The 70,517-nt window shown below is 35.9% G+C and overlaps 8 protein-coding genes, 1 long non-coding RNA gene and 1 pseudogene across 11 annotated transcripts; 7 read left to right on the forward strand and 3 right to left on the reverse strand.

The window, feature by feature from the left end:
• The first annotated feature begins 6,296 nt into the window (after window positions 1–6,296).
• On the forward strand, window positions 6,297–9,374 carry LOC110694725 (proteasome subunit alpha type-7). The gene is made up of 3 exons (XM_021871901.1): window positions 6,297–6,648; window positions 8,047–8,461; window positions 8,953–9,374. Exons 1-3 carry the CDS (start codon window positions 6,476–6,478, stop codon window positions 9,106–9,108), a joined length of 744 nt encoding a protein of 247 aa, XP_021727593.1. The 5' UTR covers window positions 6,297–6,475; the 3' UTR covers window positions 9,109–9,374.
• Window positions 9,375–14,387: 5,013 nt separating this feature from the next.
• Window positions 14,388–17,452, forward strand: LOC110694726. Its single transcript, XM_021871902.1, has 3 exons — window positions 14,388–15,318; window positions 15,583–15,696; window positions 16,985–17,452. The coding sequence occupies exons 1-3, from the start codon at window positions 15,301–15,303 to the stop codon at window positions 17,114–17,116; spliced, it is 264 nt and encodes an 87-aa protein (XP_021727594.1). The 5' UTR covers window positions 14,388–15,300; the 3' UTR covers window positions 17,117–17,452.
• A 7,152-nt stretch (window positions 17,453–24,604) lies between these two features.
• LOC110694727 (protein POLLENLESS 3-LIKE 2-like) lies at window positions 24,605–27,513 on the forward strand. The gene is made up of 4 exons (XM_021871903.1): window positions 24,605–25,249; window positions 25,340–25,552; window positions 25,649–25,804; window positions 26,333–27,513. The coding sequence occupies exons 1-4, from the start codon at window positions 25,079–25,081 to the stop codon at window positions 27,008–27,010; spliced, it is 1,218 nt and encodes a 405-aa protein (XP_021727595.1). The 5' UTR covers window positions 24,605–25,078; the 3' UTR covers window positions 27,011–27,513.
• A 308-nt stretch (window positions 27,514–27,821) lies between these two features.
• Window positions 27,822–30,556, reverse strand: LOC110694783 (probable L-ascorbate peroxidase 3). The gene is made up of 10 exons (XM_021871953.1): window positions 30,495–30,556; window positions 29,819–30,001; window positions 29,560–29,684; window positions 29,393–29,442; window positions 28,922–28,987; window positions 28,737–28,785; window positions 28,556–28,638; window positions 28,359–28,438; window positions 28,186–28,288; window positions 27,822–28,088 (listed from the first exon to the last, which is right to left on the reverse strand). Exons 1-10 carry the CDS (start codon window positions 30,554–30,556, stop codon window positions 27,924–27,926), a joined length of 966 nt encoding a protein of 321 aa, XP_021727645.1. The 3' UTR covers window positions 27,822–27,923.
• Window positions 30,394–33,491, reverse strand: LOC110694728 (L-ascorbate peroxidase 5, peroxisomal-like). Its single transcript, XM_021871904.1, has 9 exons — window positions 33,280–33,491; window positions 32,562–32,680; window positions 32,398–32,447; window positions 32,166–32,231; window positions 32,013–32,061; window positions 31,586–31,668; window positions 31,374–31,453; window positions 31,128–31,230; window positions 30,394–30,821 (listed from the first exon to the last, which is right to left on the reverse strand). Exons 1-9 carry the CDS (start codon window positions 33,414–33,416, stop codon window positions 30,720–30,722), a joined length of 789 nt encoding a protein of 262 aa, XP_021727596.1. The 5' UTR covers window positions 33,417–33,491; the 3' UTR covers window positions 30,394–30,719.
• Window positions 33,492–38,471: 4,980 nt separating this feature from the next.
• Window positions 38,472–40,040, forward strand: LOC110694784. Its single transcript, XM_021871954.1, has one exon. The coding sequence runs from the start codon at window positions 38,472–38,474 to the stop codon at window positions 40,038–40,040; it is 1,569 nt and encodes a 522-aa protein (XP_021727646.1).
• A 10,226-nt stretch (window positions 40,041–50,266) lies between these two features.
• Window positions 50,267–53,629, reverse strand: LOC110694729 (L-ascorbate peroxidase 3-like). The gene is made up of 9 exons (XM_021871905.1): window positions 53,421–53,629; window positions 52,768–52,886; window positions 52,446–52,495; window positions 52,236–52,301; window positions 52,049–52,097; window positions 51,416–51,498; window positions 50,964–51,043; window positions 50,752–50,854; window positions 50,267–50,566 (listed from the first exon to the last, which is right to left on the reverse strand). Exons 1-9 carry the CDS (start codon window positions 53,543–53,545, stop codon window positions 50,474–50,476), a joined length of 768 nt encoding a protein of 255 aa, XP_021727597.1. The 5' UTR covers window positions 53,546–53,629; the 3' UTR covers window positions 50,267–50,473.
• A 1,020-nt stretch (window positions 53,630–54,649) lies between these two features.
• Window positions 54,650–58,702, forward strand: LOC110694730. 3 transcript variants are annotated; one of them, XR_002505933.1, is made up of 6 exons: window positions 54,650–55,677; window positions 56,197–56,253; window positions 56,366–56,844; window positions 58,113–58,165; window positions 58,277–58,351; window positions 58,509–58,702. It is a non-coding gene; the product is annotated as an uncharacterized LOC110694730 (long non-coding RNA). The 3 variants fall into 3 exon arrangements; XR_002505932.1 differs by having other exon boundaries at window positions 56,366–58,165; XR_002505934.1 differs by lacking the exon at window positions 56,197–56,253 and having other exon boundaries at window positions 56,366–58,165.
• Window positions 58,703–62,921: 4,219 nt separating this feature from the next.
• On the forward strand, window positions 62,922–64,993 carry LOC110694785 (F-box/LRR-repeat protein At3g58900-like). Its single transcript, XM_021871956.1, has 3 exons — window positions 62,922–63,314; window positions 63,418–64,290; window positions 64,976–64,993. Exons 1-3 carry the CDS (start codon window positions 62,922–62,924, stop codon window positions 64,991–64,993), a joined length of 1,284 nt encoding a protein of 427 aa, XP_021727648.1.
• A 5,327-nt stretch (window positions 64,994–70,320) lies between these two features.
• LOC110694733 overlaps window positions 70,321–70,517 on the forward strand; it is a 6,294-nt pseudogene continuing 6,097 nt past the window's right edge.

Here is a 70,517-nt window from a genome sequence, read left to right on the forward strand (position 1 = left end):
ATTTATGTTTGTCTTTCATTCATGAACAAATTCATTATACAGTACGGTACGGTGTTTCTGGTATCTTTTCTTCAGCTTTAGTCTTCATAATTTTCTCTCTCTTTCTTAATACTCTACAATCCTCTAAGCTTCATTCTTCATCTTTTTCTTCTCCCTCTCTATTACTTTCATATTTGGCATCAACTACAAAGTAAATTAAAAATTGGAACAATAAGTAATCCACAACTTTAGTTGCGTCGTCATCGCCTCCACCACAACAGTAAACTAGCATATATAATTCCAGATCTTCATCCCACAAAAAAAATCAGGAAATATTGGATCAAATTATTTTTATAATTTTTGTGTTAGTTTCTTGATATGGCTTGCCTGTTTGATTAAGCTCGTTATTTTCTTGTTGAACTAATTGATCGTAAGTTACGGCAATCAATTTTTGATCAAATCAATACACAATAATCTCTGCAATTCATAAATATATCTAAAGCATGCAAATGTAGCAATTCTACCGAAAGTTATTTTGTGATCGACGGAGAAGTAGAAATGGCAGAGAGATCAACAAAGATGTAAGATGGAGATCAAGTTAGATTGTCCTGTAGTTTGAAGGTGAAAGAAATTAAAAACAATAGTGATGCGGCGTCGTTTGTAAGGGGGTGCAGGGATTTCATCCTAGACTAGAGTCTAGGTAAAAATTTGTGTGGTTTTTTACACCGATGGGCTTATCACGTGCCTACACATGTATTGGACATTACACCATGGCCATGCCGACGTACGTGTCTAACACACGACATAAAGTGTCCAATTATATTGCACTTAATGGGCATGAAGACACATACTAAGTAGAGGACACATCACACTATAACTATATAAGCTACGTTATAATCACTTACCCCTTACAGATTTGGATGTTTCCCAAACTAAGCTCTATTTGTAAAGTATTTTGCAAAATGGTTGCGTGGCAAAACTATTTACCAACCTAAGTTTCAGGGATAAAACACTGTCTCGTTTTATACCCTGTTTTTTTGAAAATACAGCGTTTTATACCCTGCTTTTTTGAAAAAAAAAAATCAATGTTTTACCTGTTGACTTTTTTTTTAAAATAAATTTCGTAATTTATAGTTTTAAAAAAAAAACAAAGACCCTAAAACGCTGCCTGAGACAGCGTTTATTGTTCTTAATGAAACGCTGCCTGAGGCAGCGTTTATTGTTCAACATGAGGCAGCGTTTCTTGCGAGCTTTTTTTTTTTTTTTAATAGCGAGATTCTTCCTTATTTTATAACAGCGAGCTTCTTTCTCCCTGCATTCCTACACTTCCATTCCCTCACTTAATCTCTCTCTCTCCAAGAACCTTCTGCTTCTCCGTTCAGGCCGCCACCTCCACCGCCGTCTCACTCTGACGACCGGCCGCTGGAAGCCCTGAAAACCTAGCCTCACTTCAACCCGAATTTGGTATGTACTCAATCTCTCTTTGGTTTTTAAAATTCTAGGGTTTATGTTTTGGTTTTTAATTTTATGGAATTGTGGTTAAAATCTTGATAATGTTGAATTGTTTGTATTGATAATGTTGAATTGTTAGTGTTGGTAATGTTGAATTGTTAGTGTTTGTAATTGTTGAATTGTTAGTGTTGGTAATTGTTGAATTGTTAGTGTTGATAATAGTTTAGATAATGTTGAATTGTTAGTGTTGGTAATTGTTGATAATGGTTGATAATTGTTAGTTTTTGAGTGATTATGATAACCTACATTATTATTTATTAATGGTGATTTAGTGATACTAAGTTGTTGTAAATTGAAAAGTATGTCTACATTGGTGTTTAATTATGACAATTTAGGGATGATTTAGTGCCTTTAAGTGTAATGTGTTTTGGTTTTTATGTAGAATATGGCTGCACAAAATGTAGTTTTGTTATGCCGGTGGGGAGGTGAAATTCTGTTCGATGGACCCCGTGTCGAGTATAGTGGAGGAAATATGGAACCACTAACACTTGAACCGAACATGACTTTCAATGATTCGGTGAACGAGGTTCATAGTAGTATAGGTTCAAACCCAAGGAATGTTGAACTAAACATTAAAATGAGGTTTGAGACTGGCAATGGGGTTCAAGTGTTACCTGTTTCTACGAATAAACATTTGAAAGCCTTGAGGAGCGTTGTTGCAATGAAGGGTGTTCCCACTAAGATCTATGTAGAAATGGTGCCTATATGTACCCAACAAAGTACTCGGGCAGAACAACAATCTACATATATTTCCGGTTACAACACAGAGCCCTTCCAAGTGCCCTCACACGACATTCCATCAACTGGATAAGGGATGGGATCTTTCAGTCGAATGTTGCACGACGATCAATTTCACATGTCGTTTAGTTCTCATATAGCTTCACCTGTACATGGGGGGGCATATGTGGCAATGACCGGCCAACCTGGGCCTTCGAAATCAAACACCATCACACCTTCACCGATGCAATTGCATAGTTATTCTCCTATGCATGATGATGTTCAAGCATCGCCGTCTCAACTTGTGCCAAATCATCTTGAAACTATTGTCAATAACGAATTGTGTGTATATGATGTGTATACAAATGATGAGGCCAAGAGCGGAGAGAAGGAAGATGGACTTCTAAACATGGATGGTGAACCTGCACACATGGAAGTTGGCGAGCCCCTGGTTAGAACTCATGTACCTTGGTTCAGTTAGGTAAACGAGAACTATGAAGTTGATCAGTATTGGGGGGCTGAATCGGGTAGCCATACATCGTTTGTTCCCGGGGGAGAATTTGAGAAAAGCATGTATTTTGAAAGTAAGAAACTGCTTCAAGAAAGGGTGAAGATGTATTCTATACAGAAGAATCAATTCTACACCACAGTGACATCGAATGAGAGTGTTCTTCATTTGCGGTGCAAGAAGAAATATGGTTGGATGCTACGGGGTACCAAATCAAGTGAGCACTCGCGTGGCTTTACCCTGGTCACATACAAAGGCCCGCACCGGGAGAACTATGTCACTGAAGTATTATCTACTGATCACCCACACTTGGATTCATCCATAATATCATAGTATATGAAGTCCTTTGTGCGAAAAGATCCGTCCTTGAAAGTTGAATTCATACAGGAACTCATCTCCAAGCAATTTCATTTCGATGTTCCGTATCGAAGAGCATGGTATGCCAAGGAGAAAGCTATAGCTGAAATATTTGGGGATTGGAAGAGTTCTTACGGCAGACTTCCGCACTTCATGCAAGCACTGAAACAGTCAAACTCGGGAACCGTTGTCGTATGGAAACACAAAGCTCTGGTGGATGGTGTATACTACAGCAACATGGAAGTGTTTAAACGAGTGTTTCGGGCCTTCGGTCCTTGTATCGACAGTTTTAAACATTGTATGTCTGTTATCTGTATCGATGGGATGCACTTGTACGGGAAGTATAAAGGAACATTGCTGGTTGCTACAAGTGTGGATGCAAGCTTCCAAGTATTTCCGCTAGCATTTGCGTTGAAGGGGAAAACACTTCCAGCTGGTCTTGGTTCCTAGGCTGCACTCGGGTTCATGTCACGCAATGAGATGGCCTCTGTGTTATATCTGATCGACATCCTGGGATCATTGCAGCAATGAATGATCCTAACGCACTACTAGAAAACAGTCAATGAATGACGGAAAAAATCCGTTGGAAAACCCTGAAATTCCGTCGGAAAGCACCGTCGCATTACACTTTGTAGGAATTTCGCGATATTCCGTCGGAAAGGTCTATTCCAACGGATTATGTTCTGTCAGGGCTTTTGTTGACTTTAAGTAAAAATCCGTCGGTGGGGGAGATGTTCCGACGGAATTTTCCGTCGGAGGAGGTACATTCCGACGAAAAATTCCGTCGGAAAAGTAAATAAAAAAAATAAAAAAAAGCACCACTTTCCCCACCCAGATCCACCCCCGCCACCAACCCACCCTCTGCCCCCCTACCCACCCATACCCCCCTGCCCCCATAATAACCCATGACTGCCCACCCACACCACCAGTCCCCCTAACCCATACCCCTAGCCCACACCACAAGCACCAGCCCAGATTCACCTCGCCACCCACTCCACCTCGCCACCCCCACAACACAGATCTACCAAGTCCTTCCCACCACCACCACAACAAACCAAATCGAAAAAAACGAAAAAAAATCCGAAAAAAATCCGAAACAATAACCAAAAAATTGAAATAAACAATTTATAAACTTACATTACAATTTCATTACAAAATTACCAAAAAATCGAAAAAAATAATTTATAAACTTACATTACCAAAAAATCGAAAAACCAGATCTAAAAACGTACATTGCAAAATTTATAAACTTACATTACAATTTCATCAAAAATATAATTATAATCATAAATTTTGTGAAAAATAAACCTAGATCTACAAACTAACCAATATTTAACCTATATTTTCGGCCTTCTACGGTGCTTGACGGTGGACGACCGGTGAACGGTGCTCCCACGATGCTGACGATGCTTGACAGTGCTCGATCTACCTGTTGCGGTTGTGTTTGTAGATGTTAAAGGAGAAGAGGAGAGGAGAGAGAAAGAGAAAGGGGAAAGAGAAGAGGAGAAGAGGCGGTGAGGGAAAGATGCGAGGAGAGAGAAAAAGAAAGGGGGAAAAGAAGTGGAGCAGAGAAAGGGGGAAAGGAAGAAGACGAACAGAGATGAGGAAAGAAGAGGAAACAGAAAGAAAAGAGAAAGAGAAGAGGAAAGAGAAAGAAAAGGCTTCGGGAAAAGAGAGGAGGAAAGATAAAAAGAAAAAGAAGAGAGAGAGAATAGAGAAAAAGATCCGGTTTTTTTTTTTTTTTTATATTTAGTTTTTTTCTTTTTTTTTAATAGTCATAATTCCGTCGGAAATGCATAAAATCCATCGGAAAGGTAAATTTCCGACGGAATATTCCGTCGAAAATTTTCGAAGGATTTTATTTCCGTCGGAAAATAACTGTTTCGACAGAATAATCCGTCGGAAATTTCCGACGGATTTTATTTCCATCGAAAAATTAAGTTTCCGACGGAATATTCCGTCGGAGATCCCAAAATTCCAACGGATTTGTATTCCGTAGGAAATCCGTCGTAAATTTCCAACGGAATTAAAATCCGTCGGAATCTACGACGGAAAAACATGTCCGTCGGAAATGGCCCGTCGTAAATTGGCCTATTTCTAGTAGTGACGTTTGATTCACCGAGCCGCGAGCCTATCACAGGTTTTGTGTTCGCCACATAGCTTCTTACTTGAAAACTCACGTGAGAAGCAACGACATGAGAGATATGTTCAAGGCTGCGGCGTACCAAAGGTAGGAAAGAAAACTTTAAGCTGATTTGTGTTTCATCGGTGAGGCTTGTACCAAGGCCATGGAGTACATTGTTCAAGTCCCGTTCACTATGTGGTCTCTCTTTCACGACGTTGGTCGCATATATGGGATATGTACTACAAACTTCTCTGAAACATTTAACAATGTGTTGAAGGGAGCTCGGTTTCTACCGGTCATGTCCCTTGTCGAGTTAACTTTCCACAGAGTTAACAGGTATTTCACTTTGAGAAGGGAGTCTTCTGAGGCAAGGTCTGAACAGGGACTTGCATACCCCCCCAAGATCACTGCCATTCCGGAGAAGAACACCGCAAAAGCCAGATATCACAGAGTGGATGCGTATAATCACCGATTGCATATTTACCAAGTTACAACAGAAAGGGGAGAACGACTTGGTAGTAAAGGAGGCCATAAACATAATATTAATTTTCAGTTGAGAACGTGTACATGCAACAAACCAAAGATATTCCACCTCCCCTGTTCTCATGTTCTAGTAGTCTGTGCGACGTATTCACTATTAGAGCGGTCGTGGGTGGATCTTGTGATGCAATCGGAGGCCTCCATAAACCTCACTTACTTCGATTTTGTCTTATACTACTACCCTAAACATTTAAAATGAGGGTCACCGTTGCCCTCGGTATATGTAGCATAGTTTTATTTTCGATTCAAATGTTGTTACTCATACAACTACAAGGTTCAAATAACTTTTAAATAATACACCATACTACTTTGTAAAAGATTGTAAATGTTCGTTTTTTTTATATGAACATAATCTACTACTCCATATTATTCATCATTACTCTTATTGTATCCGTTTTATCTATATCCTTATCTGTATCCATTTTAATGCAACCTAACATATAATAAAAAAAATTTAAAGCACAATTAAATATATTTATATTCACACTTTTCCATTGATAATTTTTACAAATTCTAACAAAAAAATTCACTAAGTAGTGATTAATATTTTTTAAAAAAAAAGGAAAAAAGCAAAAGTAGAGTCTGAAAAGGGTGTCTTGTTGCCCAAGTTCTGAAAAAGCATTTCGATTAACACCGGAGACGAACCCCCTTCATCTCTCCCAACACTCACTCGATCAACTTCCATTTTCAGAGGAGAGAGAAAGTGAACCAAACTCAGTTAAACAACAAACACAACAATGGCGAGATACGACAGAGCTATTACAGTCTTCTCACCTGACGGCCATCTCTTTCAAGTCGAATACGCGCTTGAAGCCGTTCGTAAGGGTAACGCTGCCGTCGGTGTTCGTGGTACCGATACTGTTGTTCTTGGGGTTGAGAAGAAATCTGCTGCTAAACTTCAAGATTCCAGGTTTTCTTTTGCTTTCTCTTTTTTTTAATTTGTCGATTTTGATTGTTTTTGGCTTTAGGGTTTGAGATTTGTGGGGGAAGGGGGTGATTTAGGGTTTAAGCTTTGATTTATGTTATTTCAGATTTATGACCTAATTTTGGGAAATTTACGAGTCTAATTAACTATTGTTGCTAGGTTTTGTGATTTTGATTGCTTAATTTTGGGGAAATGTTTTTATGTTTAATTTCAAAATTGTTGTGTCATCGGATGTTTTCAATGTATCGTAGCAATGAGAATCTTCCTGATTAGGTTAACTTGATTGATTGTACATGAATTGATGAACAATTGTAATCTGTAATTGAGGAAGATCTTTTCTTAGGTTTTGTTTGAGTAATTTGGATTGTTTGAGGGAGAAAGGCAACAACTTGGTAAGACACATGTACTGATGTATTCTTGTATCTTTGTTGGTGTTAAGCACGGAATCACGGGTGCCAAGCATATTGATCATTATAGAGCTCATTTCATGGATGTGGAGTGATCCGAATGTATGACTTTGATTTCATGTATGTTTGTGTCTTCGTTTGTGGTAAGAATTGAATCACTGGTATCTTGAATATCAAGAAGTCACTATAGAGCTTTGTTCCATGGATGGTGGAATGATTCGATTGAATACATTTGAATGGATTTTGATGGGGTAGTTAGCAGGTTAAAGTTGTATTATGTGCAATGGGCTCTCATAGAAGGCAAAAAAATCTGAATCATGAAATACTCAATTTTGTATACTACGTACATTATGACTAATATGCTCCAGCTATTGGCTTTCTTGCCTTCCATTTGAATATATTGTCCGATTCACTTCATTTTCTTGTGCATTTTGCCTCTTGTTGTGTGATCAAAGCCTCAAAGGCAATAAAGCTTTAGTTTATCAGAGTATTGCCTCTTAGAGGGCGTTTGGTATGAATATTGAAAACGGAGTGGAAAGGAAACAAATAAGAGGAAGGAAATGAATCATTTAACTCCTACCTTATTTGTTTGGTTTAACCATGTAAAGGTATCACTTAAGCCTAACTCCCTTTCTTTTTGTTTGAGGAGTGTAAGGGTAATTGTTACCTTAGGTTTTACCGAGGTAACAAATACGTGGAAACCGTGGTAATTGTTAACCAAATCTTCTAATCAAACACTTGGTAATGGTTATAGTTAAATTAAAATCATTCCCAACTCATAGATAATTCTTACCAACATGCTCTTAATGTCATCATGTCTGGCCTTCTCCAGTGTTTATGTTCTTTACTCACTGTAATTGTTCTAGTATCATATATCAGGTCTCTGTTTCTTCTTTTTTTCGTGTTGAAAGTGCGAGAGGCATGACTTTACGCCTTCTGTGTTATACATAAAACACTGTGTTTCTCTCATTTGCAGGTCGGTCAGAAAAATTGTAAACCTCGACGATCATATTGCTTTAGCTTGTGCTGGGCTCAAAGCAGATGCTCGTGTTCTAATAAACAGGGCACGTATTGAATGTCAAAGCCACAAGCTGACCTTGGAAGATCCAGTAACAGTTGAGTATATAACTCGTTACATTGCTGGACTTCAGCAGAAGTATACCCAAAGTGGTGGTGTTAGACCATTTGGGCTGTCCACTTTGATTGTGGGATTCGACCCACACACTAATGTACCAGCACTGTACCAGACAGATCCATCTGGCACCTTTTCAGCTTGGAAGGCTAATGCAACTGGAAGAAACTCTAACTCAATAAGAGAGTTTCTAGAGAAGAATTATAAAGAAACATCTGGGCAAGAAACTGTCAAGCTGGCTATTCGTGCATTGCTTGAAGTAAGTTGTCTTGGAATTCTATGTTTATTTTAAAGTAGTGACATTATTATGAACTTCAACTGGTAAGATCTTGCTTCATCTTAGCTGTAAAATCCTTATATCTATGTGCCCCATCACCTAGAGGTATTCCTCTTTGAACATATCTGTCAATATTTGGTAAAGCTGCCCAAAATGTCATGGTTTGACTTATAATTTGGGGAACTGACGTGTGATGATTACAGTTTGATCACTACATTCTTAATCCTTAGAGCATGTTTTGATTCAATTAGTTAAGACTGTTGTAAATACTCATACTTTGAAATTGGTAGTTCTGAAGCCTGGCCTTGATGTTGTACATTGTTTAGACATTGCAGCTTTGCTACTATCTTGTACAATCTGTCTGAAGTTTTGAAGGTGGATGTGATAATTGATACGAATATATGCTTTTGAGTCTGGAGGTCTGTATCATTGCTTCCATATTAGCGACTGACTTTGTTCAAAAAATTTCTCAGGTGGTTGAAAGTGGAGGAAAGAACTTGGAAGTTGCTGTGATGACGAAAAAAGGTTTGCATCAGCTTGAGGAATCTGAGATTGATGCCATAGTTGCAGAGATTGAAGAAGAAAAGGCAGCAGCTGAGGCTGCAAAAAAGGGTCCTTCTAGTTCTTAACTTGCAGACTTATGAATTAGGCTGTTCCTTTCAAGTCTTAATCTATTCCAATTTCTGCTTCTTGTTTAGCTCTGAACTTCTAAAGTGTTGACGAGTCAGACTTGGATTTCATGTATGTGCTGCTAGCTTGGCTTATTAGGCCCGTGATATTATCTGAAAAGCCATCAATCAGTGGTAGATTTGTTGAATCTTTTGGTATTTTGCTTCATTATGACCTTAGTAAAAGTACCTTCTTGACTCTGGCAATTATTTTTAGTTTCGATTAATTGGATGGTGTGAACCGTGAAGGTCAGTGCGAGTGTGCGATGATGAATTTTTGCATAGTTGGGTACTACTATTTGCATAGCCAATTACACAATGATGGACACTTTTATTCAACTAGAGAGGAAAGAATGGCTCCAATGTTTGTCTTGGTCTTTTTATTGTTGCTACTTCATTTAGAATTACATGCTCTATGCTCAGTACAATATTTTTCCTTGGTTAATCTAGAAAAGTATCCTTCCAAATTTTCGAACTGTAAAACATACAAGGATTCATTAATTCGTTTGCAGGTATATTATAAAAATCACCTTTTTTTCATAGCCGAGTATTCTAAATGGCCAAATGGGTATTTCATATGCATGGATAAATGAATTGTTAACAAAAAAAAAGAAAAAAAAAAGAAGTTGATTTCGATTGTTATGAAAACAAAACTAAATTAGTTTTTTTTTTTTTTTTTTTTTTTTGAGAACCAACAGGGAATATTATTAAAGAAGATTAATTCCCGCTAAAGTTAATAGACTTTGAGGAAAAGGACCGAGACAAACAAATTCATCACAATTTCTAGTATCCCACCTAGCTACCATATGAGCTAAGGTGTTCCTCGCCCGATTAACATGACAACGGCAAAAAAAAATCAAAATCCGAAGAACTAGCTACAATATCATCAATTAAAAGAAAAAGGATTAATACCGTTTTTTAATCCCAACTTTTACCAATTTAGTTTCATTAATTTCAACTTTGGATTGTTCCTCAATAATCCCAACTTTAAGGTGATCTATCTTTCTTCAATCCCAAAAACCGGTTACCGGTTGAATGGGTTAATTTTTTATTTTTTTTGTTAAAGTGACATGTGTCGCAAATTTATTGGTTAAAAAAAAAAAATAAAACCAAAAAAAAAAATTAAGAGAAAAAAAAAATCAAAGCCCCTAGCCCCTCTTTTACGGCCTAAATGACCACCCTGCGCCGCTGTCTACAGCCCACCCCTTCCCCTTCCCATCCCCACCTCTCCTTCCCCGGCAACCTAACCCACCATCACCACCGCCATACTCGCCATAATACCCACCACCTACAAACCCACGAAATCCCACAAAATCCACCATCACCACCGCCGTAATCGCCATAAAACCAACAACATCCCACAAATTAGTGGCTGGTGTTGGTCGCGGTTATTAAGGGGGCTCTGCGGTGTAGTGTTAGTGACAATTGGTGTCGATGTTGTTGTAATTGGTTGTAGTGTGAGAGAGATGCGAGGGAGCAGTGGTTAAGTAAGGGAGATGCGGTTGTCGGGGTAGAGTGAGGGAGATGCGGCGCTGCTGGTTGCGAGGGAGACTCGGGGTTTGTGAGTGTTGTTACTGTTGTGGTTAGTGGGTCTGGTGGCGAGGGTTTGTGGTGGTTGGTGTTTTGGGTGGTGGCGAGGGTTTCGCGGTGTTCTGGGAGTTTAAGGGTGGCACTGGGGTGCGAATTGCTGCGATTTGTAGGGCTGTGTGGGTGGCGACTGATTGGTGGTGGAGAGTTGCGATGTTTGGTGATTTCGGAGGTGCAAATGGAGTGGGCGGTGGTAGTGGAGGTTAGGGTGGGATTAATTAGATGGTGGTTTCCGGTGGGGGCTAAGGAGGAGGCGGTGGGGTTGCGGTGGGATGGAGGTGGCTGGCTGGTTTTTGTGATTTTTGGTTTCTTTTTGTTTTTTATTTTATTTTTTTTTTTAATTTTTGGACCAATCAGGACTTGACATGTGTCAAGTGACCTAGTACAACAGGTTAAGAAACCGGTTGGGTACGAGGAATGATAGGCCATATCAAAGTTGGGATTATTGAGGAGTAATCCAAAGTTGCGATTAATAAAAATAAATTGGTCAAAGTTGGGATTAAAAAATGGTATTAATCCAAAGAAAAAAATGAGGAGAACCCAACAGCCTTTTGTTTAACGCCCAAGACCACCTTCAAAGCATCACTTTCAACTTCCACCTTCGAGTAGCCCAGCCTCTTTGCAATACTTAAACCAAACACCATTGCAGCAGCTTCTACCTCATCAACAGACCATTTTGCCCTTCCCCTTCTAACTGCAGCAGCAAGAATGCTTCCTTGGTCATCTCTGAGCACCACACCTATCTGAAACTCGTTGCCCACCCTTGCATCACAATTTATTTTTGTAACACCCGAGGTTGGGCAATGCCATGACTTATTCCTAGATGGAGCAGCATGAACCACCTGAGGTAGACTTTAACAGCATAAGTGTTGTAATCTTGGACCAGCTTTGACATCCCAATAGCTACTGCAACAGGATCAAAAGGCTCGTTGTCAAATGTTGCCTTGTTTCTGCAGTGCCACACTGCCCAGCAAAGAGAGGTCATAACAGTCAGCTCATCCTTCGAGACCCTATCACACAACCACAGTTGCCTTGCAGTGAAACTCTCACTTGGGGCTTGGTCAAGTAAATTCGTGAAATTGCTTGTTGCCCATATATCTTTAGCAGCAGAACACTCAAAGATAGCGTGGATAATAGACTCATCGCCATTACCACAAATTGAACAACTTTTATCATCAAGCAAATGGCGATAGACAAGTCTTTCTCGGACTGCAAGGAAGCCCTTGCAAGCTCTCCAAAAGAAATGTCGGAGCTTAGGCGGGGTATTCAAATTCCAGATTATCTTCCACACCTTATCCCACGTATCTCCATTGTCAAAATATCCACCATTTTTGCTGAGCCAATACCCAAAGCAAACACTATACTCTCCATTTTTACTCGGCCACCAGAACATAGTATCACTCGGACATCTATGTGACAGGGGAATTAACAAAACAAGTGCACATTCTTCAGTAATAAAGGTGTCGTTCACTGCTTCAATATTCCAGGAATTACAAGAGTGGTCAATCAAATCAATAACTCTTAGTTCCATATCACTGTCCACCGACGGAGTTGGAACCAGAGATGAAGTATTGCCCGGTAACCAAGCATCACTCCACACGTTAATTGCACTCCCACTACCTAATCTCCATTTCAAGCAACAAAGATTTAGCGCCCCACATACTTCGCCAAGCATAACTAGGATCAGAATCCACATTTGCTTCCAAAACATCACAGCTCTTAAAATACTTCGCTTTAAGAACTGAGTGCAACAGAGACCCCGTATTATGGTGAAGGCGCCAGAATTGTTTAGCGAGCAACACTTGATAGAAGCAACGGAGGTCACTGAATCCCATTCCCCCTTTACCCTTAGGTTGACATAGGAGGTCCCATCTTTGCCAATGCATCTTCCTAGTGGTGTCATTCGAACCCCACCAAAAATTTGCAAAAAGAGAGTGAAAATCATCGATCAGAGTGTCAAGGATTTTGAATATACCCATCATATACGTTGGAATTGACTGAGCCACAACTCTGATAAGTATCTCCTTCCCTGGTTTAAAAAGCAATTTATCCTTCCACCCTTGGAGTTTCTTCCATAACCTTTCTTTCAGCCCTGCAAAAATCACCTTTTTAGATCTGCGAATGATAGTAGGAAGGCCCAAGTATTTTTCATGTTTTTCCACCTCCTGAACTCCTAAAATCTCAATAATTTCCTCCCTCCGAACAGTATTAACTTTTTTGCTAAAAGTGACCTCGGTCTTGCTTAGGTTAACTTTCTGACCTGATGCCCTCTCATACTTGCTGATAATGTTAGCTATATAACGGAACATTGTTGCACATTCGCTCTAGCAAAAAGAATACTGTTATCGGCAAAAAATAAATGTGAGCTCTGGCCCCCCCTACATATCCTACTACCATGAATGAGGTTATTTGTAGCAGCTTTGTTCAATAAATTTGAAAAAGCATCTGCGCAGAGTAGGAATAAGTACGGAGATATTGGGTCACCTTGTCTCAACCCTCTAAACGGAGTGACAGAACCCAAAATGTGGCCATTAATTTTAAAAGAAAAATTGACTTTTATAATATTCAAATACATATAATTTGTGTAAATCGTTAGTATTAAACAAATATATTATTTTTTTACTATAAAAGTCAAAATTTAGCAAATAAAAATACAAAGTACAAAGTAGTACAAATTTTGAGCCTTGTTTGGTTGGATGTAGGAAGTAGAAATTCCCAAAAAATCTCAATTTCTATAAAATTGTATTTCTTAGGAATTCCCAAAAATTGTTTGATTGGATGTAGGAATTTCCACTTTTCATAGGAAGTTCCATTTACCTAGGGGGGGGGGGGGACCGGGGACTAGGTAAGTTAATTCCTCCATTTTGTGGGAAGTAGAACTTCCTAGGAGATCCCAATTCCTACATTATTATCAACCAAACAAGTATGCATATATTCATTTCCTTTGGAAATCAAACTTCTCATGAATTTGTTTGTCAACCAAACAAAGCCTTGAAAAGGAGGGCTAGAGGGGAATTGTTGGAGTATTTTGTTGGGGTTTAATAGAAAATTTTGTATATCACAACCAAGTGGTTTTGGTATCAAATCTCACTGTAAGCACTTCGGAATGGAGATTCCTTTACCCTTCACTACTCTCAAAGCAGTGGCGGATCTTGGCCGAAAATATTAGAGGGGCCGCAATTTAAATATTTAACCTCTTGCTCAAAACTATACTATATCCCAATATTTTATAAGTAAATATAGGTTATTTTAGTTCGTTAACTAATTAATTGCAATAATTTACGGAGGGCCGGGTCCCGAATGGCCCCGATGAAAGGTCCTCTCTATCCCAAAGTATCTAACCCGCTATCTCAAGCCGGAAAGACTTGTGAGAAGTTTCGACCGTTATAGCTCTTCACCTTACCAACCAATAAAACTAGGAGTGAAAGTAATATGGAATAAATCCGCAAACCGAACCGAATTAATAATTTGGATTGGATTTATTTACAATTCGGTTTGGTTCGGTTTGAGATTTTAAAAAAATTTGGATTGCGGATTGGTTTCGGTTTTGGGCTTAAAGAAACCAAAAACCGAAATTTAAAACTGAATTATTGCTCATAATCTTAAAAGCCCAATTCCGCAGCCCACTTTCCCCTTTATGTATAAACCTCTAAAAAAATCCCTAAATCTCTCTTCCCTTTCTCACGGCAAACCTAATCCCTAATTCTCAGTCAATCGCCGACCACCGCTCCTCCTCTAAGCACCGACCAGGCGACTAATGTTTAATTCCTTCGCTCTACCCTCACCAGCCTTTGCTTCTCCGCTACACGCTAACTGGCCTCCGCTCCATCATCACCGACCATGAAGAATCAATCGGAGTTGCGCTTCCCCTTCTACCCATTTCTCTTTCATCTTTCTTCTATGTATTTTTGGCAAATTGGTCTCCAAAGTAGTTTTTGTTGGCTAGAATTACTATTTAGTTGCGGTCTCTTGTCCAATAGCAAATAATTATGCATTTCTAGACTACTCCAATGCATAGTTATTTGTTAAATTAAATTCAAATTTTATTCTCGCAAATAATTAGTAATTTTTAATTGAATTTTCTGGGTATTGTCGATTTTTGGGTCTTGTTAACTTATTATTTGTTAAATTGTACAATCTTTAATTAAAAATTGCAAATCTACCGAAATTAAGCTAAAAAAATTCTGTTTATGGATTGGATTCGGTTTCTATATTAATAATTCGGTTCGGTTTGGATTGGACTGAATCCGTATTCGATTTGAATTTGGATTAAAAAATCAAAGACCGAATTTTTTCGATTGGATTCAGTTTGGACCATAATCCAAACCGAAAATCAAACTTTCACCCCTAAATAAAACAAAAAATAATACACGTAGGCATTTCGTGTTGAAATTACAAGTTCAGTGGATCCTTCTTGTTATTATGAGTAAATAAAATTAAAAAAAAAAAAATTAAATTGAAAAGCAGAAAAAGCTAACCGCTTGAAAATAAAAGAAAGATCACAAGGGAAAGATAGATCAAAGACAGAACGAGACATTTGAGTAAGAAGAAATATTCAATCTCAAGATGAAAGAGGATTACGAGGTTCAGTACTCAATCTTTCACTTTCCTTTTTATTTATGAATTTTTCGTTTCTGTAATTCAACTTAATCGCAATTATAATTAATTTAATAGTTCTTCTGAAACTGTTTTCAAAATCAAAACCCTAACTCTGCTCTGTAATCAATCTAGTCACTCTCATAATTCATTTTGTGAGCTAAATTATTTATTCACTTGTTTAATTGCAATTGTTTTCGTAATAATCGAATTTATTTCAATTTCAATTTTTTATTTTTGGGTAATTTGCAGACTGAAGAGAGAAAACAAGCTGCTGCAGATGTTTTGTTCAATTACTCCAAATTTGTGGCGGCCTGTATTGGTAATCGTGTTCGTCCCGGTGATTTGAGAATGCATCTTATGAAGGTAATCTATCAGATGATTAATCTATGTTTTGTTGTTTTTATTCCGTATTTTTGTATAAAGGGTGCCAAAAAGAGCAATGACGTAGTCGGGTTGATTTATCCTGACTGCGCCTTCTACGACTTTAACCAACTAAGCTAATTGACATCTATGTTGATTTCATTATTGCTTGCATATTTGTGTGTTTATTTTAATAGTCTATTAGATGTAAATTTGTATGCCATGAATTTTGTAGTATGAGGTATGACTCATTGGAGAGATAGATTATCATTCTTATCAACCATAAACGAAATCACTGGGAAAAAAGGGTTACCGGTACTTGTAGCTAATGCATTATCTTTATTTCAGGGGAAGTAAAGTAATTCTTGGCTTCAAGACAGATATTCTAATGTAAGACTATTTCGAGATTCATTTTTGTTCCGATTTCATTTCAAATCGAGCATATTGTGAGATAATTGGGGAAAGGTTGTTGCTATGCCATTTATATTTTGATTCTAAACAAAAAAGTATGCAATGTTGTCAAGTCCTGTTGAAGATGATATTGAACTAAATCACTTGAACTCGACTGCTAGTGTTAATAATGGGTGTTTGTTATCTGTCTTTATGAAAATTTTCTTTTTTTTGGTCTAAATGGAGTGTCAAGCTTCCATGCCCTTGTTTGAGTTTTGAGTGCTTGACAATGGAATTTAGATTAAATGAAGAGTTTGAGTAATATAGAAATTGGGTTCAAAGACATTTAGCAGATTTGTTGTCGTGATGTATCTTTTTGGTCCAAAAGGAATGTCAAGCTATACATGCCCTAGTTGGAGTTTTAAGTGATTGGCACTGCTATATAGGTTATGTGAAGAGTTTGAGCAATTTAGAAATTGTATTTGAAGACATCACAAAACTGACGTTCAATTCAAGTTGATACTCTATTCTTATTGAAACTGACTTATATTTACAAGAACTATTTGTTTTGCAGTGTTTTTTTTTTTAATACCAAATCCTAGTTTCCTTTTGTGGAATCATGCTTCTCTATGAAATGTCTTAATGATGTCAATGACAAGGATACATTTAGTGAAACTGTTGTTGATATGGAGGTGTTTAAGGAAGCAGTTTATATTATGAAGCGTTTATAAGCAAGGAAGCATGCCTGCCAACTTTGTGCAAATTAATTGACTTGCTGAAACGCCTGAAAGTGCTTGCTGAGTGGTTGTGAGCACTATTGAACTTAGATTTTAATAAAATTTTAGAAGTAGATTTATCTTATCACGGAACACGTGTAATTTTTCAAGTTTCTACTCTCCAGGAGATATCTGGAATACCAACATCTCTGAAGCGGGAGTCATTTCCAGTAACAGCTTCTCCTGATGCAATGGGGGAATCATCAAGTTCTGGTACAGCTAGACTCGATAAATCAGATAGCTTTCGTGCGCTATAAATCATGGGGCTGAAAGATATGGACCTATACGTGCACTAGGAACTGGTCATTGGTACATGCTATCTTTTGGTTTTGATTTCTTAGAGAAGACGGGGATATGTTTACATTTGATATGATTGTATCTCTGTCACAGGGCAGAAACATTATACTAGTATTATAGTTGTGATCTATGTGAAGTTTTTGTTGTTCTTGTACATGTCTACTATGAGGCTCGTGAATGTTGTGTCCAAATCTTGAAACTCTAGCTTTACAGAACTCGGGACAAAATACGTAATTAGTAAATGTACTTTTTTTTACCACCAAATCAAGTATTTTGTGAAATTTCATCCCTCTGAATTAAGCTGTCTCACTTTGTCACTGAATTTATACTTATTTTTTTTTTGAAGGAACGCTATGAATTTATACTTAATCATCATTGATATAATTAAGTCTGAATAACTGAATATCATACTAGTAGAGTATATACCATTTGTACTTTCTTCTTTTAATTCAAACTTGTAACGGAATTTTTCATACTTTGTTGCCCTAGAGTTGACATAATTTCACTTTGGTGCCTTGTTGTTTCACTATGTTTATTTTGATTTAACGTGTCAATCACTTAATAACACTAAAAACAGTAAAAGTATATCACGTAGTTGACTAGTTGTACTAGTGTATGATAAAGCTTAATTAAGTTTCGTCAAAGAAAAAGGACTATTTTTGTTAAAAGTAGTTCATTATATTGTGTTTAAATAATTAACGAATTCCATTAAAAAAAAAATACTCTCTGAGTCTTTTATTTACATGCATATTTTTCTTTTTGGGGGTTTCAAAATTACATGTCTATTTCTATTTAAAAAATGTATTTTTTGACAATATTTCCTTTTTTGATAAGTTGTCAAATTATTTTTTTTATTTTTTTTTTGTGTGTGTACTTTTGACATCATTTTAACACTTTCTCTCTCCATCTCTTCAATAATTACCAACTATATTTTCTTTCTCTCTATCTCTCTCTAACCCCACATGCATATTTGTACTTTCCAATTGTGATTTTTAAGTTCCTTAATTCCCATGTAAAATGAAAAGAAGGCATGTAAATAAGGGACGGAGGAGTAATAGCTAACGAACAAATTATGTTGAATGTTAAGACCGACAAGAGTCACAACTCACAAGACCACCCAGTTTTTTTTACTACATATGTTAGATTTGTGGAAATGATCTTATGTTGCACTATAAAAAATTTTACTTACACCCCCATGTAGGTAGCACTCTTTGCACCCCTTCTCATCATAATGACGTCATTTTATAATTTTTCGGTTTTGAATCACATTTAAAATGTTCAATTTTATATACGTAAATGTTTAATTTTATATCATTAAATATTCAATTTTGGTAATACGACGTGCTATACTCAAATTAGTATATGTTTTCCATTTTTATTTTTACACAGATTTTCTTATTTATTGGTCCTATTATTTTGTTAAATAATAGGCTTTGTTTGAAAAAATATCACTCAATATAGAATTTAAAATAATTACAATTAAATATCATTTTAAATTAATACATACTCATTGTTTCTTAAGCATAAAAGGGAACTATTTTACTTTTCAAATGTACATATGCTTAATTTTAAGAATAAAATTAAAAACAATTAAAAAAGTGCAAATCTTAAATTCAAAAATGTACGTATCAATATATCATATATGTGCCTTACAAAGTGAATTATTGGCTTGGCTCAGCCTCCTTTGAATAAAAAAAAAAAAATAAAAAAAAAATTGAATACATTTGGTATAAATAAAAAGTACATAGAATTATCGTCCTTGTGTATATAGTTGTACCCCCTTTTACTCTTATAATGTTTGTGCGTTTTCCTTGATACATATATTTTTCTCAATATACACTTAATCGTCTTCAACTTTTTTTTTTTATTTTTTTTTTATTGTCATGTGTAATAAGAGATCAAATTATTTTAAAGTAAAATGTAAGTATCAATCAAAATACACTATGAACAAAGCAGGATAATTAAATAAACATTTATAAAAACAAATTTGAACACATCACCATAAAATGAACATAGTTCAATATGAGAATGGACAAGTATTAATATCTAATGAACATCTTTCAACATACAAAATGAACATATACTAAAAGTCAAAAGAACATTTCAATACGAGAATGAACAAATATAAAATTTAAATTGAGCTTTTTTTAATATAATAACAAACAAGTATTAAAATTTGAAACAAATATCTTTTAATATGAGAACAAGTATAAAACTAAATTAATATATTTAGATATAAAAATAAATATTGTATTAGATTGCAAATGAACATCTTTCAATATGAGAATGAACATATAAAGCAAAGAAATGAATGAACATGTAACAAATTTAAATGAACATATATATATATTATTATGATAACGATTATAAATGAACATGAATTCCATCTAAAATGATTTTTTTTCCATCTAAAACGAACACTTACGATAGATTAAAATTTACTATTCAATTTTCGTCAAATAACACTTTTTAGTAACAAATTAAGTAATATAAATTGATGATTGATGCTTCACTTTCATAAATCAAATTGATAATTTGTCTTTAATTTTAATTATTATAATTTGAATATTTGTTGGCAATTATAACTTCAATATTTAATCTTCTACAAATGAACATAAGGTCTATCTAAAATGAACATTTACGATAGATTAAATGTACTAGCTAGTTGAAATTCTCCGAATAATAGTTTTTATTAAATTACGTTATAATTATGGAAAAATGTTGTAACATAATTCAATTAACATTAATTATAAGAATCACTTCCATTAAAAACTATGAGTTTTCACAAACTCTAATTGAAATTTCTTACTAGATATGTGAAGAATTCTAATGATTAACTATTAATTTGTGAATGACCATATACTAATATATAAATGAACATTTACCAAAATAAAAATGAACATTCATAAAAAAATAATTTTTCACTCCGAACTAAATTTACATTTCTATAATCCTACGAAGTAGATCATTTGTCCATAAAATTAGGCAATTACACTCTATTTTTATTTTGTCAAGTAATTTTATAAGCTAATTTAATAACACACACCACAAGTTAATTCCACTTAAAATAAAGTGTACCAAACATCGTTGTACCATAATCTATCACAAGAAATTATTATTATGATAAAAATTATAAGAAATCATGAACTACTACCGCTGAAATTTCATATTATTGAAGAATTAGGCAAATAAAAAGTTATTGTTTGAACTTTTTTTGAGTTAAGTATAACAATGGGGACTAAATTTTTAGTTTTTTCACCTTTTGAAACCTCACTCATTTTTTTTTCACCTTTTAAGACCTCTAGTTAACAATCCGGCAAACTAATTCTTGTTTAACTCACTGGAGCAAAAATAATCCCTTCATTGAATTTCAAAAAAAATAAAAATATAGTCCCTTCATTGAATAAATGTCAATTCCAAGACCATAGGTCCTTCAAATTCCTAAAAAATAACTGAAGGAAATTTAAGTACAATTTTTTAAACTGTTATTTATCCAAAAACTGAAGGATCTTTTATTTTTATTTTGTATACCGTATTAATTTATTAAAAATAAAATTACCAAGAAATATGGGGCCAGAGTGTATTTGCTTGGTAATTGAAAATAAATGCCGACAACAGGCAGACGGCTCGATGATTAAGTATCGTTGTCGTATCAAATTTATTATATAATTTAAGAGTCAGTTTAACGAGAATGCTCAAAATCCCTATTTCTCCAACTTAAATCCTATCAAATATAAATTTAATAAAAATGAAATACGTTTATAAATTAATTTTTAACCCAAGCTAGTATGAAAAAAAAAAAAAATTTATTAAGCAAATTTTTATTTTTGGTTAAACGTTTATAAATTTATTTTTAACCAAAGCTTATTTAAAAAATCAACCCAATTAATTTTTTAGAACCTCTTCACATCCACTGCATATCACTCTTGTAATAAGGGATAGAAAGATAATTACCATATTGAATGGTACATACATGCATAATAAACTTGGTGAGCAAGGCTTTCAATTAGTCATTTCTCGCTAATTACTGCTCTAAAAAATTATTAACGCTCAAAACATGGTGCATGCGAGAGAGATTTTCAAACAATTTTGAGTTTTCTGTTTTTTTTTTTTTTTGTTATTATTTGGAGGAAATTATTTTGTGCAAGTAATATAAATTATTAATACTCTAAATAAATTTGAGTATTTATTTTTAGCCTTAGTTTTTACAGATATTGATAGATCTATTATTCTATAATATTTGTGGTATTTTTAGCCTCACTTTTAGGGGGACTATCTTTTTTTATCATTTTAGGTTGGCTTTATAGGGGACTATCTTTTTTCTATATAAGAGACTATCTTTTAAGGTTGACTTTATAGAGGACTATCTTTTTTAACCAGGGGACTATTTTTTTAACTCACCCACAATTAATATTTAGCCGGAAAAGTCACTTGAGGTCCCAAAAGGTGAAAAAATAAAAGTGAGGTCCCAAAAGGTGAAAAAAGTAAAAAGATAGTCTCCATCTTTATACTTACTCACTTTTTTTCAAAAAATAAACAAAATCAACTTACAATTTGATTGTTAGTCATTCTTTTGTAGAAATTTTCTTCGATTTCGTCTCTTAAATCTAATGTTTTAGTATAGACCTAAGAGAATTCTGATTTTTTTTCAAGACAAGTTTGGAAGATGTTGGTAGTTTAGGAGAGAGAAACTGGTAAAATTATGAGGAGAGAGAACTTTTAAATGTTGGTAAAATTATAAGGGAAATTGATTTTTATTAATCAAGTTGTATAGTACACGTGGGGATCGAGGGGGTGTAGGTATTAATACCTACATTAGGTTGTAGTTATTAATAATTAGCATGTTAGCCTGTGACAGTGTTACTCCATTACGGGCCTTAAATTAGGGCATAGTAACATGGTAATTGGTTATCAAATTATCTCTCTTCCACTTTCACCCATTACCAATCCTCCAAGCCCGCTTATGACTAGACCTAGTTATTGGGCGGGTCGAGTTAGGGTCGGGTCAAAGGTCATATTTTCAATAAAAGGTCGGGTCAGTGTGGGTTGTGGATCGATAATGACCGGGCCAACAAACTATCCATTAAAATATATATTATTGGACAAAGTCATAATTAAGTACATATAAATACGAATATATTTATGTAATTTTTTTTACATTATTTTTACTATGAATTAAATTGAACGAAAATTTTAACCCTATATTGCCTCTATATATTCGATCATAAGAGTCATGCATGTCCATTAAAAACTTGATTTGACGATGTGTCAATAATGACCCTCAAAAATTTTCAAACTTGACCTTGACCCTGTTATCATTGGGCTACCATGTCCAATAACCAGGTCTACTTATTACTTTGTATTCTTAATGGTTACTCTCAGTCTTAACACTATCTATCTTTCCTATTTATTTTTTTTTGTTGTGCTATAATAAAAAAAATAAAAATATTAGCCTCATTTAAAAGATTTATATCAATTCCATATATAAGTAGTTACTCCGAATTATTCTTGGTTTTATGTTGGAAATTTCAACATTAACCCAAGTCGGTTTGATTAACCGTGTCATGTCATAATGACCCGTTTAGTAAAAAAGATCGTAAACCCTAGCTTGACACTAATCATATTATTTTCATGACATGTTTTGGTGTACGTATGTATCAGTTTTTGACAAATTTATATAATTCCTTGAATAAAAATCAAACTATGTTAATATGGCAATTTTTATTTTTATAATAATTTATTATTTAATTCATTTAAGATCATATTTGATATTATGTGCAGTAGGTTACAGAAAATGAAGAATTTTTTTTAACCATATATAAGTTTTTAGGGAAAAAGATAAACAGAGGACAGTATATATAAAAATTAGGGTTTTTCACCCTAACAAAATGGCAAATCTAACAAGCATGGAAAATCTATCATTATTAATTAAAAAAAAAAAAAAGGCACAAGCATTGAAGATCTTGTTGACGAGTTATTGATCGAAATATTTATTCGACTTCCGTGGTGTGAAAGTGTAATCACAGCGAAATTTGTATCGAAACATTGGTTATCTTTACTATCGAACCCTAAATTTGGGATGAAATTCCTTAATCACAAGAAACATCTTTCTTTTCCTTTGAAGAAACCTCCATGGACGTTTTTGTCGATGCGACTAGTAAACAATGAAGGGATAATTCGGACAAAGTCCCCGTTTCACAAGGTATTCAACTCTCCGAAATTCCTCTTGACTTTTCTTCCTTTTGAAGCTAAACTTGTTGCTGCATTCAAAGACTTAATCTTATGCATTAATTCTAATAGAAATGAAAAGATAGTCATCACCAGTTTTACACTTGTAATCCATTAACAAAACAATGGGTTGCTCTTCCCCCGAATCGGGTGTCGTTGTATAAGACATTAGACATCATGGGCTAGTTTAGTGTGTGAGGATCCTTACTATAATGACATCGAAAGACGTTTCGATTATAGGTTCAGGGTTATTGTAGTTCCTTTGATCCTTCTTTGACTCTGAAGCTGACTGTTTTTTGCTCAGATAATTGTAAATGGATTGATATTGATCTTACGGTTTGGCGGCGAACCCCTAACTCTAACCCTAACCGCCGCATCATCGGATGTAATGGGTATGGTTTGTGTTACCTATAATAATGTATATTTCCTACTTCAAGCCGAGTTGTTGACGCCAGAACTCTACCATTACTTTATAGAGGATACCAAGGATACCTCCTTGAATGTGGAGGGAGATTGATTTCACTGGATCATCCCATATTTGCGGCGTTTCCTACCCTTGTTCATTGTAAGGGCTGCTTTGTATAGGTGAAGGGCGATTTTATACAAATGACAAATAATGAACTCATCGATAGTAATAATAATAATGAGTTATGTTGGAAGACCTATAAAGTTGTTAGCTGATCAAGTGATTATATTAATGAATTTGATTTCAATATGCAGGGACTACCAATTTGGAATGAAAGAGCAGACAAATGGATTATCTACAATAGCTACGTAGTTAGAACAACCTTTGTTTATTCAATTATTATCATTTTGATTCAAACTTCTATGTTGTTCATTCAATTATTACTTGTTTGTGCTAATAGAATAAAATATAGTATAAGTTTCAAATTATTATTTTTTTAATTAAACAAAAACCCCAAATTATAAATTCTATATTGTGGATTTAAAGTATATTCGCCAAGGAAGTGGTATCATGATTAATTAGTATTGAAATTGACTAATTTATTATGTTAAAAAGTAGATTTATTACTACTCTGTATTTAATATTGCTACAATTTACATGTTGTACTACCTTCGCATTTTTTTAAATGCATCACTTGCATTGACGCAGAGTTTTGGCCTGAGAAAGTCATTTTACTCCGTATTATATTATACAAGTAGGGTAAGTAGATGATTAATTTATTTTGATAAAAATATAATGTGGACCATGAAAGAAACAAAATGATTTCTTTAATCATACAGTATAAGTTTAGACGTTTAGTCCTTTGTCAAAATCTTAAACCCAAATCGAGCATTTTCATTTTTCATTCCCATTAGGAAGATTGATGGGCTGATTCAAGCCCAATCACCTGAACATGTATACCACCGTATATCTGAGTCTGTAACGGACTAACGGCTACTTGAACAATCAATTAAATAATAAAAATAAAAAAAAGAAATAAACATAGTACCGTTGCCCAACGGTAGAATTTCAAACCAAATATCTACCTTGCCCTTTCCTCTCTTCATCTCCGCTCCCCTCCCTTCTGCCTCCTCCTCAACTTTCTCTCTCCTCTGCTTAAACTGCACTTGAGAGTCTGATTATCTGCATTTTTATCTAATCTCTCTTATTATTTAATTTAATCTAACTTAACTTAATCTTCATTACTAAAAACTCATATCTTGCTTCAAAATAAAAATTAATTAAAAAAATGCAAGAAATGTGGAATGGTCCTCCTGGGTTTAGGCCATCAAAATCAGCTTCAGCACCATGCTCTCCAGCGAAGCCACTTTCGATGCCTCGAACCCGGTCCGAGTCATTCCACATTACCCATAAAGTTCCTGTTGGTGATACTCCTTATGTTAGAGCCAAACATGTTCAGGTTTGTGTATAATTCAGTACTTGTTTTTTATTTTTTATTTTTTATTTTTTTTGATGTATTGAATTTTGATTTGGGGGTTATTTCGATCAGTTGGTGGATAAAGATCCAGAGAAGGCAATTCCTCTATTTTGGGCTGCAATTAATGCTGGAGATAGAGTTGATAGTGCTCTTAAGGATATGGCTATTGTAATGAAACAGCAAAATCGGGCTGATGAAGCGATTGAGGCTATTAAATCGTTGCGAAGCCGGTGTTCGGAGCAGGCTCAGGAGTCTCTTGACAACATTCTCTTGGATCTCTATAAGGTAGTTTACTAGAATTTTGAAAATTGATTAAAAAACAAATTGGTGTAATCCTAAAATTTATTGGTAATTGACTGATTGTGGTGTTTGTTGTTGCAGAGATGTGGGAGATTGGATGATCAAATAGCTCTTTTGAAGCACAAATTGTATTTGATTCAACAAGGGTTAGCATTTAATGGGAAAAGGACTAAAACAGCGCGATCTCAAGGGAAAAAATTTCAGGTCTCAGTGGAGCAAGAGGCCACTCGTTTGCTGGTAAGAAATTAGTCCATAAAATTATTCAATTCTTCAATTGGTAATAAATTTATTAATGTTTAAATATACGACAAATTCTAGCATGATACGATCCCAGGTTACGAAAATTCACCCATCTATCCTACTTTAACCAAAACAGCGGTTACATTTTACCTTTTTACTTGTGCCAATGTAACATTAAGTCATTAATACGGCGTATGTCTAATTAAATGTTTGGAAATTTACCTCATATTACATTAAATAACTTCTACGTCCTACTTCATTTGAAACAATTGTTACATTAAACCTTTCTACATATGCCGATGTAACATTGGCACAGAGTTGTAATTATATGTTCAAAAACCATTATAATATTTATAATAAGGTCCCATATTATTATATGTATATAAATCACAAATGAGAAGTCAAAGTAGTGTTTGTGGAATGGTGACAAAAGTCAAAGTGTTGTTGTAAAAAAAAAAAAAAAAAGACAAAAGTCAGAGTGTAACAATTATTTTATAACTAACCGTCATACAATTATTATTTCAGGGAAACTTAGGATGGGCACTGATGCAGCAAAACAACTATGTAGAAGCAGAGGATGCATACAGAAGAGCATTATCTATTGCACCAGATAACAACAAGATGTGCAATTTAGGCATCTGCCTAATGAAACAGGGGAGAATCGTCGAGGCGAAACAGACTCTCCGGCGTGTGAAACCGGCAGTAGCAGACGGGCCGAGAGGGATGGACTCCCACCTCAAGGCTTATGAAAGGGCACAACAAATGCTGGCAGACTTAGAATCAGAGATGATGCAGAAAGCAGGGGACTCTGTTTCAGAACAGAGCAGGCTTTTCAATACTTTCTTGGGATCATCCTCACTTTGGCAGCCTCAACCTTGCAGAGAAACATATACCTGCCAACAAACCAGCAAAATCCCAGATGAATTTCCTGATGAAAACACCAATTCCAACATTTTATCAAACAATAATCAGAACTTCCCACCAAAACCAAATGGGTTTTTACCATTGGGAAATTCTTGGAATATTGATGCACCCCCGTTTTATTCCTCCAAATTGGGGGGAACCCAATTCAATGAGACCCTTAAGAGGACGAGATCCGGGAGTGCGGCGAGTTTCGGAAATGAGAATAACAATCCAGCACTAGAGAGACTGTTAAGATTAGTAGTAAGAATGGTAATCAAGAGAGGGAAAATAAGATATTGAGGAGGTCATTGGAGGAACCACTTAACAAAGTGGCTGATTTTTTGCCTGATGACAAAGATTTTGAGGATGCTATAATTTCTGCAGTTCTGAATACAATTGACACAGAAAATTCTGCTGCTGAAGTTAAGAAAATCTCACAGAAGTTTGAGGTGAAGAAGGCTGCTGCAGTTGACAGAAGGCTGAAAGTTTTTCAGGATATAACTTTGTCTTTGAGTCCTAGAGCTTAACAAAAAAATTTTAAAAAAAAAATTAAAAAAAAAAAAAAATTGAGTCTTGGATTGATTTAATTTAATTCACTCAATTTATGCTAATTTAATTAATTTAGTATAATAGGAGATGCACTTGTTCTCCTTTTTCTTGATCTTCTTACAATGTTTAACTTTCAGCCTGCTGTGCTGCATATTGGTAGTAGTTTTGGGGATTGAGAAATAGTCTTAATTGTTTAACTAAGGAATTATTTATATCACATGAAGATAATAAAGTTTTATTGTCATTTATCTCAATCTCATCTATTTGGCTTTTATAGCATTGAATAAGGAAAATTATCATTTGGCGAACCGTATATGCATTTTAGTTAGTTATGGTTTCTCTTTATTCCATACATAGTTAGAATGTAACGCTATTATAGTTGAATAAGAATAAAGTTATCCTTTAGCTAACCTTGAGGGTTTTCTCTTTATTCAGCACATATTTAGAATATAGCGCCGTAACAATTACGTATCTAAAGTTTTTGTTTACATTCGTGCATAATTTTGTTTCAGAAAAAAAAAAATGTAACGCATAATTGACATAATTGATGCAACATTTCGGATGAGATGGAATTCATTTCCTTTATTTCTTAAATTAGGGAACAGTAAAGAAATTCTCAGTTTTTATTTGGTACTATATATATGTATTTCAGCATTTGTATATTCTATTCATTCTTGTTTAATTCATACAAGATGATTACAGTAACAGAGACAATTACACCAAGTGCAGCCTTGGAAACAATCTTTCTCCAAGGCATGGGTGGATTGAACCCTAACTCTGAGAGCTTCTTGTGTGATTCTGCATAATCTCTAAAGAACGCGTCTTCATCCTGATATTTTAAACGATCTCATCAGTTAATTCAGCAGCTAATTTACAAGCTCAGAACTGTAAATACACTGTGTTGAAAGGCTGAAAGCGTAGATTACCTTAGCATAGAGCTCAACATAGCGTCGAAATCTAGGATCCTCTACAAGAGCCTTATCAGTAGGAAGTTTCAATAACCCTCGTCGTTCACCATTCAACAACTCCCTGATAATATTACTAGTATAAGCTGTTTGTTACATATAATGGATAAATGAAATTTATGAATCGAACTTACACATAATAGGAATTGTCGAATTTCATTGGGTCTTTAGTCCAAGGACCTTCGTAACCTGATGTTTCCTTATGCGCCTCACCCTAGATGTACCAGAGGCCAAAAATGAGCAAATCAGCAAAATACTAACCAGTTTGGTTTATAAAAAATCAGGTGAAGAGAACAAGGTCGTAACATTGTGCTAAGGTCTAACAGTCTACCAGTGTGTGGCCTCCTGATAGCGCGACAATATCCTTGTCAGTAAATCCCATTCTGTAAAATACTTCTCTCAAATGTGCAGCACCTGTAATCGAATCGATGCTCTAAGTAACATGTCCTTCATACTAACATGTTACCAGAAGATTACTCATATTACTGAAGAGATAGTTGTAGAATACATACCCAAATCTGCATTAGGAAGGCGTCCTTCCTCTGGAGATTCCGTGGAGTCCTGGTATTAACATCGATAATAAGTTGTCACCGTGATGCAATAATATTCAAGAAGTATATAACAGATAAAGTGTTCTTATAACATGTATGTATGTATGTATGTATGTATGTATGTATGTATGTATGTACTGTCTTACCACTCGTCCAGGAACAAAGTCGATGGTTGGACCGCCTGTGACTTCAACTGCAACAACTCCAGCAAGCTGAAAGAAACATGGGATGTTTGAGAGTAAGCTAAAACAGATTGCAGTGGCTTGATTTAGTTATGATAAAGAACATTGTTGAGCATCTAATACTAGTCTAACCAATGTAATAGGCTAAGAAGGTGAAATTAACCTAGGTACTTGTTTAATTATTAAAGTTGACATCTAAATTTGTTGACTTAATAGTAAAGGAAGGAATGCTTAGAGAAGTTCCTTTCTTCTAAATTAGGAAAACTCGTTACATACATTAATCACAAAAAGAGCAACTCATATATAGATACATATGTGTATGTTCGTAGTTAATTGTCATGTTGTCTCAACCCGGCTTCTGAATAGAGGGATCATTGTGACAGTAAAATAATAAATCTAACATTCCAAAATAGTATACGTGACTAATTATTCTACCTGATAAAGATCTGCATAAGTGATCTTTGGGTGTTTAGCCTTTATTTCTTCTGAAATGAATAATTAAAAAAAAAGTTGTTAGAGGAAGTTTAATTACTGTTGCAAGAAATTCTTATTCACATACACAAGAAATTAAACCAGTTTTAGGACTAATTATTTTAGCTCACCACAAAGAGCAACAGCTGTTTTGAGGCCACGGTTGGCTCTGTGCTCCATTTCATACTTGGTTCTGATTGAGCCATTCGGGCCTCCTGTTTTAGTCTTTGCATCATATGTACCTGCATCGTGCCATCTACGACACCAGCAGAAAACAAGAAAGACTTAAACATTGAATAAACAAAAAAGTTGTGTACATATAAGTGGAAAATATGAAGTTTTAAGACCTGAATCAACAAAATGGTTAATGAAGCAAGAGAGATTACGTACGCTAAGCGAAGCATACTAGGAGCACATTGGTTGGCAGAGATGAGAGCGCGGAAGTCTCTTCGAGCTCTCTCAATTTCCTTCAAATATTCGCCATCCACCAACTGTTTTTTTTTTCTCTTCCTAGCATATTGTAAAATTTTGAGAAAATGGAAGTGTAGTCTCGGACTAATGGTAATATATTGGCTATTAATTTATAACGAGCTTCGAATATGAAGAGTTCAATTCAAGTTAAAGTTGAGGGAATTAGCGAAGGCAAAGGATTGGATTAATTACTGGAACTGCTCAAGAAAGGGATTGCTTTAATGCTTTTGCTTGTATAGGAGGGCATAGTAAAAATTTGGAATGAGTTTATTCCCAAGCAAATACTTAAGATATATTTCAATGTTTGGGAGAATTGTTGTTTAATTGTAAGATTGCAAAAATAATTATTCGTATTAGTCATTTGTCCTTTACGTCTTTCTTTTGAACCTATGAAATGTTAAGAGATGTTGAATGCAGTCACCTTATTACGAAATGGCTTATGCAATTTAGTCATGGTTAAAGCATCCAAAATAATCCAAAAATAGATAGACAGATAGAAAATCATTAAATTACTAAGGCATAAAATGTCACCTAGTGATTACAAAACATGATATCAATAATAAAGCATGGCAACAAGCCGAGTTTTTCTTAGTACATGAGGTAGGGGACTGTACCAGTTTCGAGCAAGTGAACTCGTGCACGTACAATATTCCCCATTATTAGCACTCTTTATATTACATAATACTAGTACAATTACTAGGGAAAGTTTATGATCCCACATTTAATTTAAAATAACAACGTAGAGTATTAGACCACAGCCTACATCAACATCCACTACATATCAGTCTAGGCTGCCATTCATTCATGCATCTTCTACCTTTCAGGCTTTCTTAGAGTGGCAGCATGGGTGCCCTGGGTGAAACCCGAGCTCTGACATCTTCTTGTGTGAGTCCGCGTAGTGTGCAAAGAAGACCTTTTCATCCTACCAATTCCAAACAGAATGAATATTGATCAGTTCATAATTTGACAAAATAATTCAGAACTCAATTAGCTGCTGTCATCAGAGCCTTGCATAGTTCATTCTTTCGTCCTGCCTGATAATGTACGCAGAATATTCTCTATCATTGTCAAATTTTAGAAGTAGCTAGTATTCAGAGCCATATTACAGAGTAAAATAGTACTAAAACAGTATGTCTAGAAAGTGGTCGCGACAAAAATTGAATTTATAAATTAGTTTTATTAGTGAAGTGCTTCTTATCCTTGCTAAGAAATGGATATACTGTATTACCTTAGCATACAGTTGAACATATTTACGGAAATCAGGGTCCTCGGCAAGAACTTTGTCTGTAGGGAATTGCACCAGTCCAGGAGTTTCACCCTTCCTCAAGTTTCTGGTCACGAAAAGAAACTAAATCTAAGTAAACTTTGTTAAGACAATCTATAAATAAATACATATAAGGAAATTCTACATATTTACATGAATAAATATCTTATTAATGTAATAACTTCCATTGAAAATACAATGTAATCTTACACATAATAGGAATTATCAAACTTCAAAGGATCTTTGGTGAAAGGACCATCAAAACCCGATATATCCTTGTGTGCTCGACCCTGTAAGTTAAGTAAATTTAGAATAAGCTAAGGTGTGTACAAAATAAACAATCATAACTAGGAATGGTCATTTTTCCATGAAAAAAAAATTGAAATACAGATTGCCAAAGGATTATAGAAAAATTAGCTTACCAAAGTGTGAGCTCCAGATAGAACAACAATATCCCTATTGTTCAAGCCCATTCGATAAAATATATCCTTCAGATGCTGGGAACCTACAACAATGTATAGAATCCATACATTCATCAACTATGCTTTTTTTATACTTCTGCTACAATTAATCTAATACATAAACGTTACATGTAAAAGGTAGGAACAAAGGACAAACAATTAAAACACATAAAATCTCATACGCGAATCTAGCTAGGTTATGGCCTTCAATGCTTGAATAAAAAACATAATCTCATGTACTTTTCCTGCATTAGATCCCTTTGTAGAACAATATCATTTTTGTGCGCATGACAACTATAAGCCAGGTAACACTATTGATAATGTTATGTCAGTATGTATAACTAGTACTAGCACAAGACCGGGTGATGATCAAAGTGTTTTTATGTACCTCCATTAGGATTTGGAAGGTCTCCGCGGTCTTGTTGATCCAGGGCATCCTATTTCAAAGAACAACAATATAGTACTATTATGGTAATCAAATAAAACTAAGAAGGATTTTGAGATAACCTCTTTCAAATTTGATGTTGTATGTGTCACTTACCGGTCGACCAGGGATAAAAGGAATAACAGGACCTCCGGTAACTTCAACAGCAACAACACCAGCAAGCTGAAACAACAGCAGTAGATAGTTAGACACACGCATGCTGACAAGTTAGACCGTATGCACTAAGTATATACACTACTTCGTATTCTATCCAAAAAGCAGTAATGTAAAGATAGCTTAATAATAACTCATTATCTAACTTTTCTTTTTCTCTCAATTAGAAATTTACCTGGTAAAGGTCAGCATATGTGACTTTGGGGTGTTTGACCTTCACTTGTTCTGAGACGGCAGATAACCGAAAGTTGTGTTAAAATATAACTTAAATAACACCATAACTCACACTTTGACACGCTCACATGTCTCGTGAGACAAATTAAAATTTGTTTGGCTCACCACAAAAATCAATAGCATTCTTAATACCGCCGTTGGGAGGGTTGTTCAACTCATTCCTAATTGAGCCATTTACACCTCCAGTTTTTGTTTTGGCATCATAAGTACCTGCATCATGAAATCTACGACACCAAAACCAAGTAATTAAGGGGTCTTATGTACTAGTATGCTTGCTTTATTTATAAGTTGATGAATTGAATTTGAGAATTTTTTTTTAATTATGTAACACTTAACATATTCCAATAAGGACAAAGAGATTAGCCATCTACGGATCATGACATAGCTTTCTAAACTAACTTGAATTCTTGCATGGAGAACCCAACAAAATAAAGGAATTGATTGAGAATTTCAGAATTGTTGAAAGAGTATAGGGTCACAAGGGATGATAGATTTAAGTAACATCCAAAATTTAGTACGGAGTAATTTCTAGTACGGTCATAAAACATACCATAATCACAACAATCTAACGTATTACCAAAATTTTGTACCACCACATTTCTATATTGTATTATGTATCTGTAATACATGATTTAAATTTACTATTATATATGTTAATCATTGGATCTACCGAGTTCTTTGTATAATATAACATCATCATGCGGACTTTATTATGATAACATTATTAATTAGAAGATCCTCAACCAAAATGAGTATTTTAAAACCAGATCACAACAAAAAAATTTTAGGAGGTGAAAGGGATGAATTAAAGAAGAAAGATTACGCTAATCGAAGCACAATGGGAGCAAATTTCTTGTTATTTTGAAGAAGATGATGAAGGTCTCTACGAGCCCCTTCGATTTGTTTCAAGTATTCGGCATCCACAATGTGCCCTGCTCGCGATTGTTGTTGATGTGCCATGGTACAACACAATTTTTATTGAAACGCTTAATAATGAAATAAAATTTAGTAGATTACTAGAAAATGTGTACAAATTTTGATTTGTGAAGGTTTATATTTATACAAAGTTTGTGTCATGAAAACAAAAAAGCGCAAATTATAAAGCTTATTCCAAGTTTTCACGTGCCAAAATATGTATGAGTAATTTATACAAATATTGTATAAAATTATATTAAAATTGTACGATATGTTTCATTTTCATGGGTGGCTTCTGATTTTTTTAATTAGAAGAATCCAGTTCTGTGAAAAAAAAAAATAGAATGAAGTTGATCCATCTTCATCTGTATTTGCGTACATAATCTAGAAAGAATAATATTCAATAATTTATTAAGTTATCCAAAAATAATACAATAATGGAAGTACCACATGATTGGAGCAATTTCCGATCAACTTGACCACTTGTCTTAATCAGCTTCTAACCCGGCTAGCATTGTTGTAATATTGGTGATTCATAACATGCAAAAAGTAACAATCTAACTAAGAAAAAATGAAAGGAAAATGATAAGCATAGCCCTAAAGACTATGTATAAGAAGTTAAAAAAGGAAATATTGAGAATAAGTTAACATTAATTACACCTATTTACGCGTAAATTTGTTATGAATTCCCAACTTAATTTCATTTTAGAAAGTATATTTAATGCTTATATATAGCCCTAAATGCTACATATATCATTAAAAGGATAGGAAAAAAAAATCTAAACTTATTGAGTAAAATTTTCACCACTCATTTATGTTATAAGATAGCATTTGAAATTAATGAAATGGTGAAACTAATAACCAATTTATGATATTTTTTCACTTATCAATAAGTATTAATATAAAACATTTTTTATTGTATGTATAGGTTGTTTTTGGTGAAAAACTGAAAGCTTAAAGCTAAAATTGATTGTGTTAGCTGATATTGACATGATTGTATTAATTAATTTGACTAATTAATTGTATAAGCTGATTATATAAAAGTGTTTAAGTATGTAAATAGACCAATAAGGACATGCATTAACATATTTTATCGTGGTAGGATTTTGGGTTAAATGAGGTTATAGTTGTCATTTCACTTCAAAGTTGTTGAATAAGCTAATGAAAAAGCTCCTCCAAATAGCTTATTAAAAATGAGCTTATTTGGTGGAATAAGCTTTTAAATTAGCTTAAATTACCACCAAACACCCTAAATAACATGACGATAATCTTATTGGACTATTTAAAATGATGCTGGCAAAATAGCAATTGATTGTATTGTAGAGTTTAAAAAACGGTTTTCAATTATTGATTGTAGTCTATTTAACACAATAAATTTTTCTAATCTAATTGCACAATAAATAAACAAGATTATGATTAGGCTACCAATCTCAAAGGATATTTCAAAATCCATAATATTAGAGAATTAAATTCTGTCAAACATACAAATTTAGTCTTGTCAAGGAACCGAATTCAATTTTGTCAAAAAAACTTTGCAAAAGATCAAAGAAAAAGGGAGTTTCGATTCTTCACACTCGATATACAGTATACACCCCAATATGAAAGAATTGGGACCAAAATTCATTAGTATAATGCTTCTTGATCATACCCAATATGGAAGTATCAAATACCATTCGACATTACACTAACTTTAGAGTATGGCCAATTGAAGGTCAATAGATCGAGTTTCCACTCAATCTTTCTTTAAATTAATTAATTAGCTATATTAAGATTCTAAAACACTCACAATTAAGGCATATTTATGTATACATAAGTTAGGACTACAATATTTGTAGGGGATTTAGTGTTTAAACAAGGGTCACAAAGAAAAGCAAATAAAATTAACGGAAAATTCTTCGAGGCGTGAAAGGGATCACTTTCCCAAAAGTATAATTCCGACCATATAGTACAACCGGGTATCACGGAAATTTACTTTGGAGATACAACGAAGGTCAATTGCAATCACAAGTAGGATGATTACAATACAATGTAAATAAGCTTTTGTGATTTGTGATGATGAACAATAACTTGCAAAAGGTTTCAAGAGAATGAGAATAAACTGATTTCTTGAAGTATGTTTCGTCAATATGAACTATCACATTTATATCAAGAGCAATAAACCAAGCAAACTGAAGAATAACCGTCAAATTGCCCAGGCTTACACCCGCGCCCTGCCGGGCGAGAGAAACCAAGCAACCCAGAAAAATTTGAATGCTCTCGCGCCCTATCGGGCAACGATGGCCCTGCTTGGCGGTGACATCGTTTAATATTTCTTCGCTCTCGCGCCCTATCAGGCGGTGGCTCGACCTGCCGGGCGCGCCACCGGGCGGACTGCAGGGCGGAGGAACACTTCTCTAAACCGAGATACAAATTACTCTTTTACTTGTTTAATTGAATTTCAACACCTTAACCTAAGAAATTCAATCAAACACATGAATATTTTTCACCAATTCTCTAAATAATTCAACAATCCTCCCCCATTTAGAGTATTAAACTTGACTCATTGCAAAACATCATCATCCCAAAAACAATCTCATGCATAAATGAAAGTGTACAAAGACTTGAACTCACATTTAGTGCAACATACAATTCAAGTATCCGTATCCATTCGGTATCGTAAAACGTTTGAACCAAAAGCAACACATATTGGATACTTGAAGATATTACACACACAAGATTAATTACTTAAATACATATTTACTTGACACTTAAGCCATGTGTCCATATCTATTCATAAGTTCATCAAAGCTATGCCCCTAATAGCTTCTTAAAGCGGCTAAACCTCGTACTTATATAGGTAAAATCCCAAACATGCTCCTGTGACAAAGAACAATATCAGGAATTCTATCAAGTTAAACAACCTCTTATACATCACAGTAAATTCGGAACTTTACCTTGGATGAATAAACAAGTTCCCAATTAGAAAATGAGAAAGTTAATCTTATTGAACTTAAGACCCAACGTCTTATTGGGTGTTAAGTTAAGACTCCCTCATTTGTAATTATTTAGGGCTCCAATCCTAAACCGATTGACATCCTATTGTTAACAACTCTTGCCAATGCCTTTATGAAACAATCGGCGAGATTAAGATTTGTTCGAACATAACCAATGGTGATCACACTATCCTTGATAAGCCCTTGGATGAACTATGCCGTACTCCAATGTGCCTTGACTTACCATTATAAACTTGGCTATAAGCCCTTGTCGAGGTAGCATTGTTATCACAATGTATCACTATTGGTGATATCGGTTTTGGGAACATAGGAATCTCAAACACGAGATCCTTCAACCATTCGGCTTCTTTACCAGCCGAATGCAAAGCAATGAACTCCGATGTCATTGTGGAGTCCGCAATGCAAGTTTGCTTCTTAGAAGCTGATAAGTCGTGTTTTGTGCATATTTGTTAGCTTATTTTTGGCTGGTTTTATTAGTTTAGTCGAGTGTTTTAGTCCAAGATCTAGTTTCACCACAATTATTATTGATGCATGAATTAAGTCTTTAAATTCTTTAACAACCTTAACAATTGAATTGCTAAATTGATTGTGATTATGCCAATACTAGGTTAGACGTAACTATAGTATTGCGATTATTCCATTGTTTTTATCACAGCGAGAGTTGGGTATAAACGGATTTGAGTAAATTAATTTAGGGTTTGATTCATAACACGAGAGTAGTTATGTTTGATAATTGGGAAGTGAGAGTAACGTGTTTAATGTCTTTAATATGCATGATACCATGAGAATAGGATTGATTGTATGTTAGGGAAGCCATTGATACTCGAGAGAGATCCTTGGTAATTATTAGGGTTTACTTTTCCCCGTTCGATTGAAATCGTATGTTAAGGGTAGAATTACAATTGCATCGATAATAATTGTGGTGAAACTAGATCTTGGATGTTTTAAGTACTTGATTTAATCATCTTATTTAGCTTATTTTCGAATTCTTCTCATACTTAGTTCCGTAGATAATTGATTATAATTGATTCTTGCTTAGTAGAAATTCGAGTCTATTTAATTATTTTTGAACCTTAGTCTCTTGGGATCCGACCCTTACTTGCTAGTTTACATTAGTATTGGTCTGTTAGGTTATTTTTGATAGGTACGCGACACGTCTACCAAATTTTGGGGCCGTTGCCGGGGACTAACGGTTTCATTAGATTATTTGTGATTCGTTTTTGCTAGGCTCATTTCGTTGCTTCGGCTATTTTCTCTGGTGTTTTTGATCCTCTTTCTCTAGTTTTCTTGTTGCATGCCTACACGAAGCTCAGGTTCGGAAGATCTAGTACCTTTTGATTCTGAAATCGAAGCGACCGCAAGAAGACGAGCAGGTAGAAGAAGAAGGAGAAACCAAGCCAACAGAAACATGGAAGATGCCACGAAGTCTCTTTTGGAGTACGGTATCCCTGATACGACAACCGGACTCCTCTCTAGCATTGTCAGACCACCTGTCATTGCTCAGCACTTTGAATTGAAACCACAGTTCATTCAATTCATCTCTAACGATTCATTTGCAGGCACACCACATGATTGCCCAGTAAGTCATATTGATAGTTTCTTGGAGAAATGTGATACTATGAAATTGAATGGTGTTACAGATGATGCTATCATACTTCGCCTTTTCCCTTTTTCATTACGGGATAGGGCGAAAGAGTGGTTGAGAGATGAAGGCACTGGCTCGTTTGATACATGGGACAAGCTAGTGAAGGCCTTCTTAGTGAAGTTTTTGGGACATGAGAAGACTGCCAGGTTGAGGAACGAGCTATCCACCTTCCGACAGTCAGATGACGAGTCTCTCTATGAGGCTTGGAGAAGGTTCAAGAGGTTACAGAGACAATGCCCTCATCACGGTATCCCAGAGTGGCTATCGATTCAAACCTTCTATAATGGCCTAACACATGAGTTCCGAATCTACATTGATGCTGCATCAGGGGGTTCTCTCTTGACAAAGAACCCAACTGAGGCAAGGGAGCTGATTGAGAAGATGGCGGCCAATGATAATTATCATCCAGGAGGTCGTTAGAATGTGAAAAAGGGAGGTAAGCTTGATGTAGATGCTTTGACTATGTTATCTAGTTCTGTGCAGGCACTAACAAGCATGTTTGATAAGCTCCAAGCTGGAACTTCTACTAGCCCCAAGGAGGTTTGTCAAATGTGTAATGTGCAGGGCCATATCGCACCAAATTGCCCGCAGAATTCGAGTGAGATGTCCATCGAACAAGCCAATGCTTTCTACTCCTCAAATCCCAAAAATCCTTATGATCCCTACTCCAACACCTATAATGAAGGATGGAAACACTATCCTAACCTCTCATACAAAAACACCCCAGCACAACACAATCCACCACCTCAACCCAACAACTACAACCAAACACCACCTGGTTTCCAACAAAGACCACCCATGAACCAACAACCAGTGCAACCACAACCCCAAAAATCTAGCCTTGAAGTGATGATAGAGAGATTTATTACCACAACCAATAGTGCTATCCAACAACAAGGTAACTCCATCCAACAGTTGCAAGCCCATAATAAGCTCATGGAAAGCCAAATAAGCCAACTTTCACAACAGGTGAGTCGCCTATCAACTCTTCAAGATCAAGCAAAGGTTCAAAAAGAACAATGCAATGCTGTTTTCTTGAGAAGAGATGAAGCCTCTCCGAGGCAAATTGTTGAGAAGGTGTGCAGTGAGGAGTCTAGAAAAGACGAAAAGGGCAAAGATGTTCAAAGCTCCAAATATGTGGCTCCACCGGCTTATGAGGAACCGATGCCTTTCCCGCAACGGTTGTCAAAAGCCGTGCTTGATAGACATTTTGGCAAATATTGTGAAGCCCTCAAGAAGGTACACGCTTCTACTCCCTTTTCTGATCTTTTAGTTCAAATGCCTCAATTTGCAAATTTTGTAAAGAATATTAAAGATCAACATGAGGATAAGGAAGTAGCACATAAGAAGGGCCCTACTCTCTTATATGATAACCTACCACCTAAGCTGCATGATCCTGGTAGTTTCACTATTCCCTGCACGATAAACGAGAAATTTTTCGATAGGGTTTTGTGCGATTTAGGTGCTAGTGTTAACTTAATGCCCTATTCATTATATGAGAGTTTAGGCTTGCAAGGACTTAGACCTTCCCCTATTTCTCTTCAATTGGCTGATAGGACCTCTAGACTCCCTAAGGGTGTGGTTGAAGATGTATTAGTTACGGTGGGTGGACTTGTTTTTCCTGTTGATTTTGTTGTCTTGGATATGAAGGAAGATCATAAGATCCCGATCATACTTGGTCGACCATTCCTTGCCACGGGTCAAGCCCTAATAGATGTTCCCGAAGGACAAGTCGTCATTAGGGCCCAGGATAAACAAGTCATATTCAAGCTCTTTGATGAACATAATTCTATTTTTGATGGTGGTACTTGCTTAAGAATCGATGCTACTAACCCTTTGTTTGATAAGTATGTATTTGATAGAAATTTCGTGCGAAGCAAGGACAAAATTCCACCCAATGATGTTTTTGGCCACATGAAGGTGAGTTCGGATATAAGGCAGGTAAACAATAAAATGAAGGAGTCACTCGGAGGCAATCATTCCCATGGGCAACATTGCGGAGTTCCCCCTTCGTGTGGTGATCCCGGTTGAGCCAATGAGTATCACTACGGTCAAGCTAAAGACCTTATAATCAAGCGCTAAATGGGAGGCAACCCATTCTCGATCCTTTACTTTTCTTTTATTCCTATTTTTATTTTTATTTTTGATTCTTGATGTGGTTATTAGTGTTCTAATTTTTATTATTTTCTCTTTCTAAATAGGTGAAAAGAGCAAATTCTATGAAGATGGAGTCCACGAAATAAGGCACGTCCGTGCTTCCAACCTAGCTCCGACCCGAGGTATGGTTTTCCCCCTCCCGATCAGTAGATATGTTTCCCTCTCCCCTTGCCCATTTTACACTGATTTTTGCATACATTGAGGACAATGTATGGTTTAGCTTGGGGGATGATTCACTTTTCACCATGTATATATTAGTTTTCTTTTAGTTTTTGGTTAGTTTATTTCTTTTTAGTGTTGTTGATATGCCATTACATGCCTATGCTTCTATGATAATGATCATATATGTGTGCTTTGCGAAAAGAATTTTCAAAAACCCATTTACCAATTTGCTTTTAATTGAGTTGGTTTGTGGCCAGGATGGTCTCCCCGCTCTACTTATGTGAATAGTTTGTGTACCCGGTGAGAGTTTTGAGCTATATTTGACTGATTTCACTCTATCTCAGTCATGTTTCTTCTTGTGTGATTAGTTTGTCCTTCATATAATTGAATTCTTGGTCCTGCTCTTTGACTGTTTGAGACTTGAATGATGCATGTTTCGAAAAAATGATTGAAATTTCCTTGTAGAGAATAGAGCCTCCACATTTTAGGCCTACATAATTTTTTTTTATTTTTTATTTTTCATTCACCCGTAGGTTGAGCCAATTTGAGCCGTGTTTTAACCCCTTCTTGATACCCTACATTTAAAGCCATAGAGCTATTTTCCTAGGTTTATTTTGAAGGTGTTTTACACTTGTTAAAGCCCTATGAGTGATGTATAAAAAAAAAGAGAAAGAAGGGAATTGATCTATTAGAAGGAAGGAAGGAAGAAGAGAAAAGAAAAGAAAAAAAAAAGTTTTAAAAGTCTTCCTAATCCTAATTTGCTATGAATCCCTTTCTTTCTGCAAAAGAAAAAAAAAATGAATGAAAAAAAAAGAGAAAGAGAAAAGAAACGAAAAAAAAGAAGGAAAAAGAAAGAAATAAAAGGGCTATGTTTATATTGTATGAAGTTGGAGGAAATAAGGTTGGCTTGAACCCGACATTTGAATGTGTAGTGGGATTAGGATTTGTTATTTTTTGAGCACCACATTCCCAAATTACATCGTCCAACCCTTATTTACCGAGCTTACCCTTTATGGATTTCATGATTTTCGTAATTGCATCAATCATTAGAAGTGGAGAAAGTCACATTGCAAGCCTAAAGAGGCCGATTCATGTGAAGTTGATGTGCATTCTATGCTTAGGTTGAGTGATATCATATTTCACCTCGTAAACACATGAGCGTTTATTGTTTTTATTTTTAACAACTAAAGTGAGAGCTATTTATGTTTGTGTGAGTTGGTATGGGGAGATGTGTGGTAAGATGTTTGTCGATTCCAAGTTTAAGAGGTTTATGGTGGTTTTATGCATATTGACTCTTATTTTTGTTTTCCTCGTGATTTCAAATTGATGGCACATTATGATGGTTTGAGAAGTTGTCTTTCTCCTCCCTTATGATTCATGGTTAAATGCTTGAGGACAAGCATTAGTCTAGCTTGGGGGAGTTTGATAAGTCGTGTGTTTGTGCATATTTGTTAGCTTATTTTTGGTTGGTTTTATTAGCTTAGTCGAGTGTTTTAGTCCATTTTGGTGTAATTTGGTTTAGTTTCGATGATTCGATGCTTTTATGGGTAGTTTCGTTGTTTTTGATGTATCTCAGGATTAACGGAGCTAATTTGGAGATTTTACGAAGTCACGAAGCTATGCCGAGGCCCACGAATATCAAATCATGTGTTCGAGACGAACTTGAGTTAAAATGAAGCAAAACGTTGATGAAATACTTGACAAATATGACACCTGTTCACTATTATGCTCATAACTTTTGATATACAAATGATAATGGAGTGATTCAAATTGCATTGGAAAGTAGACTTGAAGACCTTTCCAAAGATATATTACACGCTTCAAACAAAGCTCCGGATATGAAGGTATGACTGATTTAAGATGAGTGATACGCGCAGCAGAGCAGGCACGTCCGTGCCCAGCAGTCAGGCACGTCCGTGCCTGGAAGACAGACTCTGCAGCGTTTTTATTTCTAGAGAGGCACGTCCGTGCCTCTTGGGATTCTTGTGCGCCAAGCCTTTTGCCGATTTTCTTATCTTTTCTAGGCTTATATTTACACTAAGTGGTTTTTTTATTAATTCATTAAGTTTATATTATTTTTCAATTCCTATTATTAAGAACTAGTTCTCCATTATTATTTTCTAAGTTTTTGTAATTCAAGATTCAAGCTTTCTACTTTCAATTTTATTCAAGATTTGGTATTTATTTTTCATCCTTTGTTATTTAATTATGTTTTCATTATTTATTATTGTTTTTGTTCCTTTAATCATGTGTGAGTAGATTCTTTAATTCAAGATCTAGTGTAGCCCTATTATTATTGATGCATGAATTAAGTCTTTAAATTCTTTAACAACCTTAACAATTGAATTGCTAAATTGATTGTGATTATGCCAATACTAGGTTAGACGTAACTATAGTATTGCGATTATTCCATTGTTTTTATCACAGCGAGAGTTGGGTATAAACGGATTTGAGTAAATTAATTTAGGGTTTGATTCATAACACGAGAGTAGTTATGTTTGATAATTGGGAAGTGAGAGTAACGTGTTTAATGTCTTTAATATGCATGATACCATGAGAATAGGATTGATTGTATGTTAGGGAAGCCATTGATACTCGAGAGAGATCCTTGGTAATTATTAGGGTTTACTTTTCTCCGTTCAATTGAAATCGTATGTTAAGGGTAGAATTACAATTGCATCGATAATAATTGTGGTGAAACTAGATCTTGGATGTTTTAAGTACTTGATTTAATCATCTTATTTAGCTTATTTTCGAATTCTTCTCATACTTAGTTCCGTAGATAAATGATTATAATTGATTCTTGCTTAGTAGAAATTCGAGTCTATTTAATTATTTTTGAACCTTAGTCTCTTGGGATCCGACCCTTACTTGCCAGTTTACATTAGTATTGGTCTGTCAGGTTATTTTTGATAGGTACGCGACACGCCTACCAGAAGCCCATGAAATGGCACCTCCCTCATATAGGAAAACCCATCCACTTGTGGAGAATGATCTTTGTTAGAGATCCAACTTGCATCCGAATACCCTTCTACAACCGAAGGATATCCACTATAGGACAAACCAAAGTCCTTGGTTTTCTTCAAGTACTTCAACAAGCATCGAACCGCTTGCCAATATAGCATACTAGGCTTACTAATGTACCTACTTAGTTGACCAACTGCATAAGCAATATCCAGTCTAGTACTTGTCATGGCATACATCAAACAATCTATTACTTTAGCATATTCAAGTTGTGAAACTGCATTACCTTCGTTAGGTATCAACTTTATGCTAGGATCCATAGGTGTTGAATAAAGAGAAGTGGAGTCATCACTCACATTACATTTCTTGAGCACTTTCTCAATGTGATGATATTGTGACAAGATCAACTTTCCTTTTTCCTTCTTTATCCGTATGCTCAAGATGACATCCGCTTCTCCCATGCCTTTCATGGAAAACTTTGAACTAAGGAAAGACTTTGTCATTTCAACTGGTGACAAATCCGTTCCAAAGATCAACATGTCATCTACATATAGACAAATTATGACACCTTGACCGTTGTCATTAAATTTGCTATATATACACTTGTTTGAATTGTTCAAAACCATTAGACAATACAACCTCATCAAACTTTTGATGCCATTGCTTAGGTGCTTGTTTTAGCCCATACAAACTTTTCCTTCTTGACCTTCCACAACAAACCCTTTTGGTTGTCGCATGTAAATTTCTTCCTCTAGATCTCCATTCAAGAACGTTGTCTTGACATCCATTTGATGAATCACAAGCTTGTAGATAGCCGCAAATGCTATCAACAACTTTATAATTGAGATTCTAGCAACATATGCATATGTATCGAAATAGTCGATACCAGGCTTTGGTGTATAACCTTGTGCTACTAACTGGGCTTTGAACTTTTCAACCGTTCTATCAATCCTCAATTTCCTTTTGAAGATCCATTTGCATCCTATTGGTTTACATTTTGGTGGTAAATTAACTAACACCCAAGTATTGTTTCCCATGATGGATTCCATCTCATCGTTAATTGCTTCCTTCCAAAATGGAGCATCACGAGACCTTATAGCCTCATCATAGGTCAAAGGATCATCTTCCACATTAAAAATGTATGGAAAATTGTGTCAAAACAGAATTCCTTGATCCTTCTACTAAGTACACATGAAAGTCCGCGCCAAATAACTTTTCTTTCCTTGCCCTCTTACTTCTCCTAGGTTGAGATGATGATATTGATGCCTCCTCTAAATGAGTTTGGTCATAAATTTCTTGATCAAATTCAATTTGGTCAAAACTTTGAGCATCGGTATTTAGAGTTATATCCTTTGGTCTAGGAATTGATGAATATCTATTTTCATCAAACAATGCATCTTTAGACTCAATGGTGGTATGAACCGACCAATAGTCATTTTGTTCAATGACATAGAACCTATAGGATTTACTATGTTCCGCATATCCTATAAAGATGCATTCCACTCCTCTTTCACCTAACTTTTTACGTTTAGGTTTCGACACTTTTACAATTGCCCTACAACCCTAAACTTTGAGATGACTCAAGTTTGTTTTCCTTTTATACCAAAGCTCATATGGAGTTACCTCATTCCTTTTCATTGGAACTCGGTTTAAAATGTAACAAGCGGCTAATACCGCTTTCCTCCAAAATCCATCACTCAAACTCAAATAGGACAACATGGAATTAACCATTTCTTCAAGAGTACTATTCTTCCTATTCGCTACACCATTTTGTTGTGGTGTATATGCCGCGATAGTTTCATGTACTATACTTATGGATTGGAAATAACTTGGATTAAAATATTCACCACCTTTATCGGTTCTTAATCTTTTGATTTTACTATTTGTTTGCAGGTTTTAAATTTGTCAAGGGCCTCATCCTTGGAATGCAATAAATAAATATAGCAAAATCTTGAATAATCATCAATGAAAGTTGCTAAATACTTTTTGTTGTCTAAAGAAGGTGTGCTATGAAAATCACATAGATCACTATGCACTAAATCAAGCAATGCATTGTTCTTTTCTACAATATTAGGAAATAATTTTCTTGTGATTTTTGTTAACATGCATGTCCTACACTTGTCTATCCTTGGATCAAAAGACGGAGTTAAATCATGCTTTGACATAAAATACAACTTTTTATAATTAACATGTCCAATCTTACATGCCATAGAGAAGAGCAATCATTAACAACATACTCATTGTCTTTCAAAGCATTAGAAATACTAAGCTTAAACATTCCATCACACAAGTAACCACCTTTAGATAATATAAATTTATCTTACTCAAACACCATTCTAAAACCTAGACGATTCAAGATAGCACTGGACACTAAATTCCTCCTAAGCCCGGGAGAATACAACACATCCCTTAAAATAAGAGATTTGCCTGAGCTAAACATTAACTCAACTTGCCCCTTGCTTAGCACTTTTGCGATGGAGTCGTTCCCCATGTAAAGAATATTTCCATTGGTCACCTCAACGAAGGATTTAAACAACGAACGTTCCTTGCAAACATGCCTCGATGCACCCGAATCAATGTTCTAAGAAGTATCACCCTGCACACATAGGATTTCAAAAATCACATACAAATAATTCATTAAAGAATTAAATGAAATTTGTGCACAAGAATTACCTTGCTTGTCTTGGGATTGGCTAGAACCGCCTTTCCTACCTTGAGCTTTATTGTTGCTCATCTTTTTCTTCCAAATGGTATAATCTTTCTTAAAATGTCCGGGTTTTCCACAGACCCAACAAGCTCGTGATGTTTGACCACCACTTCCGACTTTAGGCTTTTTGCCTTTGTTCGTGTTTGAGTCATTTCCTCTCTTCCTCTCATTAGGCTTAGCATCCTCCACCACATTTACCGTAGTGGAACTAGGACTGACATCCCTTTCACTACTAGAAAACAGGCCATTTCCGACGGCAAAATTCCGTCGGAAACACCCTGAAATCCGTCGGAAAAGGCCGTTTCCGACGGAATTTCCGTCGGTACGGATTGTCGGAAAACTTTTGTTGGAAAAACGGCCTTTTCCGTTGGAAATCACTGTTCCGATAAAAGTTTCGACGGAATTTCGTCGTCGGAAGAGGAATTCCGGTCACCGGAAAGTCCGTTGGAAATTTCCGACGGAATACAAATTCGCCAGAAACTTCCGACGGGAATTCCGTCGGAAAGAGGATTAAAAAAAATAAAAAATAAAAAAAAAACCTAGCACCACCCCAACCACCCTATCCAGCCACCACCCCTACCACTAGCCCACCCCCTGCCCCCCTACCCCACCACCACCGACACCACCACACACCACCACCATTCCAAAAATTCAGTAAAAACCAAAATTAACCCCAAAAAACCGAAAATTAACCCCAAAAATACGAACAACATAATAAAATTTTAGCACAAAAAAAAAAAAAAAACCAGATCTACATATTAATCAAAATTTCAATAAAAAAATTAACAAAAACGATAATTAACAAACGAAAATTTAAAGAAATAAATTAATATACAATTTTATAAACTAATATTACAATTCCATACCTAAATTACAAGATCTAAAAAAAACCTTGAGACTAGTGCAGTGCCTCGCGACGGTGGTTACTCGGTGTTGCTCGGTGTTGCTATGGCCGGTGATAGGCTTGAGAGAGGACATGAGAGAGAAAATACCTGTTGCTATGCTCGGTGATAGGCCGGTGAGGGATGCGGAGAGAGAAGAGAAAAAGAGGAGGAGGAAAATAAAAAGAATGAAAAGAGAGAAGAGAAAAGGAGCAGGAGGAAGGAGAAGAGAAATGAGGAGAGAGAGAGAGAGGAGAAGAGATGGAGGCGGGCAGATGAGGAGAGAGAAATGGGAAATAAAAGGGGGGGGGAGGAGAACCGGGTTTTTTAAGGGTTTTTAGGGTTAGTTTTTTTTTATTATTTTATTATATTCCGACGGAATATTCCGTCGGAAAATCAATATTCCGACGGATTTATTTTCCGCCGGAAAATAATTGTATTCCGTCGGAAATCTCCGACGGATTTTATTTCCATCGAAACATTACGGTTCCGACGAAATAATCCGTCGGAAGGCCCATAAATTTCAACGAATTTTTATTCCGTAGGAAATCCGTCGTAAATTTCCGGCGGAATAAAAATCCGTCGTAAATTTCCGACGGAAAACATGTCCGTCGGAAATGGTCCATCGGAAATCGGCCTGTTTCTAGTAGTGTTTTGTCCCTCTTTCACCCGGATTTCTTCCTCAATCCGAATAAGAGAAGCCAAGCCCTCAAGATTAATGTCATCTTTCTTATTCTTTAATGCATCTCCAAAATATTTCCAAGATGATGGTAGTTTATCAATTATAGAAGAAACAATGAAGGTCTCATCAAGGTTAATATTGTGTTGCCTAAAACTCCCTAAAATTCTTTGGATTTCATGAAATTGTTCCATTACCGGCCTACTATCAATCATTTTGAAATTATTGAACTTACTAACAAGAAATTTCTTCCTAGATGCATCCTCGGCCATGTATTTAGACTCTAGCTCATCCCAAAGCAATTTAGCGGACTCATGAAATTAATAAACATCAAACAATTCATAAGACATACCGTTTAGGATGTGACCACAACATATGTAGTTGTCATTCTCCCACTTGTTCCTCTTTCTAGTAGCCTCCAATGTCTCATTTTCCTCCACTGATGGCTTCGGGGTTGTGAGAACATAAGCCACCCGAGTGATGTCAACAGAAAATGCATCTTTTTTTGCCACCTTCGAAAATCCATACCCTCGAACTTGTCCAATTTCTGGAAATTTGTCATCATTTTCTTCACATTTGCCATCTTTGTAGTAGATTATACTTTTGGATTATTGGGGATTTGGTGTTTAAACAAGGGTTACAAAGAAAACCAAACAAAATTAACGGAAAATTTTTCGAGGCGTGAGCAGGATCACTTTCACAAAAGTATAATTCCGACCCTATACTACGATCGGGTATCACGGAAATTTACTCAGAAGATACATACAACGAAGGTCAATTGCAATCACAAGTAGGATGATTACAATACAATGTAAATAAGCTTTTGTGATTTGTGATGATGAACAATAACTTGCAAAAGATTTCAAGAGAATGAGAATAAACTGATTTCTTGAAGTACATTTCATCAATATGAACTATCGTATTTATATCAAGAGAAATAAACCAAGCAAACTGAAGAATAACCGTCAAAATTGCCCAGGCTTACACCCGCGCCATACCGGGCGAAAGAAACCAAGCAACCCGGAAAAATTTGGGTGCTCTCGCGCCCTGCCGGGCGGTGACATCGTTTAATTTTTCTTCGCTCTCGCGCCTTACCGGGTGGTGGCTCGACTTGCCGGGCGCGCCACCGGGCAGAGGAACACTTCTCTAAACTGAGATAGATACAAATTGCTCTTTTACTTGTTTAATTGAATTTCAACACCTTAACCTAAGAAATTCAATCAAACACATGAATATTTGTCACCAATACTCTAAATAATTCAACAATATGCTCTCAAAATTGAAATACAACTTGTTGAAACCCCATTCGAAATCAACTTGTGAGTTATTTCACATTGGAAAAAGAAAATACCGCTTTAAAGGTAGAGGGAATCACTACTCATAGTATCACCAATTAATTTTAGTATAATTGTGCTTATAATTGGACTGAACTCTCCTTGACTTTATTTGAGTTATCCAAGCTCATTTCCTATTCTCTTAAATTTAAATCTAACATGGTATATTGGATTGTAAGAACGATGTTCGTGGCCTATGTATGATAAAACTCATTTTGTATTATCTTAAAATTACAGCACTTTTATCATTTCAGGTGCCTAAAATGTGTTAAGAAACAAAGCCGCCTAAGTATTATGTTGTCTCAAACTCTCGTATCAATATCAAATAAACCTACCATAGTGTTTATTATTTATTTAAGTGTCTAATCCTTTTATTATCATTTTGTCGAATATATGATAAAACGTTACGCTGGCTAGTCACTATTGTTATGTTTCTAGACTTTTCTCTGATCTCTTCCGTTTGACTGTCTCCACTCTCCAGCAACATATTGCATGCTATGCTAATAAGTTGTTCCAAACAATTCTATACTGTGTATACAATAGGTTGGGATTGCACCAATTCAATTAAGAAAAAAAAAACGAAATCTCAAATAACACACTTTGTAACTAATTAGGAGTTATAATTAGCATTAATTAATAGTAGTACATCCTAGTACATCTGTACATGCTACCATGTATAAATAAATACACATGACCAAGATGAATATTATAACAAAATCTATTAACTATTACTAAAACAAAACATTGCTGACATCATCAATCCTTAAACTATCCTACGTGTCATTCTCACATTAAAAAAATTTCTTCTATTTCTATGTGTGATGACATCAATTATTAATTTTTTTAATCTACACTATATATTTTTCAAACAAAAAAAAATTGTCACTCTATTTTTACACAAATGAAATATATATATATATATTGCATGATAATAAAATTATTTAAATCGTGCAACGCACGAGTTTAATCTAATATAAAAATATATAATTGGTTATTTAGAGATTTTTTTTTTTAAAAAAAAAAGAGAGAAGAAAAAAAATACTATTGGAATTTGAAATTTTGAAAATGAATTTCAAATTTTAAAATTTGAAATGAAATCTTGACAAAAATAATTTTAGAGAGATAAATTATAGAAAACTAAATATTTTGAAGATTTAAAATTAAATACGTGGTAAAAATCAATTGGTAATTACTCTGTATCATTTACTTTTTTAAAAAAACTGTTTCACCAAAATTATCACGTTCTTTATATTTCAATGTTGTGTTCTTTTATAAAGTCGTGATGTTCATTACAAATATAAGTTACGTTCTTTCCGTTTTTTTTTTAAACAAGTTTTGATCCGGGTGTACCATGCGCATGCTACACCTGGGTGTACCAACCAACGATTAAGATAGTAGCAGTACATAATACTAGTACAACTTAAGAGAATTATTCAAGCTTAATCTCAAATACAACATCATCACAATTAATTAAGGATACATACAAACCATAGCACTACATATAGGAACATTGACCCATAATACATATCACTGATATCAGTCTAGCTTATTAGGTTATCATGCATGAATATGCAATGACTTCAAGCTTTGGCACCAGGGCTGGGTGGGTGAAACCCGAGCTCCGACATCTTCTTGTGTGATTCAGCATAGTGCGCAAAGAAAGCTTTTTCATCCTGCGTGCCATTGTTAAACAAATTAATCTTGATCAGCTCATTTGACAAATTACCAAGTATCATACTATATTGATCAACTAACTTTTGGACTTATTTCAGTTCAGTTCAGCTCAACTCAAAACTACACTACCACGACGAAATTGAAACAAATCTAACAATTAATGTTGTTTATGAGAGTGTATTACCTTGGCATATAGCTGAACATATTTATTAAAAGCAGGGTCCTCGACGAGAACTTTGTCCGTGGGAAACTTCACCAATCCAGGTTTGTCAGCCTTCCTCAAGTTTCTGACATAAATTTAGTAAAAACCTTATGAGTATAACTTAAATTAAGCAATCAAAATATTGCTGTAATTGGAACTAATTAATTCTTGTAATATAATACGTATAATCTTACACAAAATAGGAATTGTCGAATTTGAAAGGTTCCTCCGTGAAAGGACCATCAAAGCCAGATCTATCTCTGTTTGCTCGGCCCTGTGATTAAATACGTACAACATAAGGTTTAAAATTGCCTGAACTAGTTATAGTATGTAGGAATTAAATAGTTAAATGTTCTCTTCATCTCATGTAAAAACTATATGTAAGTCAGACTTTTGTATGGAGATTAATTGTTGAGAATGAAATGAAGAAGTAGAGGACGAAGACAAAAAAAAAAGAGTATGAGAAGGCTAGATGAAATTAAACTTTAAAGTTTAAGCTATTTGCAAAGAGAAAAAACTAACTAAATAGTGAATTAATAAATTTCTCAAAAAATTATATAGAAAAAAAAAAAAAACGTATTTTGTATATGTATAGTCTTATACTTGTATGAGCCGAATGAACTAAAAGGTGTAGGAATTGGCATACCAATGTGTGAGCCCCCGATAAGACCACGATATCCCTATCCTTAAAACCCATTCGATTAAATACATCTCTTAGATGTTTGGCATCTGACAAGAAAAAAAGACATTTATAAATTGCGTTTAATAGTCACAAACTCACAACAAATATGATGTATTATAAAAATTTATATGTAAAAGGAAAAAAAAAATAAAAAAGGGATTGAGATCTGATCTTAACATATAAGTTAAGTGTATACTCTATATAGTCCACAATATAATGGGAAAGAATCTTCTGTCCCACATTTTGTGTGCCATTTGTGTTCCATTCATTTTAATTGGCCCTTAAATTATATTTTTGATTCTTCAATTTTGACAAGTGGGCCACTATGAATTTATCAACCAATCAAATTAAATGGGATACATATGGGACATAAAACGTGGGACAGAGGATTTAAATCCCAATAGAATATACGTAGTAAACTTCGATTACTTCAATTCACATTTTTTGCTAGAACAATGGATTTATTGAATCGACATGTATTAGTGATTTAGTGAGGTTTGATTTAATGACCTTTGAATTAAAGCAATATTTATATATACTTTAATAGTCTAGACTCTAGAACTAGTATAAAGATGATGAACTAGTTTTGATATGTACCTCCATTAGGATTTGGAAGAGCACCACCATCTTGTTGATCCCTAGAATCCTATGTAGGGAAAAGTCACAATATTAAATTGTACGGTGAGATAATAGTAATAATATGGATAAAACAAAAAAAAATGGTCACAAGATAATATAATCATTTTTAAAATTAAAAGTTGATGTTCCATGTCGTAATACTTACAGGACGACCTGGAGTAAAGGGGATTTTAGGTCCTCCGGTTACTTCAATCGCGAGGACACCAGCAAGCTAATATCAACAACAATAAAACTAATGATAAGTGAATTGTACTATATGCACGCCCGTTACAATTCAAATAACAAATATTTGGAGACGGAGAGGGAGATACATCAAGTTTTAAATTTATAAATTGTAGTCATTAAGAAATTTTACCTGGTAAAAGTCAGCATAAGTAACCTTGGGGTATTTAGATTTCACTTGTTCTAAGAAAGTAAGAAAACGTACATGTCAATAAGTCAATCATATAAGGTAAATGCATACATCCACACAAGTAGCATTTTATATGAGCTGAGGTTGAAGTGGTGGATCACTCCCCAGTGTCCCCACCTCATATTCCAAACGTCTCGGGAACAAACTTTAAGGGACTCATTTGAGAAATTTCCAAATGAGCTCCTTCTTCTTACAAAAAAAAAAAAAAAAAAAGATAGCATTCTGTGTATGGAGTATTTAGGTTATTGTATGCTTGACTACTCACCGCAAAAATCAATAGCAACTTTGAGACCATTGTTGGAAGGGTTGCTCAACTCACGTCTAATTGAACCATTTGGACCCCCTGTCTTCGTTTTAGCGTCATAAGTACCTGCATCATGAAATCTACAACACAAGAACCAAATTAGGGGTCTTATTCAAGATGGGTTAGTTTATCGCTTATTTTGAGACATATAATTTACCCATATCAATTAAAAGCGTGCCCAAAAGTTTTATTTATAATTATTACGTACTAGCACTCCATATTTTAAATCAATCAAATTATAAGGGATAATGGTAACTTATTGTTTCATTTGGTAATTAAGGACATAGATATCAATTCTTTTTCTAGTACTTATACATTAAGACAAAAGACCCAAAAAAAAAAAAAAAAGAGGACTACATTTGAGATTAGTTAAACAATATAACATGAACTACGCAAATGTGTAATAACACAAACACAAGGTGTTGAGTGTTCAACAATAATGCAATCCTCGACTTATCCTATCATATACCATTTCATAATATAATTTCTCAACCAAACTAGTATGCATTCATCCATGCAAAATAAGTACGGAGTATATATATTTGACTGATTAATATTACGGAGTATAAGAAATAAGTATATATTAGGGGAGAAAAGAGAAGAAAGATTATTACGCTAAGCGAAGCAGAATGGGAGAGAACTTCTTGTTCTTCTGAAGAAGATCATGAAGATCTTTACGAGCACCCTCAATTTGTTTCAGATAATCTACATCAACAACGCTCTTTGTGGTAGCTGCCATGGTACCTTGATAATAAGTACTTCAAATTTCTTTTAAGTGGAAAAATATATAATAGGATTGATATAAGCTAAGATATACAAATATGAGTTCATGGTTAGGCTATTTATAGAAGGTCCTAAGTACGTAAGAAGACCATAAAATAATAAAAGTTCGTTAAATTTTATTCCAAGTTGTCACATGCATTGCAATTTGCAATCGATTTTCACAATAATTTTTTTTTTTTGACGAATAGATATTCCAAGTTGTGACAATAGTAGTTAAATAATGCAAGATACTCAAAAAAAAAAAAAAAAAAAAAAAAAAAAAAATGCAAGATATGTTACATTTTCATGGGCGGCTCTCGATTAAAGCATTTTATTCTATATTTAAAAACTATAAAAACAAAGTAAGAAATAAAGTTTAGCCTCATCTCTTTTTTCATTTTAAAATAATCTTCCCACTTTGAATATATACGTTTGTTAACACATAAATTTGACCATAAATATTTTTAATTATATATTAGTAAAACATATAATAACTGAATTGTAATAAACTACTAATTGAAACGAATACAATACCCAACATGACTAAATTATACAGAATATTTTATATAGTACGCAGTATTAAGAGTAACTTAAAGATTCTTTCATCTTATAAATTGAATAATGTCAAGATTTCAAGTGTTTTTTTTTTTAAACGAAGGTATTATTTTATTAATTTAGGCACAATCTATCATTTTGGATTACATACAAATATACAACTTAAGGTTGGTGACCATTTGGCATGCATTATCGCGAAGTTCCCTCGCCTCCCTCGGGTTTAAATTTTTGAGTGAGTAATAACTACCCCTTGAGATTAAAAAGTAATTCTCTTATCACAAAAATAATACTTCCTCCGTTTCAATAATATTGCAACAATTGAATGTTTGCAGTATTTATCATTTTTATTTGACCAAATAATATGATTTATATGTTAATCAAAATATAGTCATGTGGAATTTTCTTACATTCGGCTCAAAATACTTTCACAATATCAAATTTTTATAGTTTTTATTCTTATACAATTATAGATATTTAACAAATAAAATGTGTTTTAGAATGCGTAATTTCATCCTTGTTGCAATATTATTGGAACGGAAAAAGAACTCTGTACGACAAAACGAGAGTATAATTCATTATTATTTCACTCTTTTTTTCAACACAAACCAGTATAACAAAAATTTCCCGCCTAAATGTATTGGGGTGTTTTACCAAACTAAGCCTATTTCACAAACTAATTTTTAAAATAGACGCGTGGTCAAACTATTTACCAAACTAAGCTTATGGGATAAAACGCTAGTTTTGGCATTTTCCCGATTTTTTAACTTAAAAAAAATTAATTAACTATTTTTAACTTATTTCTAAAAAAAAAAGAAAAAAAAAAACCTTCTTTCTCCCTCATCTCCCTTCCATGGCCTTCCTCCAACCCCTTCCACCACCTAGGCCAACACTACTACATTTTTAATCAAATACAACGGCTAAAATAAGGCTAATGCAACGGCTACATAAGTAACCGTGGCAATAGCTAGATCTATCGCAACGGCTGCTTCATACTTTCTCAATAGAAGGGTCTAATGCAACGGCTAAGAGGTAGCCGTTGCAATAGGGAAATCTAATCATGAAATTATAGGCACGTAAAAATATTCTCCTAAATTTTCCCCAGAATTAAAAAGCCTTCACATTTTCTTAAACCCACCCAATTTAAGGCCCATCCAATTTATCTATCCTTCATAGTTCATATGAGTAATAATCATAATCATCTAGCTGTTATCTTCCTCAGAAAAAAAAAAAACAAAAAAAAGCTGTAAAAAGAAAAAGAAATAAAAATTGGTTCTCTTTCTCACCCAAATTTACAAAATCGAAATTCGAAAATTACGAGCAGCATTTGAATTAGAGGAGTGATAAAGAAAGAGATGTGAGAAAGTAGCTAGAAATAGATTCCTCAACCACCGTCAGGCGTCAGCTAGCCAGAGGAACGACATTTTACGGTAGCAGCAATGCCGGAGATAATATACCTGCCGAGGACGGTCCATTTCATATTTTCGACCAGCGATTTGTGTATCCTTTGATCTGATGGCGTCCCTCGGTCTCTACTGGTTTTCAGCTTTCCAAAATGTAAGTTTTCGCCAGAAATTAAAACCCTAGATTCAAATTCACCTCTTTGTTTTTTTTTTTTATTTTATACTGCTCAAGTGTTTAAATTTGTTGGTGCAATTTTACATTTTTCTGTGTTTTTCAATCAAAATTTGAACACCGTAATAGTTTTCTATGGTTTAAATTGTTGGAGAGGGCAATTGGGAAGAAGAAGCAAAAATAACTCCTTTAAGTTTTCTTATAATGAAAAATGTTGTAGTTCTCAAAACTTGTGTGGTATGACATTAATTCACATAATACTTTTTCAATTTTCTAATCACCTGTTATTCTTAATACCGCTAATAATTATTCTCAATGATTATTCTCAATATAATTTAGATTTGAAAGTGGTAATGCTAATCGCTTGAACATGCTTCTGAGGTAAATTACTTGTGTTTTTCTAGATTATTGCAATTGGTCGATAATTAATTTACAATGAATGTTAAGTGGTGACTCTAAACCTATTTCTCTTTTTTTGCCCGGATTTCAAACCATTTCCAGAGCTGTATGAGTTTCTCTCAAGCCTCAACATAACTGACCTGATGCATACTAAATTAGGTATAAATTTTCATGTATTGGATACAAATGTATTAGCATATTTAATTGTGAGCATTATCTAAACCTGTCAATAATAAGTTTGATTCACTAAACTCCTTTGGCTTAATGTCAGGTTTCCAGGCCACTAATTGCTTGTGAAAGTTGTACATTGATTGATAACTCATGGGGTGTGTTAGCCAGCGATATGCTCACATTATAGACAGCATCAAGGTCACCCTTACTAATGTACATATTTATCATTTACTTGTCATTGCTTCTCTAAGCATTAGTTATTTGCTTGTGATCTCAGTATCACCCTAATTACCTCCCTTCGAATCACGCCAATGAAATTTCGTCATCATTTGATATGTGATTGAGAGAATATGCAGCAAGTCACTTGACAAAGTTTATTCATATATTTCTGTCATCAAAAGCTTTACAATGTTATATTGTAAGTAGGGCAACAAGTCTGCAGTTTCATTAGTCTTTGAGATAAATCTTTATGTATAGATATCATGGAGAACGTGGATGTTCAAAATGTCTGTGCAGAGCAAGAAAAGGTTGGAACAACTGATTTTATAAATGAAAACCAAAGAGCTACTCCGTAATAAGGTTAACAACCATTTATTTTGATCTACTTGTCAAACTTATCTAGTTTTTGTGACTTGTATGTACATTCACTAATGCTGTAAATATGAGATATACATGGCCACCACTCTCACTCTCACTCTCACTCAACACTCTTAAGTCTTAACTCGCATTCTCACTCTCAACTACCACTGTAGCCCACCTCAGAAAGTCAGTTTCAATTTTCAACTTATTTTCATATTGTGCTAGCTGGTTTGAGGAGCTTGTTGAGTTGTGGTTGGAGTTTGCGTTTTAATGTGATTTTTGAGGTTGAGTTCGTATTTATTCCTCTTATTTAGCTAAAAGCCAAAGATTTATTAATATTTTTTCTATTCTGCTTCTGATTAAACATAGAGGCAATAAAGAAGCTTCTGAAATATATATGCAGAAAGTAGCTAGGGAATTCATGGTGAAGGATGATTGTCTTGTTTTGAATGATAAGGTAGCCAGACACTTGTTTTTTAGGCTTATTTTAGGCTTGTGAGGTACAAATTCTTTTTTCAATCTTGAGCGCTTAGTAATTAAAAGCACGTTTATATCATTACATGTAAGGTGTGGAATAAATTGCTGAAAGTAGCTGACATTCTAAAAATTCTATCTTAAACCAACATCACCAACTTGTGGACCTTGTGGTTAAGGTAGGTATTCTATCTCTGTCATGGAGCAATTCTTTCCAGAGCTTTGCAGGCGCCATTGACGAACCTCAGAACTTTCCAAGAAATGGAAGAGTAATTCTCCCATTTGTGACACACAAATAAACCTATATTTTGTTGAATTGTTTTTCATTTTTCAGTTGAGGTCTCTGTTTAATTTGACTTATTGCTTAATTTTTTTATTTTCCACCCACTCTTTTGATTTATTACCTGAATTCATATCTAATTATAGTTCATTTTATGAGCTTTTCGGCTGATATAATTTTTGCTTGAATCCTTGATTATCTTCTTGTTTATCTCTGAATTGCTTACTTATTTTTTTTAAAGGGCTCTATATCACTTACTTAAAATTTGATTTTGTATTCCAAATTTCAAGTTTTCATGCTGATGGACATGTTAAAAAATGAAAAAAATGATGGTTTACAAAAGTGGCCTTGTACTTGAGATTACTTGTGGTGTAAGGTGTATAGTGATATGAATTGTCTTAATGTACTTGTTTGGTTACTTTTTTGTTTAAAATAGTACTATTATATATATGGAACATTGAGGGAAAATAGGGTTTGGGTGTTCTCATATCTCTTTCTCTATATATGTATGCAGAGAATCTGAGTGCTTAGTTTTGGCAAGTAGTCAAGCTGCTTGTGATTTCTTTGGTAAGTTCAGTGCCTTCTGTGTTATAGTAGAAAGTATCTATTCTGGAAGTTTGGTTTTCATTAACTTCCGGTTTCAAATGAAGTAAATTAATTGTTTAAAGTGGTCTGCAGGTTTAGAGTTCTTGAGAGTCAGGTGCTGGTTTAGTTTATATTCACGCAGCTCTTCTGCTTGTATTATTACAGCTGGTAAGTTTTCAGGGTATAAATGTATTGTGTGTTTATGGATAGTGTTGCTCATTGATGTAGGATGTGTGTTTAGCTCTGTATATGGTTGTTGGATTGTGTCTTGTACTGTAGTACTTATCTATATAGTGTTCTGCTAAGCTTGTTGCTGTTGGGACAGCTTGCTGTGTTGCTGGTCTCTACTGCTGCTGTTCACCTGCTGATGTTGGTCGCTTGCCTCTCAAAGATTGTAGTCGTTGTAGTTTTCTCAATTAATTTAATTAGTGAAATTTGATTTTGTAACTTTTCCCTTTAAGGGCAATAATGTACGTATTTCGCATTATAATTATTATATATAAATGATACTTTAATTTGTTTCTGTTAGCATATTTTAATTTGTACTGACTAATTATACATATATTATATTACCATCCCATCCCAACAAAAAAAAAAATGATCAATCCGTTGCAGTAGATACGTTCTCCTGTCATTGTATTAATTAGCTTCATCTGTTGCAATAGGTTCAATTTCATCATAATTATTAGTCAGTACTCTATTGCCACGGATAAGTTATGCTGTTGCAACAGGTATTGGTCTATTGCCACAGATCATTGGTGCCGTGGCATTAGGTGTCATATGCCGTTGCATTAGACCTGGCTACTGCAACGCCAACAGATGCCACGGTACATGACCGTTGCATTAGGCCTAATGCCACGGATTTTGACGCCTAATGCAACAGATTTGGGGGTTGCAATAGATCAGAAATGTAGTAGTGCAACAACACTATGGCGCCACACCCACCACCACCACCATCACCACCACCACCACAAACCTCAAAAGCCCCACAACTTGACTTCAATGGCTGTGGTGGGAAGGGTGGGGGTTTCGGGGTGTACCGGCATTAATGGTGGGGGTTTCAGGGTGTATTGGCTTCAATGGCGGGGGTTTCGAGGTGTATCAGTTTCTTTGGTGGGGGTTTTGGAGGGTGTAGGGTTCAAGGGTGGGTGTTTCAAGGGGTTTCGGGTTCAAGGGTGGGTGTTTTAGGGGGTTTCAGGTTCAAGGTTGGGTGTTTAAGGGGGTTTCGGGTTTTAGAGGTTGGGGTTTCAACAGGATTTCCAGGGGCTGCCGGATTTAATTACTTGTTGCTGGAATTTATGGTGGTGGAAGGGAAGAGGAAAGAGAAAGGAAGGAGGAAAGAGAAGGAGAGGGGTGGTCAGAGGGGGGTGGGATGTTTGGGTGGGCTGCCGGAAGTTATGGAGGAGGAGGAAGGATGGAGGAAAGAGAAAGGAAGGAGGTAGGAAAAAAAGTAGGAAAGAGGTGGGTTTTTTTTTTAATTTAAGATTTAAAAAAAAAATTAATTAATTGATTTTTTTAACTTTTTTTTAATTCTATTTTTTGGACCAATCACAGGCCGCCACGTGTCAGTTTTTTAAGGTAAACAATCGAAAAAAAGCCAAAACTAACTTTTTTTTAACGGAAAGGGAACAGTAGGTGTATCGCTGATAACTGTGTGAAACCTTGGGTGTACCACTGATAAAGAATAATTGATGAGGTGTATCAAAGATAAAAGTCAGAAGCTGGAGTGTAGCAGTGATAATTACCCTTAAATTAATGGTTTATATTGTATGTACTTATGAATGATAAATAATTAAATACGTGGTAATATAAATCCTTATATTATTCAACCAAATAAAAGCTTAAATTGAGATGGTTGGAGTCGCATAATTGATTTTATATGATTAGGTCCCTCATAAAATTTTGGAGGATGGGGAAATACAATAGTTCCCAATGTCGCTCTAGCTAGTGTAAGAAGAAATCAAAATCAAGTTATAATACTCAATCATATGTCAAATTTATCTAACAAAATTATACTTATACGAATTGCAATTTTTTTGAAATATCTTTGCGTGCTAAACTCTTAGCTTCAGGTAATTGTTAAGTGTAATACATTAGATGATCGGTTTATTCAATTGATGCCTATTACACTACATAATTACCGTTACTGTCAACGTACCATTATTATGCTCTTTCTTGTACTTTTGCACGAGTTATAAATAATGAACTGTGGTAAAAACTTGGGCAAAGCTTAGTAGACTTCTTTATAACAAACTAGATGAAGCCCTACAATGTATGGTTTGTTTGTTTTTTTCAAATAAAATATTTTACTAATATATATTTATATAATAAAGTTTGTGATATTCGCTTGCTCAATACTTGAATTTTTTATTATAAAATGAATTATTAGCTTTGTTTCTCATATTTAGATAAAATTTGTAATATAAAAAGATAATATTTTATTTTACAAAGTTTTATATGTGGCTGGTTATACCGTGTGATCGGGATTACTTGGTTGGTCAAGGGTTACTCAATCGACCAGGGGTTACTCGGACGGTCAGGGTTTACTCGGTCAATGTTTGGGGTGTGTCTCAGTCGGCCACGCGATATGGCCGGCCACACAAAAAACGCGCTGATTTTATTTTTATAATTAATATAAAATTTTTGATCTAAAATAAATTGTTATTCTTTTTTTGTTGGCTAAAATATAGCACTATCTAATGTGACGCTCTAAAATTAAACTCATGTGGCATAATCTTATTGTAGCGTTTTTAAATAATTAATCCTATGTGGCGATTTTTTATTTTTTTATTATAATCCTACGTAGCGCTTTTAAAAAAAAACTAATCTTAAGTGGCAAAATTCTATTGTAGCGTTTTAAAAATATTAATCCTAAGTGGCGCTCTAATAACTTTTAAAAAATTAAAATCCTACGTAACGCTCTAAAAAGCCCGTGCGATGCATGGTTTGTTTGTATTTTTTCAAATAAAATATTTTACTAAATATATATATTTATCTAATAAACTTGAATTTATGATATGGCCAGCCACACAAAAAACGTGCTGATTTTATTTTTATAATTAATATAAAATTTTTGATCTAAAATAAATTACAATTCTTTCTTTTTTTTCATTGGCTAAAATATAACATTTTCCTATGTGACGCTCTAAAATTAATCTTACGTGGCATAATCCTATTGTAGCGTTTTTAAAATTATTAATCTTACGTGGCGATTTCATTGATTGTCATTGCACTACAATAATAAAATGCAACATGAGTTCTTGTAAACTATCAAGTAATTTCTCCATCTGATTATTGTCTATTTCCCCGTAATGTATTCATTGAAAGTTTAAAACCATGTAATGTAAATTTATTATAATAGATCGATGTCATGAATGTTATATTATTTATTTTTCTACTCTTAGCATTTTATATGTAGTCCTGAGTACTATGTATATAATTTTCCTATTTTTCTTTAAATCAAATATGCTAAATTTACATGAAACGTCATTAGACCGTATTAGTCATTGGACTGTATGCATATACGTACTTTGAGAGAGATATGAAACATGAGTTCTTGTGGGTTCAAAACCTTATACAACCAAATTTTGTTGGTTTTTTCCCCTCCTCTATTATCATTTTCACCCATCTATATTAAGTTTTGCCCCGCTCACCCATAAATTCCTAGCTCCGGCATTGCGAATTGAACCAGTACGTTATCTAAACTAAACCGAATCGAACTGATTAAGTTGAAGTGAATGCAAATGAATAATTTGAAATAAACTGCTCCGTATAATTTTTCACTTAAGTGACTTGAATAGAAATTATTGAATTTATATTGAATTGAATTGATTCCCTAATAATAATGGAGTAAGATCAAAATTTAATCTAACTTAATCAAAGTATATCCATGATCAAAATTAACTACACATAAAGTCACAGCTTATAATTATTTCTAATGTAAGCACTTCTCAGGATCAAATCTCATAATGACTAAAAAGAATTACTAAAAAAAATTAATCTAGCTAACTTTTGTACGTAGAAATTAGAGTCTACTCCGTAGAGCCTACTGTCTAGTATAACATTGATCAAGAATTAAAAGAAGAATTATGGTTTTACTCTGCTGCGTGTTCATATAGCAAGTCTTGCATTACGTCGTTAATCTGTCCCGCAACCTCCAAGGTAACATCATCTGGAATGTGCAAAACAAACCTCCCGCCCCAATTATATTCATCCACAAGTCGTCTTGCCCAACGAGCTGTTGCCAAATCGACGACGTCAAGCACTTCGGCCTTCCGTATCTCCAGTAAAAACATTGTTCGAATTCTTGCCATAGCCTGAGTGTCGCCAACCCTTCTCTCCCACGCGACAAATGCCTCCAATAGACGGCGTTGTCTCTGCCCAATGGTCTCTGCCAACTGTTGAAGATTAGGAGGTGGGTTTCCTGCCATCTTTAAATGAGAATATAGAAGGTCTTGGAGTATAATTGTTTTTTTGAAAAACCAAAAATTGCACATGTACGCCCTAAGTTTGTTATCTATTTTAAAATTTAAGTACCATGAACTAAGGCATTATTTGATAGAGATACTAGATAATATCTCTTTGATATTATCTTCTCCATATTTGTAGGGATAACTTGCTATCTCCTCAAATATGGAGAAGATAATATCAAGAGATAATATATCTAGTTTCTCTATCATTATTGTTGATTTGAACTTTGATGATACGCTACTGTTGGCAGTGCTCTACAAACTGAGGCATGGAGAAAAACTGCGCTTGTCAAACTTGCTGTGAATTTATTCACCCTGCACTTCATGTGTCCAACATTAAGAACCTCATTCCTCTTGTTCTTCATACCAAAAATATTTTATATAGTCGTTGGTCTACCCTTTTCCGTGTCACGGCCCGTGCCTACAATGTTCTTGATCACATCGACTCCACCATTCCTACTCCTTCACACATTATTACTGACACCACTCTTTGGGCTCGACTTGATGCTGTCGTCCTCTCTTGGATTTACGCCACTATCTCCACTGATTTACTCATCACTCTTCTTGATAATAATTTTACTACTGCCATGGATGCTTGGACATGCCTCCGAGATATGTTTCAACATAAGACTACCACCATTCACAAGTGCTATAAGAGAAGAGTAAGTTGTGTCTACTTTAACATTTATTTCTTTTAATACAACTTTGTAATATTCGATCATACAATTTTGATTCCATGCTGTATATATATTTTCTTTTTGGCAGAGGAACAACAAAAATCTTGAAGGTGATCAGAGTGACAAAGTGGATTTGATTAGCAGCTTACCTGATGATATACTGGTATACTTGCTATCTTTTGTAGGAATTAAAGCAGCAGCAAGAACTAGCCTTCTTTCGAAAAGGTGGAGACATGTATGGACTTATATCACGGACCTAGATTTCGAAGATCCTCCAAGGCTAGCCATTGCAATTACTAAGCCGTATGAGAATTCCGAAGCGGGTAATTATGCTGATTGGGTTAACCAGGTTATCAGAGCAAATCAAGCTCAGTATCTTAACACCTTCAGAATGCATTTTTCTATTCCTTTTGGTGATAAAATATATGCTTCTAATATTGATAAGTGGCTCGAATTCGCCTGTACTAAAAAGGTTCGAAATCTGGAGTTGCACATGGGAACTCTTCCTACGATCCCCATTTTTAAGAACCCGACTTTTGTCTTGAATACTAGTCTTGTATCTCTTTACTTGACAAAGGTGGTTGTAGATGGACCTCTGCTTCAATGGGTTTTATCTAATTGTCTTAAACTTGGCCGCCTTATGCTTCACTCGTGTATGGCCACCGATGATGTTTTTGCTTCTTCCAAACGCCAAAAACTTGTTATCTCATCCCTTACACTCAAACACTTGGAGATTTTTCATAGCACCCGCCTTCTCAATACTGAATCATTGCACATTGTTGCTCCAAATCTTGTTACTCTTTTATTTATTGAGTCTCCTACCGTTGATTTGGAGTACGTTAGTGTTCCATCACTTGTGGATGCTGCTTTCGGAGGGATATATTCTACTAAACTTTGCAACGGGAGTTTTCTATCCGGTTTGTCTTCCCAACTTGAAAAACTCTCGCTGCATTGGTTCAAGGTTAGTATTATTCTTGTGTGCTATAATCAATATGTACTTAATAATTAAGTTGCTAATCGGGTATTATTCCTAGTAATACAGGTTTATTAGTGTGCAATTGTGCATGATATTAGTATAACCACACTTGTTTTGATCCAATTTGTTATGGATCCAAGTACGGGTCAACGGATTCAAGTGTACACTCGGCGTCCAAGGCAACAAACCATGGAACAGCAACAAAGCAGAGGGCAGCAGCAACCTTTTAGCAGTAGTGCAGGCAGCAACATCACAAGATATTAAGCAACAACATTCAAGGAACAGAGCTACTTTTTTGGAAGAACCCATTTTGAGCAAGACAACAAAGGAAGCAGTTATTTCACTAATTTGGAAAGAAGACCTTGGGCTCTCCTTTTATTACTTTTGTTTTATTTCTTTTGGGAAGGTATGAGAAATTGAAGGGTAGTACTTAATCTTAAGCTAGGGGGGCAGGGGAGGATATCCAGAAAATTGTAAGGAAACACAGAGAGTGGTGGCCTAAAGCTACTCAGAGACTCATGGCCTCAAGTCATGTTTTGTAATCTATCCTCAGTACCGTTCGCACTGATTAATCAAGCCCGGTTCAGCACAACTTTACAACATAATCAATCTCAATTACTTAGCTAATTAGCTGAAGTTTTCATTATTACATTGTCATTGATACCTACAGGGGAAGAAGGCAACGTAGAAGTCGTTGAGCTTGGTCAGTAGGGTCAGTCCCTACCAATTGGTATCAGAGCCGGTTCGAACCGTGAGCGACCATGGTGAGCACCAATACACAGAGAATTGAAGAGCTGGAGGAAAAGCGCGCGGAGGTGGAGTCAAGGCTGACCGCCATAGAAACGATCCTAGCCAGGCAAGAGGAGAACCAACGCAATCTAGTGGAACAAATGGCTGCAAATCAGAGAGCACTGACCGAGCAGTTAGCCACCCTTGATGCACGGGGGTTGCGTGTAAATCCGAATCAGCCAAACGGACGGGATTTCGTTCCCATAATCCCCAGTACCGCCACCGCAGGTCAGGGGGGACCCCACCATCAAACTCGGAACGATGGAGAAACGAGTCAGATGGCAGAAGGATTCGGAGATCGCACACCGGATGGCCGGAGGTTTAATAGAGCAGTGTGGGGTGAAATGCAGGGTGGAGACGGAGGATGGAGACCGCGGAGAATGGAGATGCCCATTTTCGAAGGCAAGGATCCGGACAGTTGGGTGATGCGAATCCGGAGATATTTCGACTTTCTACGGCGTCACTGAAATCGAGAGGCTGGCGGCGGTGGAGATGGCGTTAGACGGCGCCGCGCTCCAGTGGTTCTACTTGGAAGCAGATCGGCGGGCCTTCCTATCTTGGGAGGATCTCCGAGATCGTCTCTTAGCGGAGTTCCGGCAGACGCAAGGTGGGGAATTAGAGGAACAATGGCTAGCTCTAAGGCAAACCACCACAGTTGAGGAGTATCGGCGCAAGTTTATTGAACTTGTTTTTCCGTTGAAGGAAATTCCGGCGAAGGTAATTAAGAGCTCATTCATCAATGGGTTGAAGGAGGAGATCAAGAGAGAATTGCGGATGTGGGAGCCTGAGAGTCTAGGGAGGGCTATGCAGTTAGCAGCGAAAATTGAGGAAAAAAATCGAGGAGGAGGAAGAAGAGAGGGAGGTGCGTGGAAAGCAAGCAGTAGCAGCCCAGAGTTGACTACAGGGGGAGGAGGAAGCAGACCCGTGGGGGGTTTAATTTCCACTTATGGGCTCCCTCCCCACTCGGGCCCAAACCGTAATTGGAACAGGGCCAGTGAGTCTCAAGGATCCTTTAGTGGAAGCAAGTCCACAATCAATCAACCTTCACGAACTCTCAACGAAACCCGGAAATTGACGGAGGCCGAGTTGCAAGACAAAAGGGCCAAAGGCTTGTGTTTCCGATGTGATGAACGTTGGGGAGTTGGGCATCGTTGTAAGAAGAAGGAACTGAGTGTATTAATGGTGGCGGATTCGCTTGAAGGCGAGGATGAAGAACCGGAAGGAGAGGGCGATGAGGAGGAGGCAGTTGAGGTGTCACTTTGCTCGGTAGTGGGGTTGACTAACCCAAAGACCATGAAGTTAAAGGGGGTAGTGCTTGGAAGAAAGGTGATAGTCATGATTAACCCGGGTGCCACTCACAATTTCATCTCTTTGAAGTTAGTAAATGAGGGGGGATTGAACATCGAAGGGAAGGGGGAATTCGCGGTATCCCTTGGTAATGGCGAGACCGTGCATGGAAGTGGGGTGTGTAGGAGAGTAGAAGTGAAAATAGAAGGAGGAGTGACTATTGAAGAGGATTTCTTACCCTTGATGTTGGGAAATGCCGATGTGATATTGGGAGTGCAATGGCTTGAGAAGCTTGGATCGGTCACTACCAATTGGAAAACTCATGAAATGCATTTTTCATAGCCGGGTCACCGGTTAAATTGGTGGGAGATCCCACTTTGGAAAAAACACGAGTGTCTTTGAAGGCCATGATTCGAACCCTTTGCAAGAATAAAGGGGGAATGTTAGTAGAGATTAACCGGATGGAAATCAAGGAGGAGCCGAAGATGAGGGAAATTCCGGCCTTCTTGAAGGAGATAGTAGATGAGTTCCAAGAAGTGTTTGACATGCCTCAAGGAATGACACCATCCCGAGGGCATGAGCATGCCATAGTGCTTAAAGAGGGAAGCAACCCGGTGAGTGTGCGACCATACCGCTACCCTCAAGTTCAAAAGGATGAGATTGAGAAACTAATAGCGGAAATGTTGGAGGCCGGGGTCATAAGGCCCTCCACAAGCCCGTTTAGTAGTCCGGTTTTACTTGTCAAGAAGAAAGATGGATCATGGAGGTTTTGTGTGGACTATCGGGCCTTGAATAAAGAGACGGTTCCCGATAAATATCCCATACCGGTGATCGATGAATTGCTAGACGAGTTGCATGGAGCTACCATGTTCTCGAAACTTGACTTGAAATCGGGCTACCATCAAATTCGGGTCAAACCCGAAGACACTTACAAGACCGCCTTTCGAACTCATGAGGGACACTATGAGTTCTTAGTGATGCCATTTGGGTTAACTAATGCCCCGGCCACCTTCCAATCACTCATGAATGATCTATTTCGACCATTTTTGAGGAAATTTGTCCTTGTGTTTTTTGATGATATCTTGGTGTATAGTAGCAACGAGTTAGAACATAAGGAGCATGTGAAGAAAGTGTTGGAAGTGCTAGCTAGGAATGAGTTGTATGCTAATTTGAAGAAGTGTGAATTTGGGAGGAAAGAGGTGGCTTACTTGGGACATGTAATTTCGGAGAAGGGAGTGGCTATGGATGGAGAGAAGGTAGAAGCCATTTTACAATGGAGGGAGCCCCGAAATTTGAGGGAACTCCGAGGGTTCCTTGGGCTCACCGGTTACTATCGGAAGTTTGTACTCCGTTATGCTCACATTGCCGGTCCTTTGACATCACAACTCAAGAAGGATAGCTTCAAGTGGACGGACGAAGCTACAAAAGCCTTTGAAGCTCTAAAGAAGGCCATGGTCTCGGCCCCCGTACTAGCAATGCCCGATTTCACCAAAGAATTCATCATTGAGACGGATGCTTCCGGATTTGGGGTTGGAGCGGTGATGATGCAAGAGGGTCGCCCCATAGCATATTATAGCAAGTTACTTGGCATAAGGGCGAGGGAGAAATCGATTTATGAGAAAGAACTCATGGCCATAGTACTTGTCATTGTCAAGTGGAGGCACTATCTTCTTGGTCGACATTTCATTGTGAGGACCGACCAACAAAGCCTCCGTTATCTTACTCAACAACGGGAGGTGGGCAGCGAATATCAGAAATGGATGAGGAAATTAGTGGGTTTTGATTTTGAGGTGCAATATCGGCCCGGAACTTCCAACCGGGTAGCAGATGCTCTTTCACGAAGGGACCATCACCTAGCACAATTGAGTGCTCTGTCTGTGTCACAAGTAGTGGACTGGGAGTTACTTAAGGAAGAAATCAAGAATTGTAGTTGGCTGGCCCAAATTCGTGTGGGCCTAAAAAAAAGGGAAGCAAGGCTAGTGGGGTTTCAGGATGATGGTGGGCTCATTAAATATAAGGGAAGGATTGTTCTTCCTCCCAATTCCACCATCATCCCTAAACTACTCCATGAACATCATGATTCGCCTGCCGGTGGCCACGAAGGAGAGGTCAAAACCTACCTGCGCATCGCCGCCGAATGGTTTTGGGTGGGAATGCGCCGGCATATAGGTGAGTATGTCCGTCGCTGTGAGGTTTGCCAAAGAAACAAGAGCTCGCAACAGGCACCGTTGGGGCTTCTTCAACCGCTACCGGTGCCGGAGTTGATTTGGGAGGATGTGTCAATGGATTTCATTGAGGCCTTCCGATGTCTAAGGGTATAGATTCAATTTTAGTAGTGGTGGATTGTCTTTCAAAGTATGCTCACTTTATGGGGCTAAAACACCCATTTACGACAGTTAAGGTGGCGGAGGTGTTTACGAAGGAAGTGGTTCGCCTTCATGGAATTCCAAAATCCATCATCTCCGATCGAGATAGGATTTTCCTGAGTGGGTTTTGGAGGGAATTATTTCGTTTGCAGGGCACCAGTCTTAAGCATAGTACGTCCTACCACCCTCAGACGGACGGACAGACGGAAGTAGTGAACAAAGGCCTAGAGGCGTTTCTTCGGTGTTTCACCGCCGGCCAGCCACGAAATTGGGCGTCGTGGCTACATTGGGCGGAGTACGCCTATAATACTTCGCCACATTCATCCACCAAATTGACACCCTTCCAGGTGGTCTATGGGCGTGCTCCGCCACGGCTATGGAAGGTGGGAACGGGTCAAACTCCAGTCAACTCGGTGGAGGTTCAGTTGCAAGAAAGGGATTTTATGCTAGATGAATTGAAAGTTAATCTCGTCCGAGCTCAACAAATTATGAAGGGGTATGCGGATAAGAAGCGGCGGGATGGGCAATTCGAGGTGGGTGATATGGTGTTCCTCAAGCTCCAACCATACCGCCAGAAATCACTAGCAATCCGGCCAAATGAGAAATTGGCGGCTCGATACTACGGACCATTCGCAGTCATGGAGAGGGTGGGCAAGGTGGCTTACCGCCTAGACCTACCTACCACTTCACGCATCCATCCGGTCTTCCACATCTCCCAACTCAAGAAAGCCGGTGGGAGCAATTCCAGTCAATCCAACCATTCCGAGTCAATTGACGCAGGACATGGAGATGGTGGTGGAGCCTGAGGCAGTTATGGATTCCAGGAGGGTACCGTTGGGTCGAAGTGTCCGTATAGAGGTTCTAATCAAGTGGCACGGCCTTCCAGAATTCGAGGCAACCTGGGAAGATAGCAAGATGATACTGGATCGGTTTCCGGCGTTCCACCTTGAGGACAAGGTGAATCTCGAGGGGGCGGGTATTGTTATGGATCCAAGTACGGGTCAACGGATTCAAGTGTACACTCGGCGTCCAAGGCAACAAACCATGGAACAGCAACAAAGCAGAGGGCAGCAGCAACCTTTTAGCAGTAGTGCAGGCAGCAACATCACAAGATATTAAGCAACAACATTCAAGGAACAGAGCTACTTTTTTGGAAGAACCCATTTTGAGCAAGACAACAAAGGAAGCAGTTATTTCACTAATTTGGAAAGAAGACCTTGGGCTCTCCTTTTATTACTTTTGTTTTATTTCTTTTGGGAAGGTATGAGAAATTGAAGGGTAGTACTTAATCTTAAGCTAGGGGGGCAGGGAGGATATCCAGAAAAATTGTAAGGAAACACAGAGAGTGGTGGCCTAAAGCTACTCAGAGACTCATGGCCTCAAGTCATGTTTTGTAATCTATCCTCAGTACCGTTCGCACTGATTAATCAAGCCCGGTTCAGCACAACTTTACAACATAATCAATCTCAATTACTTAGCTAATTAGCTGAAGTTTTCATTATTACATTGTCATTGATACCTACAGGGGAAGAAGGCAACGTAGAAGTCGCTGAGCTTGGTCAGTAGGGTCAGTCCCTGCCAGTAATGTTGTTTGTCGGGAATTTAGCAATCCTACTCCTTTTCAGGTAGTATAGTGTCTACTTTTCTACAAAGTGCCTTTTAAGTTCTTTCTACACATTGTGCATTTTTCTTCTTTTTCCTTAGCATAGCTTGATGGTTCCATTGGATAATACATTTTTTTTCTTTTCTTGTCTTTTTAAAGACTAATAT

This window comes from Chenopodium quinoa, unplaced genomic scaffold (genome assembly GCF_001683475.1).
Source record: "Chenopodium quinoa cultivar QQ74 unplaced genomic scaffold, ASM168347v1, whole genome shotgun sequence".
NCBI classification, from domain to species: Eukaryota; Viridiplantae; Streptophyta; class Magnoliopsida; order Caryophyllales; family Amaranthaceae; genus Chenopodium; species Chenopodium quinoa.

Coding starts and splice junctions, on each gene's coding strand:
- LOC110694727 (XM_021871903.1), top strand. CDS start 25,079: ATGCAAGAAATGTGGAATGGTCCTCCTGGGTTTAGGCCATCAAAATCA. Junction 25,553..25,648: donor TTCTCTTGGATCTCTATAAG/GTAGTTTACTAG, acceptor TTGTTGTTGCAG/AGATGTGGGAGATTGGATGA. Junction 25,805..26,332: donor AAGAGGCCACTCGTTTGCTG/GTAAGAAATTAG, acceptor TTATTATTTCAG/GGAAACTTAGGATGGGCACT.
- LOC110694784 (XM_021871954.1), top strand. CDS start 38,472: ATGTTATCTAGTTCTGTGCAGGCACTAACAAGCATGTTTGATAAGCTC.
- LOC110694726 (XM_021871902.1), top strand. Junction 15,697..16,984: donor TGAGAATGCATCTTATGAAG/GTAATCTATCAG, acceptor TCTACTCTCCAG/GAGATATCTGGAATACCAAC.
- LOC110694729 (XM_021871905.1), bottom strand. CDS start 53,545: ATGGCAGCTACCACAAAGAGCGTTGTTGATGTAGATTATCTGAAACAA. Junction 52,887..53,420: donor CCCATTCTGCTTCGCTTAGC/GTAATAATCTTT, acceptor CTTGTGTTGTAG/ATTTCATGATGCAGGTACTT. Junction 52,098..52,235: donor CCTTTACTCCAGGTCGTCCT/GTAAGTATTACG, acceptor TTCCCTACATAG/GATTCTAGGGATCAACAAGA.
- LOC110694783 (XM_021871953.1), bottom strand. CDS start 30,556: ATGGGGAATATTGTACGTGCACGAGTTCACTTGCTCGAAACTGGTACA. Junction 30,002..30,494: donor GGTACAGTCCCCTACCTCAT/GTACTAAGAAAA, acceptor ATAAATTAATAG/CCAATATATTACCATTAGTC. Junction 28,988..29,392: donor CTTATGCAGATCTTTATCAG/GTAGAATAATTA, acceptor TGTTTCTTTCAG/CTTGCTGGAGTTGTTGCAGT.
- LOC110694725 (XM_021871901.1), top strand. CDS start 6,476: ATGGCGAGATACGACAGAGCTATTACAGTCTTCTCACCTGACGGCCAT. Junction 6,649..8,046: donor GCTAAACTTCAAGATTCCAG/GTTTTCTTTTGC, acceptor TCTCATTTGCAG/GTCGGTCAGAAAAATTGTAA. Junction 8,462..8,952: donor CTATTCGTGCATTGCTTGAA/GTAAGTTGTCTT, acceptor AAAATTTCTCAG/GTGGTTGAAAGTGGAGGAAA.
- LOC110694785 (XM_021871956.1), top strand. CDS start 62,922: ATGGAGAAAAACTGCGCTTGTCAAACTTGCTGTGAATTTATTCACCCT. Junction 63,315..63,417: donor ACAAGTGCTATAAGAGAAGA/GTAAGTTGTGTC, acceptor TCTTTTTGGCAG/AGGAACAACAAAAATCTTGA.
- LOC110694728 (XM_021871904.1), bottom strand. CDS start 33,416: ATGGCACATCAACAACAATCGCGAGCAGGGCACATTGTGGATGCCGAA. Junction 31,231..31,373: donor TTTGATAATTCCTATTATGT/GTAAGATTACAT, acceptor TTTCGTGACCAG/AAACTTGAGGAAGGGTGAAA. Junction 30,822..31,127: donor ATGTTCAACTGTATGCTAAG/GTAATACAGTAT, acceptor TGGAATTGGTAG/GATGAAAAGGTCTTCTTTGC.